This window comes from Garra rufa, unplaced genomic scaffold (genome assembly GCF_049309525.1).
Source record: "Garra rufa unplaced genomic scaffold, GarRuf1.0 hap1_unplaced_001, whole genome shotgun sequence".
NCBI classification, from domain to species: Eukaryota; Metazoa; Chordata; class Actinopteri; order Cypriniformes; family Cyprinidae; genus Garra; species Garra rufa.
This window is the reverse complement of record NW_027394276.1, coordinates 18,761,634-18,833,722: the sequence shown is the minus strand read 5'-3', so window position 1 is coordinate 18,833,722 and position 72,089 is coordinate 18,761,634.

The window sequence follows — 72,089 nt, the reverse complement described above, 5'->3', positions numbered from 1 at the left end:
ATGAGTGGTGTGTGGAGAGTGTCTTTTATGTGTTGGTGATGATTACGTGCAGGTGTTCATTAATCAATACTCAGGTGACGGTGATCTGGGAGTGATTGTGGGTGCAGAACCTGACCAATCCGTGACACTACCCCCCTCCCCAGGGCCCGCTCCTGAGGGCCGAAGTCTCTTGCGCCGTGGTGGTCTACCTCGTCCTCGGGGTGCAGGAAACTCAGGATGACTAGCGTGGAACTCCTCAGTGAGCGTGGGATCTAGAATATCATCTCTTGGGACCCATGACCTCTCCTCTGGTCCATAACCCTCCCAGTCAACCAGGTACTCGAGTAGACCACCACGACGACGAGACCGGAGAATCTCCCGGACGGAGTAGACGGCTCCATCTTCCAGCATGAGGGGGGGAGGAGGTTCTTCTTCGTGGTCAGGTTCTGTGGAGAGAGTGAGAGGTGGATGAAATGGTTTCAGTAGTGAGACATGGAAGGTGGGGTGAATGCGATATTCAGGTGGGAGTTGAAGCCTGTAGGTGACGGGGTTGACCTGTTCCAGGATGTTGAAGGGACCAACAAACCTGGGACTTAATTTCTTGGAGGGCAGTCGCAGACGGATATCTCGAGTGGAAAGCCACACTTGATCGCCTGGCCTGAATTCTGGGGCTGGGGCCCTCCTCCGATCCGCGAAGGCTTTCTGTCTGCGTACTGCCCTCTGTAGGTGGTGATGTGCTTCGTCCCAGACCCTCTCGCTCTCCCGGAACCAGAGATCCACTGCGGGGACCTCAGATGGTTCACCATTCCAGGGAAATAGCGGTGGTTGGAATCCGAGAACGCACTGGAATGGTGTGAGGCCGGTGGACGGTTGCCGCAGTGAATTTTGGGCATACTCTGCCCAGCCCAGGAACTGGTTCCAGGAGTTCTGGTGGTTGTGGCAGAAGGTCCGGAGGAACCGCCCCACTTCCTGGATTTTCCTCTCCGTCTGGCCATTGGACTGCGGATGATAGCCAGAGGAGAGGCTGACGGTCACACCTAGGAGACGGAAGAAGGATTTCCATAGACGGGAGATAAACTGAGGACCGCGGTCCGATACAATATCCTCAGGTATTCCATACTGACGGAAGACGTGATTGAACAGGAGTTGGGCTGCTTCAAAGGCAGTGGGTAGTCCTTTCAGGGGCAGTAACTTGCAGAACTTGGAGAATCGATCCACTATGACAAAGATGCAGGTGTTTTCATCCGATGCTGGTAAGTCCGTCATAAAATCCACTCCCAGGTGTGACCAGGGGCGGTTCGGGATTGGCAAGGGATGGAGTTTACCTGCGGGCAAATGCCTGGGACTTTTGGACATGGCACACTCCTTGCACCCCTGGATGAACCGCTGCACATCCCTTGCCATCCCAGGCCACCAGAAGCGCTCGGATAGCAGCGAGAGGGTGTTGTTGGTCCCGGGATGTCCAGTGCCCAGGGAAGTGTGGATGGAGCGAATGAGATCTACCCGTTGTGTCCTAGGAATGTAACGTCGATCAGGAGGGCAGCCCGGCGGAGGGCGAGGAGCAGGAGTAGCGACACTAGGGGGAGCAGACCATTCGATGGGGTTGATGAAGATGTCTTGTGGGAGGATATTGCTGGGAGGTTCAGTGGAATCAGTGGAGTCGTGGATTCTAGACAGGGCATCTGCTCTTATATTTTTTGGACCGGGACGATAGGAGATGGAGAAGTGGAACCTTGAAAAGAACAGTGCCCACCTGGCCTGACGTGGGCACAGCCTTTTTGCATCACGGAGGTATTGGAGGTTTTTATGATCTGTGAGTACCAGGAAAGGATGATTGGCTCCCTCCAACCAGTGTCGCCACTCCTCCAGGGCGAGCTTGATGGCGAGAAGTTCCCGGTTGCCGATGTCATAGTTCTTCTCCGCCGGGCTGAACTTCCGGGAGAAGTAGGCACATGGATGGAGTAAACGTGGAGTTCCGTGATGTTGGGAGAGAACCGCTCCGACTCCCGAGGTAGATGCATCCACCTCCACCACGAAAGGAAGGTCTGGATCTGGATGGCGCAGAATAGGAGTCTGGGTGAAGGCGTCCTTGAGGGATTGGAAGGCTGCGGCGGCTTCGGGGTTCCAGGTAAGTTTAGTTGGCTTTCCTTTGAGTAGGTTGGTTAATGGAGTTGTGATGATACTATAACCTTGAATGAAACGGCGGTAGAAATTAGCAAAACCGAGGAATCTCTGGAGTTCTTTGACAGAAGAGGGTTTAGGCCAGGACATGACAGATGACACCTTCCTCTCGTCCATACGAATACCCTCACGGTCGATGATGTATCCCAGGAATTGAACGGATGGAAGGTGGAATGAACATTTTTCTGCTTTCAAGAAGAGTTGGTGTTCCCTGAGTTTCTGGAGGACCTCCGCAACGTGGTGGATGTGTTCAGTCTCACTCCGGGAGTAGATGAGGATATCGTCAATGTAGACAATTACTGACCGATGGAGAAACTCCCGGAGGACTTCATGCATGAAGTTTTGGAATACGGAAGGGGCGTTGACCAGGCCATAGGGCATGACGCAATACTCATAGTGGCCTGTAGGGGTCACGAAGGCCGTCTTCCACTCATCCCCCTTCCGTATTCTCACCAGATTGTAAGCGCTGCGGAGGTCCAATTTCGTGAAGATGGTGGCTGACCGGAGTTGTTCGAGGGCCGCTGGGACGAGAGGAAGGGGATATTTGAACTTGACTGTGGCTTGATTCAGGATGCGGTAGTCAATACACGGCCGCAGCCCTCCATCCTTTTTCGCCACGAAAAAGAAGCTGGATGCAGCGGGAGAAGTGGAGGGACGAATGTATCCTTGCTGGAGAGCCTCGTGAATATACTCCTCCATGGCCTTAGTCTCCGGAAGTGACAACGGGTAGATCCTTCCTCTGGGCAAAGGAGCATCAGGAATCAGGTCTATGGCGCAGTCCCATGGCCGATGGGGAGGTAGCTGGGAAGCTCTCTTGGGGCAGAAGACGTCCTGGAAAGAGGAGTAGGTATCCGGAACCTCGGTGGATCGTTGCTCCAAAGGGCTCTCGATGGATGTGGCGCAGACAGGAATGGGTCTTGGTATAGGGCGTGGAGCTTCTGGAAAGCACTCTGGAAAACAGTCATGACCCCACCGGATTACCTCTCCATTGCCCCAAGAGATGATGGGATTGTGCTTCACCAGCCACGGGCGCCCCAAGATGATGTCCATGGTGGCCCCCTCCAGAACCAGAAGTTGGATGAGTTCTTGGTGAAGAGCTCCTATCTGAAGGTGGATGGGTTGGCATTTACGATGGATACGGGGTCGTGCTGTGATGGAACGTGTTATGGGCTGAATCTGGTAGACGCTCGACGAAGCTTCGGTTCGGAGCTGTAACTGGCGACAGAGGCTCCCCGAGATGAAGTTCCCCGCTGACCCGGAGTCGATGAGAGCGTGGGCTATGACAGAAGATGTGGAGGTGGTTAACTGAACACATGTAGACAGAGGATACATCTTTTCAACTTCGGATTGGATGACACTCACCGCGGTAGGAACAGGACGAAGGGGGCATTTCATCCGAACATGCCCACTGGCTCCACAATAGAGACACAGACCCCGGGTCAGCCTTCTCTGTCGCTCAGCGGATGATAGTCTACCAGATTCAAGTATCATCGGCTCTGGTTCTGGAGGGCTGGCGGTCTCCACTGGGCGGAGGAGTGCATTAGGAGAGACATCGGAGAGAGTATGATATGATTGCATGCGGTCAGAACATCTGATGGATTGCTGTATGAAACGCTCCAGACCCATAGCGTCATCCAACGCAGCTAGTTGGAGGCGAAGACGGGGTTCGAGGCCGAGACGATAGGTGGTCAGCAACGACCGCTCGTTCCATCCACTGGCAGCGGCTAGGGTTCGAAACCGTAAAGCATACTCATGAGTGGACATCGATCCTTGTGATAAGTGATAGAGCTGCTCACCCGCTGATACTTCCCCGTCTGTACGGTTGAACACCTCTTTGAAGTGATTGATGAATGCCTGGATGGAACGAGTGGTCGGCCCGCTTTGCTGCCACATCGATTCGGCCCACTTCAAAGCTGGTCCTGTGAGAAGAGAGGTGATAAACGCTATTTTAGACTGGTCTGTAGGATAGAGCGCTGGTTGCATAGTAAAGACAAGAGAACATTGCAGTAGAAATCCATTGCACTCCTCCGCCCCGCCAGCGTAGGGCGCTGGTCGGGCCATGGGACTGGATGGTGGTTCCGAAGAAGTGCATGGAGGTACGGGTGCCGGTGGTGCGGAAGGGGTGACAGATGGGGATGACAACAAAACCTTCCGCAGATTATCCACCAGTTCCTGGAATGGATCCTGAGCACTCATGCTGCTTACTGTTATGGTCCGGGCTTCTGTTATGAAGCAGACGGGACAAGAAGGTAAGTGTTATACAAATGGTGTTTATTTATACAAGCAGCAGTGCCGGAGGTGAATGGTGAGTTCGTGAAGGTGAGCAAGACTTGAAGTGATGAATACTGAGCTGGATGGTAACGTGAAGAGAGTAACAGGTCCTTTCCGTTTTAGGTGGCGAGACTGGAGGATTCCAAGAACGAAAGCCAGAGGGGTTCAGAGAGTTCGTGGATCCACCACCCTCCGCTGACGCGGAAGTCAGCTTACGGCCACACACCGCTAATGACAGGATACTGAGAAGACACAGAGGACTGGCGCTTGGAAGACTGGAACGAGACAGAGATAAGGTAAGTACAATTGGGTAAGTAATCTCGATAGTGATACTCGCCAAGAGTTACTGGAAGTCCGCTTTCTCTGGAACGAGCCCGGACAATGAGTGGTGTGTGGAGAGTGTCTTTTATGTGTTGGTGATGATTACGTGCAGGTGTTCATTAATCAATACTCAGGTGACGGTGATCTGGGAGTGATTGTGGGTGCAGAACCTGACCAATCCGTGACAGCTATATGGCAATTGGTTGAAATTCAACACATAAAACTGAGCAACAGTAATATCAAATGTTTGGTTAGTAATATAATTGAAGTAAACTACACTAAAATGAGGAATAATGCACATAATGGCATTTGTCAACACCGTCTTTGAAAGAGTCAACACCGTCAGACACAAATCCTGATGGTGTTGACATCTGACGGAGTTGACAAAGTACCATGTTTCCTCTCATAACAAATGTGCTTCTCACATGAGCCATCTTGTTTATCATTCATTGCTTGTAACCTTTAAACTTTACTTAAATTAAGCAATTATAACAGAAAATTCCATACAAATCTTACATTACATTGTTTATGGTGTTGACACACTATGATTGTGACATGCAAAGTATTAACAAGTAGGTATAAAATTAAAAGAAAATTAAAAACTTACCATAGCTAGAGTGGTCTCATGGCATTTCAAAGAACAATGAAGTGATAAAGGGGTCCTCAGATTTTTAGCTGCCCTCAATAATTCCTGATTTTTTTTATTTTAAAAAAAGGTCTGACGGTGTTGACAAAAACCCAGGACACAAGTTAAATCGTCTTAAAACTACATTAAATCAGTTTTTCAGCTTTAACTTTTGATGCTCATTAAATTAATTACTGAAATACTTACACATAGTAAATATAACATTTAATTTAAAATTACTTTTAATTGTTTTTAAGCTATTGTAATGTAATGACACCTGCTTCCGGACAAGGGTTTTTACAGCCACTGTTTACATATCATATCATTTAGAATGAAAAAAAAATTATAAAACAACATGAAATAATATTTATTTGTGCTTTCATTATACTTTTTAGTCTTCTGGTTAAGTGTATATGTAATATTAAGTATTTTTTTTACCCACAAACTGTGTTTTATCTGGTGGACCTGTTTTGTCCCTGATCTCAAGAATCACTGATATATCATCCATTTCTGAGAAAGAAAGCCTGAATTATGAGTTTATATTGCAATTCTGGCTTTATTTCTCACAATTGTGAGTTTATGTTATCCATTTTTGAGAAAGAAAGCCTGAATTATGAGTTTATATTGCAATTCTGGCTTTATTGCTCACAATTGCTAGGTTATATCACCAATTTCTGAGAAAGAAAGCCTGAATTATGAGTTTATATTGCAATTCTGGCTTTATTTCTCACAATTGTGAGTATATATCATCCATTTCTGAGAAAGAAAGCCTGAATTATGAGTTTATATTGCAATGCTGGCTTTATTTCTCACAATTGCTAGGTTATATCATCCATTTCTGAGAAAGAAAGCCTGAATTATAAAAATTATATTGCAAATCTGGCTTTATTTCTCACAATAGTGAGTTTATGTTATCCATTTTTGAGAAAGAAAGCCTGAATTGTGAGTTAATATTGCAATTCTGGCTTTATTTCTCACAATTGTGAGTATATATCACCGATTTCTAAGAAAGTAAGCCTGAATTATGAGTTTATATTGCAATTCTGGCTTTATTTCTCACAATTGTGAGTTTAAGTTATCCATTTTTGAGAAAGAAAGCCTGAATTATGAGTTTATATTGCAATTCTGGCTTTATTTCTCACAATTGTGAGTTTAAGTTATCCATTTTTGAGAAAGAAAGCCTGAATTATGAGTTTATATTGCAATTCTGGCTTTATTGCTCACAATTGCTAGGTTATATCATCCATTTCTGAGAAAGAAAGCCTAAATTATGAGTTTATATTGCAATCCTGGCTTTATTTCTCACAATTGTGGGTATATTTGATGCATTTCTGAGAAAGAAAGCCTGAATTATGAGTTTATTTTGCAATTCTGGCTTTATTTCTCACAATTGTGAGTTTATGTTATCCATTTTTGAGAAAGAAAGCCTGAATTATGATTTTTTATTGCAATTCTGGCTTTATTTCTCACAATTGTGAGTTTATGTTATCCATTTTTGAGAAAGAAAGCCTGAATTATGAGTTTATATTGCAATTCTGGCTTTATTTCTCACAATTGTGAGTATATATCATCCATTTCTGAGAAAGAAAGCCTGAATTATGAGTTTATTTTGCAATTCTGGCTTAATTTCTCACAATTGTGAGTATATATCACCCATTTCTGAGAAAGAAAGCCTGAATTATAAAAATTATATTGCAAATCTGGCTTTATTTCTCACAATAGTGAGTTTATGTTATCCATTTTTGAGAAAGAAAGCCTGAATTGTGAGTTAATATTGCAATTCTGGCTTTATTTCTCACAATTGTGAGTATATATCACGATTTCTAAGAAAGAAAGCCTGAATTATGAGTTTATATTGCAATTCTGGCTTTATTTCTCACAATTGTGAGTTTAAGTTATCCATTTTTGAGAAAGAAAGCCTGAATTATGAGTTTATATTGCAATTCTGGCTTTATTTCTCACAATTGTGAGTTTAAGTTATCCGTTTTTGAGAAAGAAAGCCTGAATTATGAGTTTATATTGCAATTCTGGCTTTATTTCTCACAATTGTGAGTTTAAGTTATCCATTTTTGAGAAAGAAAGCCTGAATTATGAGTTTATATTGCAATTCTGGCTTTATTGCTCACAATTGCTAGGTTATATCATCCATTTCTGAGAAAGAAAGCCTAAATTATGAGTTTATGTTGCAATTCTGGCTTTATTTCTCACAATAGTGAGTATATATATCTCCCATTTCTGAGAAAGAAAGCCTGAATTATAAAAATTATATTGCAATTCTGGCTTTATTTCTCACAATAGTGAGTTTATGTTATCCATTTTTGAGAAAGAAAGCCTGAATTATGAGTTTATATTGCAATTCTGGCTTCATTTCTCACAATTGTGAGTTTAAGTTGTCCATTTTTGAGAAAGAAAGCCTGAATTGTGAGTTTATATTGCAATTCTGGCTTTATTTCTCACAATTGTGAGTTTAAGTTATCAATTTTTGAGAAAGAAAGCCTGAATTGTGAGTTTATATTGCAATTCTTGCTTTATTTCTCACAATTGTGAGTTTAAGTTATCCATTTCTGAGAAAGAAAGCCTGAATTATAAAAATTATATTGCAATTCTGGCTTTATTTCTCACAATTGTGAGTATATATCATCCATTTTTGAGAAAGAAAGCCGGAAATATGAGTTTAAATTGCAATTCTGGCTTTATTGCTCACAATTGTGAGTATATATCATCCATTTCTGAGAAAGAAAGCCTAAATTATGAGTTTATATTGCAATTCTGGCTTTATTTCTCACAATTGTGAGTTTATGTTATCCATTTTTGTGAAAGAAAGCCTGAATTATGAGTTTATATTGCAATTCTGGCTTTATTTCTCACAATTGTGAGTTTATGTTATCCATTTTTGAGAAAGAAAGCCTGAATTATGAGTTTATATTGCAATTCTGGCTTTATTGCTCACAATTGCTAGGTTATATCATCCATTTCTGAGAAAGAAAGCCTGAATTATAAAAAATTATATTGCAAATCTGGCTTTATTTCTCACAATAGTGAGTTTATGTTATCCATTTTTGAGAAAGAAAGCCTGAATTGTGAGTTAATATTGCAATTCTGGCTTTATTTCTCACAATTGTGAGTATATATCACCGATTTCTAAGAAAGTAAGCCTGAATTATGAGTTTATATTGCAATTCTGGCTTTATTTCTCACAATTGTGAGTTTAAGTTATCCATTTTTGAGAAAGAAAGCCTGAATTATGAGTTTATATTGCAATTCTGGCTTTATTTCTCACAATTGTGAGTTTAAGTTATCCATTTTTGAGAAAGAAAGCCTGAATTATGAGTTTATATTGCAATTATGGCTTTATTTCTCACAATTGTGAGTTTAAGTTATCCATTTTTGAGAAAGAAAGCCTGAATTATGAGTTTATATTGCAATTCTGGCTTTATTGCTCACAATTGCTAGGTTATATCATCCATTTCTGAGAAAGAAAGCCTAAATTATGAGTTTATATTGCAATCCTGGCTTTATTTCTCACAATTGTGGGTATATTTGATGCATTTCTGAGAAAGAAAGCCTGAATTATGAGTTTATTTTGCAATTCTGGCTTTATTTCTCACAATTGTGAGTTTATGTTATCCATTTTTGAGAAAGAAAGCCTGAATTATGATTTTTTATTGCAATTCTGGCTTTATTTCTCACAATTGTGAGTTTATGTTATCCATTTTTGTGAAAGAAAGCCTGAATTATGAGTTTATATTGCAATTCTGGCTTTATTTTTCACAATTGTGAGTTTGTTATCCATTTTTGAGAATGAAAGCCTGAATTATGAATTTATATTGCAATTCTCGCTTTATTTCTCACAATAGTGATTATATATATCACCCATTTCTGAGAAAGAAAGCCTGAATTATAAAAATTATATTGCAATTCTGGCTTTATTTCTCACAATAGTGAGTATATATCATCCATTTCTGAGAAAGAAAGCCTGAGTTATGAGTTTATATTGCAATTCTGGCTTTATTTCTCACAATTGTGAGTTTATGTTATCCATTTTTGAGAGAGAAAGCCTGAATTATGAGTTTATATTGCAATTCTGGCTTTATTGCTCACAATTGCTAGGTTATATCACCAATTTCTGAGAAAGAAAGCCTGAATTATGAGTTCATATTGCAATTCTGGCTTTATTTCTCACAATTGTGAGTATATATCATCCATTTCTGAGAAAGAAAGCCTGAATTATGAGTTTATATTGCAATTCAGGCTTTATTTCTCACAATTGTGAGTTTAAGTTATCCATTTTTGAGAAAGGAAGCCTGAATTGTGAGTTTATATTGCAATTCTGGCTTTATTTCTCACAATTGTGAGTTTAAGTTATCCATTTTTGAGAAAGAAAGCCTGAATTGTGAGTTTATATTGCAATTCTGGCTTTATTTCTCACAATTGTGAGTTTAAGTTATCCATTTTTGAGAAAGAAAGCCTGAATTGTGAGTTTATATTGCAATTCTGGCTTTATTTCTCACAATTGTGAGTATATATATCACCCATTTCTGAGAAAGAAAGCCTGAATTATAAAAATTATATTGCAATTCTGGCTTTATTTCTGACAATTGTGAGTATATATAATACATTTCTGAGAAAGAAAGCCTGAATTATGAGTTTATATTGCAATTCTGGCTTTATTTCTCACAATTGTGAGTTTATGTTATCCATTTTTGAGAAAGAAAGCCTGAATTATGAGTTTATATTGCAATTCTGGCTTTATTTCTCACAATAATTCAGTCCCTCCAGAAAAACGCGGCGTTTTTTTGTGATTGTTGGGGGCAAAAATCCTTGATTATGCGGCACGTTTTCTTAAAAAATGCGATTGAATATGCGGGATATTTATGCAATTTTATGCGATGAAATTGCGGGAACTTGCAAAAACTGCGGGAACTTGCAAAAACTGTGGTTTGATGAAAAAGAGAGAAAAAAGTGATTCCTCAACACCCTTATTGCCAGATGTAGCACCGTAAGGGGTGAATTTCGTTATTCTGGACTCAATTATAATTATAACATCGACTACTCCACCCTGGGAATCTCTCCCAGGGAAATAATGGTCAAAGACACCCAGGTCTGTTCCCACAAGAATAGAGCAGAGACGTGAATATAGAAAAAAAGATACAATATTTTATTATTACTGGGATAAAAGCTAAACACACAGACACAATTTAGGACACAAGGGGTTAATATGGCTTGCAAATCAAAACAAAAAAATAAACAAATTAGACAAATCAAAAGTAACACATCAGATGGCAAGGAGAAATAACCAACCTACCCCAATTCCACTTCACTACGCACTTTAAACGTACACTAATGTACTCATTTCACCACAAACACACGTGTATTCAGATGACACGTGTAAAAATCAGAAGAACCAAATCACTCAGTGAACAAGGGTACCCATTAACATGGACCTAGAGTGGTCAGCACTCCTTAGCCCGTCCAACAAAATTAACAAAATCAACATCAAATTGACACAAATCAATAAGCACACACACACAAAAAAAGAATACAATCAAATAGTCATAAGTCAAAATCAACTAAACACGAAAAAAAAAAAAAAAAAAATCAAATGACCATAAATCAAATCAAATCAATAAACACAAAAAAAAAAAGAAAAATTGATCAACAAAAATAGAAAAGCAACAAAATAACAGATGCAATCACATTACACCTGGTCCATCAACAATATACACACAACAAAATTTACTCCATAAGATCACGCAAACTCACAACCCTTAGTACCGATTTCTCACGCTCACACACTCGTACATATACACACTCGCACACGCTTCCAACAATAAACAAACAGACCACACTCAAACCACTCACATCAATTTATAATTTCATCCACACAACAATCTAATGGTACCATACGAACCCCACAAACACAGTCCTCCAGTTGAAACAGTGCGGGGATGGCCAAACGGCCACACGGATTAATATTCGGGTCTCACAATCTCCCGATGTCCAGTTCACTTGATGTGGACTGGTCAGGCAGGCGAAAATGAAGTGAGGCAAGACAGAACGTCGCGGCAACGCGCGACCACAATAGTACTCGAAAGAACGAAGACAAAGACCCAAACGGAAATGGGATTATGAAATCATGCAAGCCCGCATATTTCGCGCGCGGAAATCTGCAATTTATGCGGCGAAAGTGCGGCGTATTTGAAAAAATGCGTCCCCCGCATAATTATGCGGACTTTGGCTGATTATGCATGGAATCATGCGATCGCATAATCGCGTTTTTCTGGAGGGACTGACAATAGTGAGTATATATATCTCCCATTTCTGAGAAAGAAAGCCTGAATTATAAAAATTACATTGCAATTCTGGCTTTATTTCTCACAATAGTGAGTTTATGTTATCCATTTTTGAGAAAGAAAGCCTGAATTATGAGTTTATATTGCAATTCTGGCTTCATTTCTCACAATTGTGAGTTAAAGTTATCCATTTTTGAGAAAGAAAGCCTGAATTGTGAGTTTATATTGCAATTCTGGCTTTATTTCTCACAATTGTGAGTTTAAGTTATCCATTTTTGAGAAAGAAAGCCTGAATTGTGAGTTTATATTGCAATTCTTGCTTTATGTCTCACAATTGTGAGTTTAAGTTATCCATTTCTGAGAAAGAAAGCCTGAATTATAAAAATTATATTGCAATTCTGGCTTTATTTCTCACAATTGTGAGTATATATCATCCATTTTTGAGAAAGAAAGCCGGAAATATGAGTTTAAATTGCAATTCTGGCTTTATTGCTCACAATTGTGAGTATATATCATCCATTTCTGAGAAAGAAAGCCTGAATTGTGAGTTTATATTGCAATTCTGGCTTTATTTCTCACAATTGTGAGAATATATCATCCATTTTTGAGAAAGAAAGCCTGAATTATGAGTTTATATTGCAATTCTGGCTTTATTTCTCACAATTGTGAGTTTATGTTATCCATTTTTGTGAAAGAAAGCCTGAATTATGAGTTTATATTGCAATTCTGGCTTTATTTCTCACAATTGTGAGTTTATGTTATCCATTTTTGAGAAAGAAAGCCTGGATTATGAGTTTATATTGCAATTCTGGCATTATTGCTCACAATTGCTAGGTTATATCATCCATTTCTGAGAAAGAAAGCCTGAATTATGAGTTTATATTGCAATTCTGGCTTTATTTCTCACAATTGTGAGTATATATCATCCATTTCTGAGAAAGAAAGCCTGAATTATGAGTTTATTTTGCAATTCTGGCTTAATTTCTCACAATTGTGAGCATATATCACCCATTTCTGAGAAAGAAAGCCTGAATTATAAAAATTATATTGCAAATCTGGCTTTATTTCTCACAATAGTGAGTTTATGTTATCCATTTTTGAGAAAGAAAGCCTGAATTGTGAGTTAATATTGCAATTCTGGCTTTATTTCTCACAATTGTGAGTATATATCACGATTTCTAAGAAAGAAAGCCTGAATTATGAGTTTATATTGCAATTCTGGCTTTATTTCTCACAATTGTGAGTTTAAGTTATCCATTTTTGAGAAAGAAAGCCTGAATTATGAGTTTATATTGCAATTCTGGCTTTATTTCTCACAATTGTGAGTTTAAGTTATCCATTTTTGAGAAAGAAAGCCTGAATTATGAGTTTATATTGCAATTCTGGCTTTATTTCTCACAATTGTGAGTTTAAGTTATCCATTTTTGAGAAAGAAAGCCTGAATTATGAGTTTATATTGCAATTCTGGCTTTATTGCTCACAATTGCTAGGTTATATCATCCATTTCTGAGAAAGAAAGCCTAAATTATGAGTTTATATTGCAATTCTGGCTTTATTTCTCACAATTGTGGGTATATGTGATGCATTTCTGAGAAAGAAAGCCTGAATTATGAGTTTATTTTGCAATTCTGGCTTTATTTCTCACAATTGTGAGTTTATGTTATCCATTTTTGAGAAAGAAAGTCTGAATTATGATTTTATATTGCAATTCTGGCTTTATTTCTCACAATTGTGAGTTTGTTATCCATTTTTGAGAATGAAAGCCTGAATTATGAATTTATATTGCAATTCTCACTTTATTTCTCACAATAGTGATTATATATATCACCCATTTCTGAGAAAGAAAGCCTGAATTATAAAAATTATATTGCAATTCTGGCTTTATTTCTCACAATAGTGAGTACATATCATCCATTTCTGAGAAAGAAAGCCTGAATTATGAGTTTATATTGCAATTCTGGCTTTATTTCTCACAATTGTGAGTTTATGTTATCCATTTTTGAGAAAGAAAGCCTGAATTATGAGTTTATATTGCAATTCTGGCTTTATTTCTCACAATTGTGAGTTTATGTTATCCATTTTTGAGAAAGAAAGCCTGAATTATGAGTTTATATTGCAATTCTGGCTTTATTGCTCACAATTGCTAGGTTATATCACCAATTTCTGAGAAAGAAAGCCTGAATTATGAGTTCATATTGCAATTCTGGCTTTATTTCTCACAATTGTGAGTATATATCATCCATTTCTGAGAAAGAAAGCCTGAATTATGAACAAAAAAATGATGCAGCGGATGAGTGCAGACGTGTGTTCGTGAGCTCTCGGTAGTGGCACCTAGCATCTGCCTTTATCCTGATTTAACCTCTCATCAATTTAATTTGTTTGCAAGAGGCAAAGCTATTAAGATCACCTTTGTATGGCAAGCTACAACTTTCGACATAAAAAGCAAAAGAAAGCCACAACTCAAACTCCACGGCACCTGCACGCGGTAACCACAGGAAACATGGCGGACGGGGAAAAAGAAACATCCTTCAGCAAACTTCTCCTGGCCATTCAAGAAACTAAAGACGACCTCACAAAGCATATTGACAAGAAAACAGCCGACATACAAACAACATTAACGAAAATCGAGTCTTCACTCTCTACGCTGGCGGAACAGGTTGAGGAGATACAGACACGAGTTAGTACAAATGAAGATAATATCAAAGATGCGCGCGACCGTGTTGGCGAAATGGAGAAATTGATAACGCACCTCAAAGACAAAACTGACGACTTGGAAAACCGCAGCAGGAGGTCTAACATTAGGATAATAAATGTGCCGGAACAAGCAGAGGGTCGTGATGCTGTGGGATTCTTGGAAAAGTTTATACCGGAAATACTGGGGAAGGATAACTTCACCTCACCTGTCACTTTGGAAAGAGCACATCGCATCGGGAAGAAGTTTGATAGACCGCGGCCCATCATCGCCAAATTCCTGAACTTCAGAGACAAAGAAAAAACCCTTCGACTGGCCAGAAGTAAAGGAGAGTTGACATACGAGAACAAAAGGATATCATTCTACCCAGATTACAGCGCAGACCTGCAGCGAAGGAGAGATGAGTTCCGTGATGTGAAGAGGATATTGCGAGAGAAGGGAGTGGAATACGCGCTGATCTACCCAGCCCAGCTTCGCATCAAGTATCTGGAAACAGTTAAGTTTTTCTCCACTCCAGCAGAAGTGCAACGCTTTTTGAAAGACATTCCAAGTGAGTAATAAAACTAATCAAAGTGACAGCAGTACACAGTCCATCGTTATAAACGCTGATGAGAAGTGCTGTGATTCAAGCTACGACATAATAGTCGAATACGGTCATCTTAAAATGTTTAAAATAACGGAGACATTGACTGATGATAAACTGTGGAACCTACGTGCAAGCTAATCTACATGATGTTATGGTTTATATCAGAATGGTAGAATTGGATTATAGTTTTCATTTTTTTTTTCTATAACTTGCATATTTCTGCCTTATTTCAAATATTGTAAAATTGCAAACGTTCCTATACAAACTGTTATGAGTGGCCAGTGTTTAATTGACAGCAGTTGCTGGAGCCACACCTGTTGCTTAAGAGAGTTAACGTTACCTACCTAATGTGTTTTAGTTACAAGGGTTTTATTAGGCGGGTTTTTACTTTAATGTTTTGGGGTTTTGTATGGTTTCTCACTAAAACTCAAATTTCTTCTTACTCACATAATCCAGATTATTCTCAGGTTCAGATTCAGTCTTATCATTATACTGTACACATGTTTATTATTTTACTACCCCTAATGCAGGAATTCATCCAGACATCCTCAGAGCCTCAGATTAGAATGATAATTATCCTTCGGAGACATCTACACGAAAAATGTATATTATGGGTAAACTAACATGTATATCTTGGAATATAAGAGGGATCAACTCACCAATTAATAGGAAGAAAATGTTGACATATTTGAAGAGGCAAAAGGTAGACATTGCATTTATCCAAGAGAGCCAACAGCATCTAAAACTGTGCAGAGACTGGGTTGGTAATGTTTTCTACTCCTCTTTCTCCTCAAAAGCAAGAGGTGTTGCTTTGCTCATTAATAAGCACTTGAACTTTAAATTAAATTCGGTTGAAAAGGATCAAAACGGCAGATTTTTACTTGTAGATTGTGAAATAAATAGGAACAAGATATCCTTAGTGAATATATATGGGCCCAATTATGATGACCCGTTGTTCTTTAACAATCTGATTATGAAACTGGCTACAATTGGGGGTCAATGTGTTGTGGGAGGAGACTTCAATCTGGTTTTAAATCCTCTTTTGGATCGATCACTACCCAAAACATCTTTACTATCAAAGGCAGCAACAGCACTAAACCAGGGTATGAAAGATATAGGCATAATTGACGTGTGGCGAAATCTTAATCCAAACCAGAGGGATTTCTCTTTCTTTTCACCTACCCATAATACACACTCTAGAATTGACATGTTCTTAATGCCACAAGGTATGATAGCTACAGTTATAGAATGCTCCTATCTACCAGCTACCTTCTCAGATCATAATCCCATAAAACTCTCATGGATGGCTGATATTCCGCAACCCACAACCCGCAGGTGGAGATTTAAAAATTGCATGTTGAAAGATCCTGAGTTTATTTCATATATGACTACCAATATTGAAATATTTCTTGATGCCAATGCAAATTCCTCCTCGCATGCCAACATTTGGGAAGCTCTTAAAGCCTACATGAGAGGCCATATTTTATCATACAGTGCCCACAAGGTAAAACAAATTAGAGAGAGACTCACCAAATTGGAAAGAGATATTAAAAAGCAGGAACAGGAATACATTGCCACCAAAAAGGAAGAACACCTTAATACACTAAAAAAAACAAGGATGCAGTATAATAATCTATGTACCAGCAAAGAGGAAGCAGCTATGGCCAGAACTAGATATCACTATTATGAATTCGGAAACAAAACAAGTAAACTCTTGGCATGGCAAATTAAAAAGGAAACATCTGATAAATTTATACACTCAATATTAACCGAGGACGGCAGACTCCTTGATAACTCACCATCCATTAATGCAGAATTCAAACAATTTTACGAAAATTTATATAAAACTGGGCAGGATGCTGAAAATATTGGAGCAAAAAGGTTCATGGATGGAATAACCCTTCCCAAATTGCAAGATGAGGACAGAGATCTACTAGATGCAGATATATCAGAAATGGAGGTATTCAAAGCTATTAATTCTTTACAAAATAACAAGACTCCCGGGCCAGACGGCTTCCCTGTCGAGTATTATAAGGCCTTTTCAAAAAAATTATTAACCCCACTCGCGAACATGATTACAGAAGCTCTAGAAAATAAAAAATTACCAGACTCATTGGAAATTGCAACAATCACACTGCTTCCAAAACCGGGCAAGGACAAACAGAAATGTGACTCATACAGACCCCTCAGCCTCTTAAATGCAGATTATAAGATATTATCCAAATTAATTGCTCTAAGACTGGAAGATGTTATTCCAAAGATAATTCATGCTGACCAAACAGGCTTCGTTAAAAACAGATACGGAGCAGACAATGTGCGGCGACTGCTACACATACTGAACACTGCTCAAAAAAATCAAAATCCTATGCTAATAATGTCTATGGATGCAAACAAAGCATTTGACAGGATTGAACCAAGCTTTTTATTTCGGACTCTAGAGGCTATGGGCTTTGGAGAGAAATTTACTCAATACGTTAAAACACATTTAATGCCCCCAAAGCCAATATTTTAACAAATGACATTCTGTCTAACACTTTCTCACTATCCAGAGGGTGCAGGCAAGGCTGTCCAAGCTCCCCCCTGCTCTTTGCACTCGCTATCGAACCATTAGCCATCGCCATACGCTCTAACACCTCCATAGCAGGAATTAAATTTGGCACAAGTGAACATAAACTTTCTCTGTATGCAGATGATCTCTTATTATATATAACTGATCCACAAGCATCGGTCCTTCCTCTGTTGAAATGCCTCAAAGAATATAGTGCAGTCTCAGGATATACATTAAATTACGGTAAAAGTGAGATTTTACCACTGAAAATACAGGACAATAATATTAGAGCACTCACTGGCCCATTAAAATGGTGCAGCATTGGTTTCAAATATTTGGGTATACAAATTGGTAAATCAAATGAGCATATATTTAAACATAATTATATAAAGCTATTGGAACAAACTAAACTTAACCTTCAAAGATGGATTGATCTTCCTCTGTCTCTCATAGGAAGAATTAATACTATTAAAATGAGCATTTTACCCAAGTTTACGTACTTATTTCAATGTCTTCCGATTAATGTTCCCAAAAGTTTTTTCAAAGAACTTAACAAGCTTTTAACTCCTTTTATATGGCAAAGAAAAAACCCCAGGGTCAAACTCATCTCTCTACAGGCTCCATATTCAAGGGGAGGACTCAACTTACCAAATTTTAGGAATTATTACCTTGCTTCTCAGTACAGATCGATTTGGATCTGGCTGCATGCAGAGAACAGTGAAGTTAGATGGGTCCCAATAGAACAACATGAGATGAAATCTATGGCTTTAAAGGATATTCCATTCATAGGCACAAAAAAATGTTTAACTGCACTCACAAATAACTTAATAATATTGAATACATTTGCTGCTTGGCAAGAATCTCATTCACTTCTCGACACAAATATTTCTTTTCTTAGAAGAGCACCTTTGTGGGGTAATCCCAACCTCTCACACCATCTAGCTGACTCAATGTTACGGGGTTGGAAGGAAAGAGAAATCCACACAGTGGCTGACTTATACATTGATGATACTCTTGCTAACTTCCAACAACTAAATGAAAAATTCAACCTTCCCAAAGAAAGTTTCTTCAAATTCCTACAAATTAGAGACTGGGTTAAGGAGAAATCCAAAGAAACATTCCCATATATCCCGAAAGAAACTCCTCTTGAATTCCACCTATGTAATAATTTACACAGATCAACAAAAGGAATAATATCTTCTATATATGGTATCATCAATGGAAAGTTACCGATTTATGATAAAAAATCTACAAAAGGGAAATGGGAGAAAGACCTAGACTGTACTTATGAGGAGGCAGATTGGTGTCATCTATTGGAACAAGCACAGACTGTACTAACCTCCACAAAACACAGGCAAATTCAATTTAATATATTCCATAGGACATACTACACTCCGTACAGGTTACATAAAATTGACAGCAACATTTCTTCCAAATGTCAGAGATGTAAAATGATTGATGGTGATCTTATATACCAGCTATGGAGTTGCCCAGTGATAGAAGAATTATGGAAACGTGTCATTGACTTAACATCAAGGGTAATAGGAAGTCAAATTGAAAAGGACCCAAAACTATGGATCCTGGGGGATACAAGCTCTATTAATGTGAACTACTACAAAAAATACTTTATTTTACTGGCGAGCACAGCAGTTAAAAAATGTATTCTGATCAATTGGAAATCTGAAAATTCACCGCTAGTAAAACATTGGATTAATGAGCTTGTATCTTACTGCACACCCGAAAAAATATTGTATAATGTGAGAGGGAAGCATGCAGCCTTTAGAGAAATCTGGGGCCCTTTCATGGACATTTTGCCTTCTCTAGACTTGACTGTCCATGCTGATATGAGCCCTCCTGGATCGGCTTCAAATTAGCCCTCTGCAGATCTATGTTGTATAACTTCCTCATTGATGCATTTATTGTGAATAATGTGTAGGTTTAAGTATGTGAGTATACAGATGGATATGTATAAACTGTATAGACTACTAAGATATATAAATGAAAAGAAACTGACAAAAATACAAGGGAAGAGGGTGGGGGGTGGGATGGGAAATGTTTGTGTAATATTTGTTTTTGTTTAGTTTTGATTTTGTTTATTTTATTTATTTTTATTTATTTTCTGATGTTCAAAATTTGAAAATTTTCATTCTTTGTACTTAGGATGTAAGTAATGTAACAAACTGTAGATCCATTGTACACTCTATTTACATCTTGTAAGTAATTATGTTAATAAAAACAAATCTTTAAAAAAAAAAGAAAGCCTGAATTATGAGTTTATATTGCAATTTTGGCTTTATTTCTCACAATTGTCAGTTTAAGTTATCCATTTTTGAGAAAGGAAGCCTGAATTGTGAGTTTATATTGCAATTCTGGCTTTATTTCTCACAATTGTGAGTTTAAGTTATCCATTTTTGAGAAAGAAAGCCTGAATTGTGAGTTTATATTGCAATTCTGGCTTTATTTCTGACAATTGTGAGTATATATAATACATTTCTGAGAAGGAAAGCCTGAATTATGAGTTTATATTGCAATTCTGGCTTTATTTCTCACAATAGTGAGTTTATGTTATCCATTTTTGAGAAAGAAAGCCTGAATTATGAGTTTATATTGCAATTCTGGCTTCATTTCTCACAATTGTGAGTTTAAATTATCCATTTTTGAGAAAGAAAGCCTGAATTGTGAGTTTATATTGCAATTCTGGCTTTATTTCTCACAATTCTGAGTTTAAGTTATCCATTTTTGAGAAAGAAAGCTTGAATTGTGAGTTTATATTGCAATTCTGGCTTTATTTCTCACAATTGTGAGTATATATCATCCATTTTTGAGAAAGAAAGCCGGAAATATGAGTTTAAATTGCAATTCTGGCTTTATTGCTCACAATTGTGAGTATATATCATCCATTTCTGAGAAAGAAAGCCTGAATTGTGAGTTTATATTGCAATTCTGGCTTTATTTCTCACAATTGTGAGAATATATCATCCATTTTTGAGAAAGAAAGCCTGAATTATGAGTTTATATTGCAATTCTGGCTTTATTTCTCACAATTGTGAGTTTATGTTATCCATTTTTGTGAAAGAAAGCCTGAATTATGAGTTTATATTGCAATTATGGCTTTATTTCTCACAATTGTGAGTTTATGTTATCCATTTTTGAGAAAGAAAGCCTGAATTATGAGTTTATATTGCAATTCTGGCTTTATTGCTCACAATTGCTAGGTTATATCATCCATTTCTGAGAAAGAAAGCCTGAATTATGAGTTTATATTGCAATTCTGTCTTTATTTCTCACAATAGTGAGTATATATCATCCATTTCTGAGAAAGAAAGCCTGAATTATGAGTTTATATTGCAATTCTGGCTTTATTTCTCACAATTGTGAGTTTATGTTATCCATTTTTGAGAAAGAAAGCCTGAATTATGAGTTTATATTGCAATTCTGGCTTTATTGCTCACAATTGCTAGGTTATATCACCAATTTCTTAGAAAGAAAGCCTGAATTATGAGTTTATATTGCAATTCTGGCTTTATTTCTCACAATTGTGAGTATATATCATCCATTTCTGAGAAAGAAAGCCTGAATTATGAGTTTATATTGCAATGCTGGCTTTATTTCTCACAATTGTGAGTATATATCACAGATTTCTAAGAAAGAAAGCCTGAATTATGAGTTTATATTGCAATTCTGGCTTTATTGCTCACAATTGCTAGGTTATATCACCAATTTCTGAGAAAGAAAGCCTGAATTATGAGTTCATATTGCAATTCTGGCTTTATTTCTCACAATTGTGAGTATATATCATCCATTTTTGAGAAAGAAAGCCGGAAATATGAGTTTAAATTGCAATTCTGGCTTTATTGCTCACAATTGTGAGTATATATCATCCATTTCTGAGAAAGAAAGCCTGAATTGTGAGTTTATATTGCAATTCTGGCTTTATTTCTCACAATTGTGAGAATATATCATCCATTTTTGAGAAAGAAAGCCTGAATTATGAGTTTATATTGCAATTCTGGCTTTATTTCTCACAATTGTGAGTTTATGTTATCCATTTTTGTGAAAGAAAGCCTGAATTATGAGTTTATATTGCAATTATGGCTTTATTTCTCACAATTGTGAGTTTATGTTATCCATTTTTGAGAAAGAAAGCCTGAATAATGAGTTTATATTGCAATTCTGGCTTTATTGCTCACAATTGCTAGGTTATATCATCCATTTCTGAGAAAGAAAGCCTGAATTATGAGTTTATATTGCAATTCTGTCTTTATTTCTCACAATAGTGAGTATATATCATCCATTTCTGAGAAAGAAAGCCTGAATTATGAGTTTATATTGCAATTCTGGCTTTATTTCTCACAATTGTGAGTTTATGTTATCCATTTTTGAGAAAGAAAGCCTGAATTATGAGTTTATATTGCAATTCTGGCTTTATTGCTCACAATTGCTAGGTTATATCACCAATTTCTTAGAAAGAAAGCCTGAATTATGAGTTTATATTGCAATTCTGGCTTTATTTCTCACAATTGTGAGTATATATCATCCATTTCTGAGAAAGAAAGCCTGAATTATGAGTTTATATTGCAATGCTGGCTTTATTTCTCACAATTGTGAGTATATATCACAGATTTCTAAGAAAGAAAGCCTGAATTATGAGTTTATATTGCAATTCTGGCTTTATTTCTCACAATTGTGAGTTTATGTTATCCATTTTTGAAAAAGAAAGCCTGAATTATGAGTTTATATTGCAATTCTGGCTTTATTGCTCACAATTGCTAGGTTATATCACCAATTTCTGAGAAAGAAAGCCTGAATTATGAGTTCATATTGCAATTCTGGCTTTATTTCTCACAATTGTGAGTATATATCATCCATTTCTGAGAAAGAAAGCCTGAATTATGAGTTTATATTGCAATGCTGGCTTTATTTCTCACAATTGTGAGTATATATCACCGATTTCTAAGAAAGAAAGCCTGAATTATGAGTTTATATTGCAATTCTGGCTTTATTTCTCACAATTGTGAGTTGACGTTATATTATTTTTGAGAAAGAAAGCCTGAATTATGAGTTTATATTGCAATTCTGGCTTTATTTCTCACAATTGTGAGTTTAAGTTATCCATTTTTTAGAAAGAAAGCCTGAATTATTAGTTTATATTGCAATTCTGGCTTTATTTCTCACAATTGTGAGTTTAAGTTATCCATTTTTGAGAAAGAAAGCCTGAATTATGAGTTTATATTGCAATTCTGGCTTTATTTCTGACAATTGTGAGTATATATAATACATTTCTGAGAAAGAAAGCCTGAATTATGAGTTTATATTGCAATTCTGGCTTTATTTCTCACAATTGTGAGTTTATGTTATCCATTTTTGAGAAAGAAAGCCTGAATTATGAGTTTATATTGCAATTCTGGCTTTATTTCTCACAATACTGAGTATATATATATCACCCATTTCTGAGAAAGAAAGCCTGAATTATAAAAATTATATTGCAATTCTGGCTTTATTTCTCACAATAGTGAGTTTATGTTATCCATTTTTGAGAAAGAAAGCCTGAATTATGAGTTTATATTGCAATTCTGGCTTCATTTCTCACAATTGTGAGTTTAAGTTATCCATTTTTGAGAAAGAAAGCCTGAATTGTGAGTTTATATTGCAATTCTGGCTTTATTTCTCACAATTGTGAGTTTAAGTTATCCATTATTGAGAAAGAAAGCCTGAATTATGAGTTTATATTGCAATTCTGGCTTTATTTCTCACAATTGTGAGTATATATATATCACCCATTTCTGAGAAAGAAAGCCTGAATTATAAAAATTATATTGCAATTCTGGCTTTATTTCTGACAATTGTGAGTATATATAATACATTTCTGAGAAAGAAAGCCTGAATTATGAGTTTATATTGCAATTCTGGCTTTATTTCTCACAATTGTAAGTTTATGTTATCCATTTCTGAGAAAGAAAGGCTGAATTATGAGTTTATATTGCAATTCTGGCTTTATTTCTCACAATTGTCAGTTTAAGTTATCCATTTTTGAGAAAGGAAGCCTGAATTGTGAGTTTATATTGCAATTCTGGCTTTATTTCTCACGATTGTGAGTTTAAGTTATCCATTTTTGAGAAAGAAAGCCTGAATTGTGAGTTTATATTGCAATTCTGGCTTTATTTCTCACAATTGTGAGTATATATCATCCATTTCTGAGAAAGAAAGCCTGAATTATGAGTTTATTTAGCAATTCTGGCTTAATTTCTCACAATTGTGAGTATATATCACCCATTTCTGAGAAAGAAAGCCTGAATTATAAAAAATTATATTGCAAATCTGGCTTTATTTCTCACAATAGTGAGTTTATGTTATCCATTTTTGAGAAAGAAAGCCTGAATTATGAGTTTATATTGCAATTCTGGCTTTATTTCTCACAATTGTGAGTTTATGTTATCCATTTTTGAGAAAGAAAGCCTGAATTATGAGTTTATATTGCAATTCTGGCTTTATTGCTCACAATTGCTAGGTTATATCCTCCATTTCTGAGAAAGAAAGCCTGAATTATGAGTTTATATTGCAATTCTGGCTTTATTTCTCACAATTGTGGGTATATATGATGCATTTCTGAGAAAGAAAGCCTGAATTGTGAGTTTATATTGCAATTCTGGCTTTATTTCTCACAATTGTGAGTTTAAGTTATCCATTTTTGAGAAAGAAAGCTTGAATTATGAGTTTATATTGCAATTCTGGCTTTATTTCTCACAATTGTGAGTTTATGTTATCCATTTTTGAGAAAGAAAGCCTGAATTATGAGTTTATATTGCAATTCTGGCTTTATTGCTCACAATTGCTAGGTTATATCATCCATTTCTGAGAAAGAAAGCCTGAATTATAAAAATTATATTGCAAATCTGGCTTTATTTCTCACAATAGTGAGTTTATGTTATCCATTTTTGAGAAAGAAAGCCTGAATTGTGAGTTAATATTGCAATTCTGGCTTTATTTCTCACAATTGTGAGTATATATCACCGATTTCTAAGAAAGTAAGCCTGAATTATGAGTTTATATTGCAATTCTGGCTTTATTTCTCACAATTGTGAGTTTAAGTTATCCATTTTTGAGAAAGAAAGCCTGAATTATGAGTTTATATTGCAATTCTGGCTTTATTTCTCACAATTGTGAGTTTAAGTTATCCATTTTTGAGAAAGAAAGCCTGAATTATGAGTTTATATTGCAATTATGGCTTTATTTCTCACAATTGTGAGTTTAAGTTATCCATTTTTGAGAAAGAAAGCCTGAATTATGAGTTTATATTGCAATTCTGGCTTTATTGCTCACAATTGCTAGGTTATATCATCAATTTCTGAGAAAGAAAGCCTAAATTATGAGTTTATATTGCAATCCTGGCTTTATTTCTCACAATTGTGGGTATATTTGATGCATTTCTGAGAAAGAAAGCCTGAATTATGAGTTTATTTTGCAATTCTGGCTTTATTTCTCACAATTGTGAGTTTATGTTATCCATTTTTGAGAAAGAAAGCCTGAATTATGATTTTTTATTGCAATTCTGGCTTTATTTCTCACAATTGTGAGTTTATGTTATCCATTTTTGTGAAAGAAAGCCTGAATTATGAGTTTATATTGCAATTCTGGCTTTATTTTTCACAATTGTGAGTTTGTTATCCATTTTTGAGAATGAAAGCCTGAATTATGAATTTATATTGCAATTCTCGCTTTATTTCTCACAATAGTGATTATATATATCACCCATTTCTGAGAAAGAAAGCCTGAATTATAAAAATTATATTGCAATTCTGGCTTTATTTCTCACAATAGTGAGTATATATCATCCATTTCTGAGAAAGAAAGCCTGAGTTATGAGTTTATATTGCAATTCTGGCTTTATTTCTCACAATTGTGAGTTTATGTTATCCATTTTTGAGAGAGAAAGCCTGAATTATGAGTTTATATTGCAATTCTGGCTTTATTGCTCACAATTGCTAGGTTATATCACCAATTTCTGAGAAAGAAAGCCTGAATTATGAGTTCATATTGCAATTCTGGCTTTATTTCTCACAATTGTGAGTATATATCATCCATTTCTGAGAAAGAAAGCCTGAATTATGAGTTTATATTGCAATTCAGGCTTTATTTCTCACAATTGTGAGTTTAAGTTATCCATTTTTGAGAAAGGAAGCCTGAATTGTGAGTTTATATTGCAATTCTGGCTTTATTTCTCACAATTGTGAGTTTAAGTTATCCATTTTTGAGAAAGAAAGCCTGAATTGTGAGTTTATATTGCAATTCTGGCTTTATTTCTCACAATTGTGAGTTTAAGTTATCCATTTTTGAGAAAGAAAGCCTGAATTGTGAGTTTATATTGCAATTCTGGCTTTATTTCTCACAATTGTGAGTATATATATCACCCATTTCTGAGAAAGAAAGCCTGAATTATAAAAATTATATTGCAATTCTGGCTTTATTTCTGACAATTGTGAGTATATATAATACATTTCTGAGAAAGAAAGCCTGAATTATGAGTTTATATTGCAATTCTGGCTTTATTTCTCACAATTGTGAGTTTATGTTATCCATTTTTGAGAAAGAAAGCCTGAATTATGAGTTTATATTGCAATTCTGGCTTTATTTCTCACAATAATTCAGTCCCTCCAGAAAAACGCGGCGTTTTTTTGTGATTGTTGGGGGCAAAAATCCTTGATTATGCGGCACGTTTTCTTAAAAAATGCGATTGAATATGCGGGATATTTATGCAATTTTATGCGATGAAATTGCGGGAACTTGCAAAAACTGCGGGAACTTGCAAAAACTGTGGTTTGATGAAAAAGAGAGAAAAAAGTGATTCCTCAACACCCTTATTGCCAGATGTAGCACCGTAAGGGGTGAATTTCGTTATTCTGGACTCAATTATAATTATAACATCGACTACTCCACCCTGGGAATCTCTCCCAGGGAAATAATGGTCAAAGACACCCAGGTCTGTTCCCACAAGAATAGAGCAGAGACGTGAATATAGAAAAAAAGATACAATATTTTATTATTACTGGGATAAAAGCTAAACACACAGACACAATTTAGGACACAAGGGGTTAATATGGCTTGCAAATCAAAACAAAAAAATAAACAAATTAGACAAATCAAAAGTAACACATCAGATGGCAAGGAGAAATAACCAACCTACCCCAATTCCACTTCACTACGCACTTTAAACGTACACTAATGTACTCATTTCACCACAAACACACGTGTATTCAGATGACACGTGTAAAAATCAGAAGAACCAAATCACTCAGTGAACAAGGGTACCCATTAACATGGACCTAGAGTGGTCAGCACTCCTTAGCCCGTCCAACAAAATTAACAAAATCAACATCAAATTGACACAAATCAATAAGCACACACACACAAAAAAAGAATACAATCAAATAGTCATAAGTCAAAATCAACTAAACACGAAAAAAAAAAAAAAAAAAATCAAATGACCATAAATCAAATCAAATCAATAAACACAAAAAAAAAAGAAAAATTGATCAACAAAAATAGAAAAGCAACAAAATAACAGATGCAATCACATTACACCTGGTCCATCAACAATATACACACAACAAAATTTACTCCATAAGATCACGCAAACTCACAACCCTTAGTACCGATTTCTCACGCTCACACACTCGTACATATACACACTCGCACACGCTTCCAACAATAAACAAACAGACCACACTCAAACCACTCACATCAATTTATAATTTCATCCACACAACAATCTAATGGTACCATACGAACCCCACAAACACAGTCCTCCAGTTGAAACAGTGCGGGGATGGCCAAACGGCCACACGGATTAATATTCGGGTCTCACAATCTCCCGATGTCCAGTTCACTTGATGTGGACTGGTCAGGCAGGCGAAAATGAAGTGAGGCAAGACAGAACGTCGCGGCAACGCGCGACCACAATAGTACTCGAAAGAACGAAGACAAAGACCCAAACGGAAATGGGATTATGAAATCATGCAAGCCCGCATATTTCGCGCGCGGAAATCTGCAATTTATGCGGCGAAAGTGCGGCGTATTTGAAAAAATGCGTCCCCCGCATAATTATGCGGACTTTGGCTGATTATGCATGGAATCATGCGATCGCATAATCGCGTTTTTCTGGAGGGACTGACAATAGTGAGTATATATATCTCCCATTTCTGAGAAAGAAAGCCTGAATTATAAAAATTACATTGCAATTCTGGCTTTATTTCTCACAATAGTGAGTTTATGTTATCCATTTTTGAGAAAGAAAGCCTGAATTATGAGTTTATATTGCAATTCTGGCTTCATTTCTCACAATTGTGAGTTAAAGTTATCCATTTTTGAGAAAGAAAGCCTGAATTGTGAGTTTATATTGCAATTCTGGCTTTATTTCTCACAATTGTGAGTTTAAGTTATCCATTTTTGAGAAAGAAAGCCTGAATTGTGAGTTTATATTGCAATTCTTGCTTTATGTCTCACAATTGTGAGTTTAAGTTATCCATTTCTGAGAAAGAAAGCCTGAATTATAAAAATTATATTGCAATTCTGGCTTTATTTCTCACAATTGTGAGTATATATCATCCATTTTTGAGAAAGAAAGCCGGAAATATGAGTTTAAATTGCAATTCTGGCTTTATTGCTCACAATTGTGAGTATATATCATCCATTTCTGAGAAAGAAAGCCTGAATTGTGAGTTTATATTGCAATTCTGGCTTTATTTCTCACAATTGTGAGAATATATCATCCATTTTTGAGAAAGAAAGCCTGAATTATGAGTTTATATTGCAATTCTGGCTTTATTTCTCACAATTGTGAGTTTATGTTATCCATTTTTGTGAAAGAAAGCCTGAATTATGAGTTTATATTGCAATTCTGGCTTTATTTCTCACAATTGTGAGTTTATGTTATCCATTTTTGAGAAAGAAAGCCTGGATTATGAGTTTATATTGCAATTCTGGCATTATTGCTCACAATTGCTAGGTTATATCATCCATTTCTGAGAAAGAAAGCCTGAATTATGAGTTTATTTTGCAATTCTGGCTTAATTTCTCACAATTGTGAGCATATATCACCCATTTCTGAGAAAGAAAGCCTGAATTATAAAAATTATATTGCAAATCTGGCTTTATTTCTCACAATAGTGAGTTTATGTTATCCATTTTTGAGAAAGAAAGCCTGAATTGTGAGTTAATATTGCAATTCTGGCTTTATTTCTCACAATTGTGAGTATATATCACGATTTCTAAGAAAGAAAGCCTGAATTATGAGTTTATATTGCAATTCTGGCTTTATTTCTCACAATTGTGAGTTTAAGTTATCCATTTTTGAGAAAGAAAGCCTGAATTATGAGTTTATATTGCAATTCTGGCTTTATTTCTCACAATTGTGAGTTTAAGTTATCCATTTTTGAGAAAGAAAGCCTGAATTATGAGTTTATATTGCAATTCTGGCTTTATTTCTCACAATTGTGAGTTTAAGTTATCCATTTTTGAGAAAGAAAGCCTGAATTATGAGTTTATATTGCAATTCTGGCTTTATTGCTCACAATTGCTAGGTTATATCATCCATTTCTGAGAAAGAAAGCCTAAATTATGAGTTTATATTGCAATTCTGGCTTTATTTCTCACAATTGTGGGTATATGTGATGCATTTCTGAGAAAGAAAGCCTGAATTATGAGTTTATTTTGCAATTCTGGCTTTATTTCTCACAATTGTGAGTTTATGTTATCCATTTTTGAGAAAGAAAGTCTGAATTATGATTTTATATTGCAATTCTGGCTTTATTTCTCACAATTGTGAGTTTGTTATCCATTTTTGAGAATGAAAGCCTGAATTATGAATTTATATTGCAATTCTCACTTTATTTCTCACAATAGTGATTATATATATCACCCATTTCTGAGAAAGAAAGCCTGAATTATAAAAATTATATTGCAATTCTGGCTTTATTTCTCACAATAGTGAGTACATATCATCCATTTCTGAGAAAGAAAGCCTGAATTATGAGTTTATATTGCAATTCTGGCTTTATTTCTCACAATTGTGAGTTTATGTTATCCATTTTTGAGAAAGAAAGCCTGAATTATGAGTTTATATTGCAATTCTGGCTTTATTTCTCACAATTGTGAGTTTATGTTATCCATTTTTGAGAAAGAAAGCCTGAATTATGAGTTTATATTGCAATTCTGGCTTTATTGCTCACAATTGCTAGGTTATATCACCAATTTCTGAGAAAGAAAGCCTGAATTATGAGTTCATATTGCAATTCTGGCTTTATTTCTCACAATTGTGAGTATATATCATCCATTTCTGAGAAAGAAAGCCTGAATTATGAACAAAAAAATGATGCAGCGGATGAGTGCAGACGTGTGTTCGTGAGCTCTCGGTAGTGGCACCTAGCATCTGCCTTTATCCTGATTTAACCTCTCATCAATTTAATTTGTTTGCAAGAGGCAAAGCTATTAAGATCACCTTTGTATGGCAAGCTACAACTTTCGACATAAAAAGCAAAAGAAAGCCACAACTCAAACTCCACGGCACCTGCACGCGGTAACCACAGGAAACATGGCGGACGGGGAAAAAGAAACATCCTTCAGCAAACTTCTCCTGGCCATTCAAGAAACTAAAGACGACCTCACAAAGCATATTGACAAGAAAACAGCCGACATACAAACAACATTAACGAAAATCGAGTCTTCACTCTCTACGCTGGCGGAACAGGTTGAGGAGATACAGACACGAGTTAGTACAAATGAAGATAATATCAAAGATGCGCGCGACCGTGTTGGCGAAATGGAGAAATTGATAACGCACCTCAAAGACAAAACTGACGACTTGGAAAACCGCAGCAGGAGGTCTAACATTAGGATAATAAATGTGCCGGAACAAGCAGAGGGTCGTGATGCTGTGGGATTCTTGGAAAAGTTTATACCGGAAATACTGGGGAAGGATAACTTCACCTCACCTGTCACTTTGGAAAGAGCACATCGCATCGGGAAGAAGTTTGATAGACCGCGGCCCATCATCGCCAAATTCCTGAACTTCAGAGACAAAGAAAAAACCCTTCGACTGGCCAGAAGTAAAGGAGAGTTGACATACGAGAACAAAAGGATATCATTCTACCCAGATTACAGCGCAGACCTGCAGCGAAGGAGAGATGAGTTCCGTGATGTGAAGAGGATATTGCGAGAGAAGGGAGTGGAATACGCGCTGATCTACCCAGCCCAGCTTCGCATCAAGTATCTGGAAACAGTTAAGTTTTTCTCCACTCCAGCAGAAGTGCAACGCTTTTTGAAAGACATTCCAAGTGAGTAATAAAACTAATCAAAGTGACAGCAGTACACAGTCCATCGTTATAAACGCTGATGAGAAGTGCTGTGATTCAAGCTACGACATAATAGTCGAATACGGTCATCTTAAAATGTTTAAAATAACGGAGACATTGACTGATGATAAACTGTGGAACCTACGTGCAAGCTAATCTACATGATGTTATGGTTTATATCAGAATGGTAGAATTGGATTATAGTTTTCATTTTTTTTTTCTATAACTTGCATATTTCTGCCTTATTTCAAATATTGTAAAATTGCAAACGTTCCTATACAAACTGTTATGAGTGGCCAGTGTTTAATTGACAGCAGTTGCTGGAGCCACACCTGTTGCTTAAGAGAGTTAACGTTACCTACCTAATGTGTTTTAGTTACAAGGGTTTTATTAGGCGGGTTTTTACTTTAATGTTTTGGGGTTTTGTATGGTTTCTCACTAAAACTCAAATTTCTTCTTACTCACATAATCCAGATTATTCTCAGGTTCAGATTCAGTCTTATCATTATACTGTACACATGTTTATTATTTTACTACCCCTAATGCAGGAATTCATCCAGACATCCTCAGAGCCTCAGATTAGAATGATAATTATCCTTCGGAGACATCTACACGAAAAATGTATATTATGGGTAAACTAACATGTATATCTTGGAATATAAGAGGGATCAACTCACCAATTAATAGGAAGAAAATGTTGACATATTTGAAGAGGCAAAAGGTAGACATTGCATTTATCCAAGAGAGCCAACAGCATCTAAAACTGTGCAGAGACTGGGTTGGTAATGTTTTCTACTCCTCTTTCTCCTCAAAAGCAAGAGGTGTTGCTTTGCTCATTAATAAGCACTTGAACTTTAAATTAAATTCGGTTGAAAAGGATCAAAACGGCAGATTTTTACTTGTAGATTGTGAAATAAATAGGAACAAGATATCCTTAGTGAATATATATGGGCCCAATTATGATGACCCGTTGTTCTTTAACAATCTGATTATGAAACTGGCTACAATTGGGGGTCAATGTGTTGTGGGAGGAGACTTCAATCTGGTTTTAAATCCTCTTTTGGATCGATCACTACCCAAAACATCTTTACTATCAAAGGCAGCAACAGCACTAAACCAGGGTATGAAAGATATAGGCATAATTGACGTGTGGCGAAATCTTAATCCAAACCAGAGGGATTTCTCTTTCTTTTCACCTACCCATAATACACACTCTAGAATTGACATGTTCTTAATGCCACAAGGTATGATAGCTACAGTTATAGAATGCTCCTATCTACCAGCTACCTTCTCAGATCATAATCCCATAAAACTCTCATGGATGGCTGATATTCCGCAACCCACAACCCGCAGGTGGAGATTTAAAAATTACATGTTGAAAGATCCTGAGTTTATTTCATATATGACTACCAATATTGAAATATTTCTTGATGCCAATGCAAATTCCTCCTCGCATGCCAACATTTGGGAAGCTCTTAAAGCCTACATGAGAGGCCATATTTTATCATACAGTGCCCACAAGGTAAAACAAATTAGAGAGAGACTCACCAAATTGGAAAGAGATATTAAAAAGCAGGAACAGGAATACATTGCCACCAAAAAGGAAGAACACCTTAATACACTAAAAAAAACAAGGATGCAGTATAATAATCTATGTACCAGCAAAGAGGAAGCAGCTATGGCCAGAACTAGATATCACTATTATGAATTCGGAAACAAAACAAGTAAACTCTTGGCATGGCAAATTAAAAAGGAAACATCTGATAAATTTATACACTCAATATTAACCGAGGACGGCAGACTCCTTGATAACTCACCATCCATTAATGCAGAATTCAAACAATTTTACGAAAATTTATATAAAACTGGGCAGGATGCTGAAAATATTGGAGCAAAAAGGTTCATGGATGGAATAACCCTTCCCAAATTGCAAGATGAGGACAGAGATCTACTAGATGCAGATATATCAGAAATGGAGGTATTCAAAGCTATTAATTCTTTACAAAATAACAAGACTCCCGGGCCAGACGGCTTCCCTGTCGAGTATTATAAGGCCTTTTCAAAAAAATTATTAACCCCACTCGCGAACATGATTACAGAAGCTCTAGAAAATAAAAAATTACCAGACTCATTGGAAATTGCAACAATCACACTGCTTCCAAAACCGGGCAAGGACAAACAGAAATGTGACTCATACAGACCCCTCAGCCTCTTAAATGCAGATTATAAGATATTATCCAAATTAATTGCTCTAAGACTGGAAGATGTTATTCCAAAGATAATTCATGCTGACCAAACAGGCTTCGTTAAAAACAGATACGGAGCAGACAATGTGCGGCGACTGCTACACATACTGAACACTGCTCAAAAAAATCAAAATCCTATGCTAATAATGTCTATGGATGCAAACAAAGCATTTGACAGGATTGAACCAAGCTTTTTATTTCGGACTCTAGAGGCTATGGGCTTTGGAGAGAAATTTACTCAATACGTTAAAACACATTTAATGCCCCCAAAGCCAATATTTTAACAAATGACATTCTGTCTAACACTTTCTCACTATCCAGAGGGTGCAGGCAAGGCTGTCCAAGCTCCCCCCTGCTCTTTGCACTCGCTATCGAACCATTAGCCATCGCCATACGCTCTAACACCTCCATAGCAGGAATTAAATTTGGCACAAGTGAACATAAACTTTCTCTGTATGCAGATGATCTCTTATTATATATAACTGATCCACAAGCATCGGTCCTTCCTCTGTTGAAATGCCTCAAAGAATATAGTGCAGTCTCAGGATATACATTAAATTACGGTAAAAGTGAGATTTTACCACTGAAAATACAGGACAATAATATTAGAGCACTCACTGGCCCATTAAAATGGTGCAGCATTGGTTTCAAATATTTGGGTATACAAATTGGTAAATCAAATGAGCATATATTTAAACATAATTATATAAAGCTATTGGAACAAACTAAACTTAACCTTCAAAGATGGATTGATCTTCCTCTGTCTCTCATAGGAAGAATTAATACTATTAAAATGAGCATTTTACCCAAGTTTACGTACTTATTTCAATGTCTTCCGATTAATGTTCCCAAAAGTTTTTTCAAAGAACTTAACAAGCTTTTAACTCCTTTTATATGGCAAAGAAAAAACCCCAGGGTCAAACTCATCTCTCTACAGGCTCCATATTCAAGGGGAGGACTCAACTTACCAAATTTTAGGAATTATTACCTTGCTTCTCAGTACAGATCGATTTGGATCTGGCTGCATGCAGAGAACAGTGAAGTTAGATGGGTCCCAATAGAACAACATGAGATGAAATCTATGGCTTTAAAGGATATTCCATTCATAGGCACAAAAAAATGTTTAACTGCACTCACAAATAACTTAATAATATTGAATACATTTGCTGCTTGGCAAGAATCTCATTCACTTCTCGACACAAATATTTCTTTTCTTAGAAGAGCACCTTTGTGGGGTAATCCCAACCTCTCACACCATCTAGCTGACTCAATGTTACGGGGTTGGAAGGAAAGAGAAATCCACACAGTGGCTGACTTATACATTGATGATACTCTTGCTAACTTCCAACAACTAAATGAAAAATTCAACCTTCCCAAAGAAAGTTTCTTCAAATTCCTACAAATTAGAGACTGGGTTAAGGAGAAATCCAAAGAAACATTCCCATATATCCCGAAAGAAACTCCTCTTGAATTCCACCTATGTAATAATTTACACAGATCAACAAAAGGAATAATATCTTCTATATATGGTATCATCAATGGAAAGTTACCGATTTATGATAAAAAATCTACAAAAGGGAAATGGGAGAAAGACCTAGACTGTACTTATGAGGAGGCAGATTGGTGTCATCTATTGGAACAAGCACAGACTGTACTAACCTCCACAAAACACAGGCAAATTCAATTTAATATATTCCATAGGACATACTACACTCCGTACAGGTTACATAAAATTGACAGCAACATTTCTTCCAAATGTCAGAGATGTAAAATGATTGATGGTGATCTTATATACCAGCTATGGAGTTGCCCAGTGATAGAAGAATTATGGAAACGTGTCATTGACTTAACATCAAGGGTAATAGGAAGTCAAATTGAAAAGGACCCAAAACTATGGATCCTGGGGGATACAAGCTCTATTAATGTGAACTACTACAAAAAATACTTTATTTTACTGGCGAGCACAGCAGTTAAAAAATGTATTCTGATCAATTGGAAATCTGAAAATTCACCGCTAGTAAAACATTGGATTAATGAGCTTGTATCTTACTGCACACCCGAAAAAATATTGTATAATGTGAGAGGGAAGCATGCAGCCTTTAGAGAAATCTGGGGCCCTTTCATGGACATTTTGCCTTCTCTAGACTTGACTGTCCATGCTGATATGAGCCCTCCTGGATCGGCTTCAAATTAGCCCTCTGCAGATCTATGTTGTATAACTTCCTCATTGATGCATTTATTGTGAATAATGTGTAGGTTTAAGTATGTGAGTATACAGATGGATATGTATAAACTGTATAGACTACTAAGATATATAAATGAAAAGAAACTGACAAAAATACAAGGGAAGAGGGTGGGGGGTGGGATGGGAAATGTTTGTGTAATATTTGTTTTTGTTTAGTTTTGATTTTGTTTATTTTATTTATTTTTATTTATTTTCTGATGTTCAAAATTTGAAAATTTTCATTCTTTGTACTTAGGATGTAAGTAATGTAACAAACTGTAGATCCATTGTACACTCTATTTACATCTTGTAAGTAATTATGTTAATAAAAACAAATCTTTAAAAAAAAAAGAAAGCCTGAATTATGAGTTTATATTGCAATTTTGGCTTTATTTCTCACAATTGTCAGTTTAAGTTATCCATTTTTGAGAAAGGAAGCCTGAATTGTGAGTTTATATTGCAATTCTGGCTTTATTTCTCACAATTGTGAGTTTAAGTTATCCATTTTTGAGAAAGAAAGCCTGAATTGTGAGTTTATATTGCAATTCTGGCTTTATTTCTGACAATTGTGAGTATATATAATACATTTCTGAGAAGGAAAGCCTGAATTATGAGTTTATATTGCAATTCTGGCTTTATTTCTCACAATAGTGAGTTTATGTTATCCATTTTTGAGAAAGAAAGCCTGAATTATGAGTTTATATTGCAATTCTGGCTTCATTTCTCACAATTGTGAGTTTAAATTATCCATTTTTGAGAAAGAAAGCCTGAATTGTGAGTTTATATTGCAATTCTGGCTTTATTTCTCACAATTCTGAGTTTAAGTTATCCATTTTTGAGAAAGAAAGCTTGAATTGTGAGTTTATATTGCAATTCTGGCTTTATTTCTCACAATTGTGAGTATATATCATCCATTTTTGAGAAAGAAAGCCGGAAATATGAGTTTAAATTGCAATTCTGGCTTTATTGCTCACAATTGTGAGTATATATCATCCATTTCTGAGAAAGAAAGCCTGAATTGTGAGTTTATATTGCAATTCTGGCTTTATTTCTCACAATTGTGAGAATATATCATCCATTTTTGAGAAAGAAAGCCTGAATTATGAGTTTATATTGCAATTCTGGCTTTATTTCTCACAATTGTGAGTTTATGTTATCCATTTTTGTGAAAGAAAGCCTGAATTATGAGTTTATATTGCAATTATGGCTTTATTTCTCACAATTGTGAGTTTATGTTATCCATTTTTGAGAAAGAAAGCCTGAATTATGAGTTTATATTGCAATTCTGGCTTTATTGCTCACAATTGCTAGGTTATATCATCCATTTCTGAGAAAGAAAGCCTGAATTATGAGTTTATATTGCAATTCTGTCTTTATTTCTCACAATAGTGAGTATATATCATCCATTTCTGAGAAAGAAAGCCTGAATTATGAGTTTATATTGCAATTCTGGCTTTATTTCTCACAATTGTGAGTTTATGTTATCCATTTTTGAGAAAGAAAGCCTGAATTATGAGTTTATATTGCAATTCTGGCTTTATTGCTCACAATTGCTAGGTTATATCACCAATTTCTTAGAAAGAAAGCCTGAATTATGAGTTTATATTGCAATTCTGGCTTTATTTCTCACAATTGTGAGTATATATCATCCATTTCTGAGAAAGAAAGCCTGAATTATGAGTTTATATTGCAATGCTGGCTTTATTTCTCACAATTGTGAGTATATATCACAGATTTCTAAGAAAGAAAGCCTGAATTATGAGTTTATATTGCAATTCTGGCTTTATTGCTCACAATTGCTAGGTTATATCACCAATTTCTGAGAAAGAAAGCCTGAATTATGAGTTCATATTGCAATTCTGGCTTTATTTCTCACAATTGTGAGTATATATCATCCATTTTTGAGAAAGAAAGCCGGAAATATGAGTTTAAATTGCAATTCTGGCTTTATTGCTCACAATTGTGAGTATATATCATCCATTTCTGAGAAAGAAAGCCTGAATTGTGAGTTTATATTGCAATTCTGGCTTTATTTCTCACAATTGTGAGAATATATCATCCATTTTTGAGAAAGAAAGCCTGAATTATGAGTTTATATTGCAATTCTGGCTTTATTTCTCACAATTGTGAGTTTATGTTATCCATTTTTGTGAAAGAAAGCCTGAATTATGAGTTTATATTGCAATTATGGCTTTATTTCTCACAATTGTGAGTTTATGTTATCCATTTTTGAGAAAGAAAGCCTGAATAATGAGTTTATATTGCAATTCTGGCTTTATTGCTCACAATTGCTAGGTTATATCATCCATTTCTGAGAAAGAAAGCCTGAATTATGAGTTTATATTGCAATTCTGTCTTTATTTCTCACAATAGTGAGTATATATCATCCATTTCTGAGAAAGAAAGCCTGAATTATGAGTTTATATTGCAATTCTGGCTTTATTTCTCACAATTGTGAGTTTATGTTATCCATTTTTGAGAAAGAAAGCCTGAATTATGAGTTTATATTGCAATTCTGGCTTTATTGCTCACAATTGCTAGGTTATATCACCAATTTCTTAGAAAGAAAGCCTGAATTATGAGTTTATATTGCAATTCTGGCTTTATTTCTCACAATTGTGAGTATATATCATCCATTTCTGAGAAAGAAAGCCTGAATTATGAGTTTATATTGCAATGCTGGCTTTATTTCTCACAATTGTGAGTATATATCACAGATTTCTAAGAAAGAAAGCCTGAATTATGAGTTTATATTGCAATTCTGGCTTTATTTCTCACAATTGTGAGTTTATGTTATCCATTTTTGAAAAAGAAAGCCTGAATTATGAGTTTATATTGCAATTCTGGCTTTATTGCTCACAATTGCTAGGTTATATCACCAATTTCTGAGAAAGAAAGCCTGAATTATGAGTTCATATTGCAATTCTGGCTTTATTTCTCACAATTGTGAGTATATATCATCCATTTCTGAGAAAGAAAGCCTGAATTATGAGTTTATATTGCAATGCTGGCTTTATTTCTCACAATTGTGAGTATATATCACCGATTTCTAAGAAAGAAAGCCTGAATTATGAGTTTATATTGCAATTCTGGCTTTATTTCTCACAATTGTGAGTTGACGTTATATTATTTTTGAGAAAGAAAGCCTGAATTATGAGTTTATATTGCAATTCTGGCTTTATTTCTCACAATTGTGAGTTTAAGTTATTCATTTTTTAGAAAGAAAGCCTGAATTATTAGTTTATATTGCAATTCTGGCTTTATTTCTCACAATTGTGAGTTTAAGTTATCCATTTTTGAGAAAGAAAGCCTGAATTATGAGTTTATATTGCAATTCTGGCTTTATTTCTGACAATTGTGAGTATATATAATACATTTCTAAGAAAGAAAGCCTGAATTATGAGTTTATATTGCAATTCTGGCTTTATTTCTCACAATTGTGAGTTTATGTTATCCATTTTTGAGAAAGAAAGCCTGAATTATGAGTTTATATTGCAATTCTGGCTTTATTTCTCACAATACTGAGTATATATATATCACCCATTTCTGAGAAAGAAAGCCTGAATTATAAAAATTATATTGCAATTCTGGCTTTATTTCTCACAATAGTGAGTTTATGTTATCCATTTTTGAGAAAGAAAGCCTGAATTATGAGTTTATATTGCAATTCTGGCTTCATTTCTCACAATTGTGAGTTTAAGTTATCCATTTTTGAGAAAGAAAGCCTGAATTGTGAGTTTATATTGCAATTCTGGCTTTATTTCTCACAATTGTGAGTTTAAGTTATCCATTATTGAGAAAGAAAGCCTGAATTATGAGTTTATATTGCAATTCTGGCTTTATTTCTCACAATTGTGAGTATATATATATCACCCATTTCTGAGAAAGAAAGCCTGAATTATAAAAATTATATTGCAATTCTGGCTTTATTTCTGACAATTGTGAGTATATATAATACATTTCTGAGAAAGAAAGCCTGAATTATGAGTTTATATTGCAATTCTGGCTTTATTTCTCACAATTGTAAGTTTATGTTATCCATTTCTGAGAAAGAAAGGCTGAATTATGAGTTTATATTGCAATTCTGGCTTTATTTCTCACAATTGTCAGTTTAAGTTATCCATTTTTGAGAAAGGAAGCCTGAATTGTGAGTTTATATTGCAATTCTGGCTTTATTTCTCACGATTGTGAGTTTAAGTTATCCATTTTTGAGAAAGAAAGCCTGAATTGTGAGTTTATATTGCAATTCTGGCTTTATTTCTCACAATTGTGAGTATATATCATCCATTTCTGAGAAAGAAAGCCTGAATTATGAGTTTATTTAGCAATTCTGGCTTAATTTCTCACAATTGTGAGTATATATCACCCATTTCTGAGAAAGAAAGCCTGAATTATAAAAAATTATATTGCAAATCTGGCTTTATTTCTCACAATAGTGAGTTTATGTTATCCATTTTTGAGAAAGAAAGCCTGAATTATGAGTTTATATTGCAATTCTGGCTTTATTTCTCACAATTGTGAGTTTATGTTATCCATTTTTGAGAAAGAAAGCCTGAATTATGAGTTTATATTGCAATTCTGGCTTTATTGCTCACAATTGCTAGGTTATATCCTCCATTTCTGAGAAAGAAAGCCTGAATTATGAGTTTATATTGCAATTCTGGCTTTATTTCTCACAATTGTGGGTATATATGATGCATTTCTGAGAAAGAAAGCCTGAATTGTGAGTTTATATTGCAATTCTGGCTTTATTTCTCACAATTGTGAGTTTAAGTTATCCATTTTTGAGAAAGAAAGCTTGAATTGTGAGTTTATATTGCAATTCTGGCTTTATTTCTCACAATTGTGAGTATATATCATCCATTTTTGAGAAAGAAAGCCGGAAATATGAGTTTAAATTGCAATTCTGGCTTTATTGCTCACAATTGTGAGAAAGAAAGCCTGAATTGTGAGTTTATATTGCAATTCTGGCTTTAAGGAAGGAAGAAAAGAAAGGAAGTGAGGTGAGGCCAAGTATGGTGACCCATACTAGGAATTTGTGCTCTGCATTTAACCCATCCAAGTGCACACACACAGTAGTGAACACACACACACCGTGAACACACACCCGGAGCAGTGGGCAGCCATTGCTGCGGCGCCCGGGGAGCAGTTGGGGGATCGGTGCCTTGCTCAAGGGACTCACCTCAGCCGTGGTATTGAGGGTGGAGAGAGTGCTGTACATTCACTCCCCCCACCTACAATCCCTGCCGGACCTGAGAATCGAACCTGCAACCTTTGGATTACAAGTCCAACTCTCTAACCATTAGGCCACGGCTTATTTCTCACAATTGTGAGAATATATCATCGATTTTTGAGAAAGAAAGCCTGAATTATGAGTTTATATTGCAATTCTGGCTTTATTGCTCACAATTGCTAGGTTATATCATCCATTTCTGAGAAAGAAAGCCTGAATTATGAGTTTATATTGCAATTCTGTCTTTATTTCTCACAATAGTGAGTATATATCATCCATTTCTGAGAAAGAAAGCCTGAATTATGAGTTTATATTGCAATTCTGGCTTTATTTCTCACAATTGTGAGTTTATGTTATCCATTTTTGAGAAAGAAAGCCTGAATTATGAGTTTATATTGCAATTCTGGCTTTATTGCTCACAATTGCTAGGTTATATCACCAATTTCTTAGAAAGAAAGCCTGAATTATGAGTTTATATTGCAATTCTGGCTTTATTTCTCACAATTGTGAGTTTAAGTTATCCATTATTGAGAAAGAAAGCCTGAATTATGAGTTTATATTGCAATTCTGGCTTTATTTCTCACAATTGTGAGTATATATATCACCCATTTCTGAGAAAGAAAGCCTGAATTATAAAAATTATATTGCAATTCTGGCTTTATTTCTGACAATTGTGAGTATATATAATACATTTCTGAGAAAGAAAGCCTGAATTATGAGTTTATATTGCAATTCTGGCTTTATTTCTCACAATTGTCAGTTTAAGTTATCCATTTTTGAGAAAGGAAGCCTGAATTGTGAGTTTATATTGCAATTCTGGCTTTATTTCTCACGATTGTGAGTTTAAGTTATCCATTTTTGAGAAAGAAAGCCTGAATTGTGAGTTTATATTGCAATTCTGGCTTTATTTCTCACAATTGTGAGTATATATCATCCATTTCTGAGAAAGAAAGCCTGAATTATCAGTTTATTTTGCAATTCTGGCTTAATTTCTCACAATTGTGAGTATATATCACCCATTTCTGAGAAAGAAAGCCTGAATTATAAAAAATTATATTGCAAATCTGGCTTTATTTCTCACAATAGTGAGTTTATGTTATCCATTTTTGAGAAAGAAAGCCTGAATTATGAGTTTATATTGCAATTCTGGCTTTATTTCTCATAATTGTGAGTTTATGTTATCCATTTTTGAGAAAGAAAGCCTGAATTATGAGTTTATATTGCAATTCTGGCTTTATTGCTCACAATTGCTAGGTTATATCCTCCATTTCTGAGAAAGAAAGCCTGAATTATGAGTTTATATTGCAATTCTGGCTTTATTTCTCACAATTGTGGGTATATACGATGCATTTCTGAGAAAGAAAGCCTGAATTGTGAGTTTATATTGCAATTCTGGCTTTATTTCTCACAATTGTGAGTTTAAGTTATCCATTTTTGAGAAAGAAAGCTTGAATTGTGAGTTTATATTGCAATTCTGGCGTTATTTCTCACAATTGTGAGTATATATCATCCATTTTTGAGAAAGAAAGCCGGAAATATGAGTTTAAATTGCAATTCTGGCTTTATTGCTCACAATTGTGAGTATATATCATCCATTTCTGAGAAAGAAAGCCTGAATTGTGAGTTTATATTGCAATTCTGGCTTTATTTCTCACAATTGTGAGAATATATCATCCATTTTTGAGAAAGAAAGCCTGAATTATGAGTTTATATTGCAATTCTGGCTTTATTTCTCACAATTGTGAGTTTATGTTATCCATTTTTGAGAAAGAAAGCCTGAATTATGAGTTTATATTGCAATTCTGGCTTTATTGCTCACAATTGCTAGGTTATATCATCCATTTCTGAGAAAGAAAGCCTGAATTATGAGTTTATATTGCAATTCTGTCTTTATTTCTCACAATAGTGAGTATATATCATCCATTTCTGAAAAAGAAAGCCTGAATTATGAGTTTATATTGCAATTCTGGCTTTATTTCTCACAATTGTGAGTTTATGTTATCCATTTTTGAGAAAGAAAGCCTGAATTATGAGTTTATATTGCAATTCTGGCTTTATTGCTCACAATTGCTAGGTTATATCACCAATTTCTTAGAAAGAAAGCCTGAATTATGAGTTTATATTGCAATTCTGGCTTTATTTCTCACAATTGTGAGTATATATCATCCATTTTTGAGAAAGAAAGCCTGAATTGTGAGTTTATATTGCAATTCTGGCTTTATTTCTCACAATTGTGAGTTTAAGTTATCCATTATTGAGAAAGAAAGCCTGAATTATGAGTTTATATTGCAATTCTGGCTTTATTTCTCACAATTGTGAGTATATATATCACCCATTTCTGAGAAAGAAAGCCTGAATTATAAAAATTATATTGCAATTCTGGCTTTATTTCTGACAATTGTGAGTATATATAATACATTTCTGAGAAAGAAAGCCTGAATTATGAGTTTATATTGCAATTCTGGCTTTATTTCTCACAATTGTAAGTTTATGTTATCCATTTCTGAGAAAGAAAGGCTGAATTATGAGTTTATATTGCAATTCTGGCTTTATTTCTCACAATTGTCAGTTTAAGTTATCCATTTTTGAGAAAGGAAGCCTGAATTGTGAGTTTATATTGCAATTCTGGCTTTATTTCTCACGATTGTGAGTTTAAGTTATCCATTTTTGAGAAAGAAAGCCTGAATTGTGAGTTTATATTGCAATTCTGGCTTTATTTCTCACAATTGTGAGTATATATCATCCATTTCTGAGAAAGAAAGCCTGAATTATGAGTTTATTTTGCAATTCTGGCTTAATTTCTCACAATTGTGAGTATATATCACCCATTTCTGAGAAAGAAAGCCTGAATTATAAAAAATTATATTGCAAATCTGGCTTTATTTCTCACAATAGTGAGTTTATGTAATCCATTTTTGAGAAAGAAAGCCTGAATTATGAGTTTATATTGCAATTCTGGCTTTATTTCTCACAATTGCTAGGTTATATCCTCCATTTCTGAGAAAGAAAGCCTGAATTATGAGTTTATATTGCAATTCTGGCTTTATTTCTCACAATTGTGGGTATATATGATGCATTTCTGAGAAAGAAAGCCTGAATTGTGAGTTTATATTGCAATTCTGGCTTTATTTCTCACAATTGTGAGTTTAAGTTATCCATTTTTGAGAAAGAAAGCTTGAATTGTGAGTTTATATTGCAATTCTGGCTTTATTTCTCACAATTGTGAGTATATATCATCCATTTTTGAGAAAGAAAGCCGGAAATATGAGTTTAAATTGCAATTCTGGCTTTATTGCTCACAATTGTGAGTATATATCATCCATTTCTGAGAAAGAAAGCCTGAATTGTGAGTTTATATTGCAATTCTGGCTTTATTTCTCACAATTGTGAGAATATATCATCCATTTTTGAGAAAGAAAGCCTGAATTATGAGTTTATATTGCAATTCTGGCTTTATTTCTCACAATTGTGAGTTTATGTTATCCATTTTTGAGAAAGAAAGCCTGAATTATGAGTTTATATTGCAATTCTGGCTTTATTGCTCACAATTGCTAGGTTATATCATCCATTTCTGAGAAAGAAAGCCTGAATTATGAGTTTATATTGCAATTCTGTCTTTATTTCTCACAATAGTGAGTATATATCATCCATTTCTGAGAAAGAAAGCCTGAATTATGAGTTTATATTGCAATTCTGGCTTTATTTCTCACAATTGTGAGTTTATGTTATCCATTTTTGAGAAAGAAAGCCTGAATTATGAGTTTATATTGCAATTCTGGCTTTATTGCTCACAATTGCTAGGTTATATCACCAATTTCTTAGAAAGAAAGCCTGAATTATGAGTTTATATTGCAATTCTGGCTTTATTTCTCACAATTGTGAGTATATATCATCCATTTCTGAGAAAGAAAGCCTGAATTATGAGTTTATATTGCAATGCTGGCTTTATTTCTCACAATTGTGAGTATATATCACAGATTTCTAAGAAAGAAAGCCTGAATTATGAGTTTATATTGCAATTCTGGCTTTATTTCTCACAATTGTGAGTTTATGTTATCCATTTTTGAAAAAGAAAGCCTGAATTATGAGTTTATATTGCAATTCTGGCTTTATTGCTCACAATTGCTAGGTTATATCACCAATTTCTGAGAAAGAAAGCCTGAATTATGAGTTCATATTGCAATTCTGGCTTTATTTCTCACAATTGTGAGTATATATCATCCATTTCTGAGAAAGAAAGCCTGAATTATGAGTTTATATTGCAATGCTGGCTTTATTTCTCACAATTGTGAGTATATATCACCGATTTCTAAGAAAGAAAGCCTGAATTATGAGTTTATATTGCAATTCTGGCTTTATTTCTCACAATTGTGAGTTTACGTTATATTATTTTTGAGAAAGAAAGCCTGAATTATGAGTTTATATTGCAATTCTGGCTTTATTTCTCACAATTGTGAGTTTAAGTTATCCATTTTTTAGAAAGAAAGCCTGAATTATTAGTTTATATTGCAATTCTGGCTTTATTTCTCACAATTGTGAGTTTAAGTTATCCATTTTTGAGAAAGAAAGCCTGAATTATGAGTTTATATTGCAATTCTGGCTTTATTTCTGACAATTGTGAGTATATATAATACATTTCTGAGAAAGAAAGCCTGAATTATGAGTTTATATTGCAATTCTGGCTTTATTTCTCACAATTGTGAGTTTATGTTATCCATTTTTGAGAAAGAAAGCCTGAATTATGAGTTTATATTGCAATTCTGGCTTTATTTCTCACAATACTGAGTATATATATATCACCCATTTCTGAGAAAGAAAGCCTGAATTATAAAAATTATATTGCAATTCTGGCTTTATTTCTCACAATAGTGAGTTTATGTTATCCATTTTTGAGAAAGAAAGCCTGAATTATGAGTTTATAATGCAATTCTGGCTTCATTTCTCACAATTGTGAGTTTAAGTTATCCATTTTTGAGAAAGAAAGCCTGAATTGTGAGTTTATATTGCAATTCTGGCTTTATTTCTCACAATTGTGAGTTTAAGTTATCCATTATTGAGAAAGAAAGCCTGAATTATGAGTTTATATTGCAATTCTGGCTTTATTTCTCACAATTGTGAGTATATATATATCACCCATTTCTGAGAAAGAAAGCCTGAATTATAAAAATTATATTGCAATTCTGGCTTTATTTCTGACAATTGTGAGTATATATAATACATTTCTGAGAAAGAAAGCCTGAATTATGAGTTTATATTGCAATTCTGGCTTTATTTCTCACAATTGTAAGTTTATGTTATCCATTTCTGAGAAAGAAAGGCTGAATTATGAGTTTATATTGCAATTCTGGCTTTATTTCTCACAATTGTCAGTTTAAGTTATCCATTTTTGAGAAAGGAAGCCTGAATTGTGAGTTTATATTGCAATTCTGGCTTTATTTCTCATGATTGTGAGTTTAAGTTATCCATTTTTGAGAAAGAAAGCCTGAATTGTGAGTTTATATTGCAATTCTGGCTTTATTTCTCACAATTGTGAGTATATATCATCCATTTCTGAGAAAGAAAGCCTGAATTATGAGTTTATTTAGCAATTCTGGCTTAATTTCTCACAATTGTGAGTATATATCACCCATTTCTGAGAAAGAAAGCCTGAATTATAAAAAATTATATTGCAAATCTGGCTTTATTTCTCACAATAGTGAGTTTATGTTATCCATTTTTGAGAAAGAAAGCCTGAATTATGAGTTTATATTGCAATTCTGGCTTTATTTCTCACAATTGTGAGTTTATGTTATCCATTTTTGAGAAAGAAAGCCTGAATTATGAGTTTATATTGCAATTCTGGCTTTATTGCTCACAATTGCTAGGTTATATCCTCCATTTCTGAGAAAGAAAGCCTGAATTATGAGTTTATATTGCAATTCTGGCTTTATTTCTCACAATTGTGGGTATATATGATGCATTTCTGAGAAAGAAAGCCTGAATTGTGAGTTTATATTGCAATTCTGGCTTTATTTCTCACAATTGTGAGTTTAAGTTATCCATTTTTGAGAAAGAAAGCTTGAATTGTGAGTTTATATTGCAATTCTGGCTTTATTTCTCACAATTGTGAGTATATATCATCCATTTTTGAGAAAGAAAGCCGGAAATATGAGTTTAAATTGCAATTCTGGCTTTATTGCTCACAATTGTGAGAAAGAAAGCCTGAATTGTGAGTTTATATTGCAATTCTGGCTTTAAGGAAGGAAGAAAAGAAAGGAAGTGAGGTGAGGCCAAGTATGGTGACCCATACTAGGAATTTGTGCTCTGCATTTAACCCATCCAAGTGCACACACACAGTAGTGAACACACACACACCGTGAACACACACCCGGAGCAGTGGGCAGCCATTGCTGCGGCGCCCGGGGAGCAGTTGGGGGATCGGTGCCTTGCTCAAGGGACTCACCTCAGCCGTGGTATTGAGGGTGGAGAGAGTGCTGTACATTCACTCCCCCCACCTACAATCCCTGCCGGACCTGAGAATCGAACCTGCAACCTTTGGATTACAAGTCCAACTCTCTAACCATTAGGCCACGGCTTATTTCTCACAATTGTGAGAATATATCATCGATTTTTGAGAAAGAAAGCCTGAATTATGAGTTTATATTGCAATTCTGGCTTTATTTCTCACAATTGTGAGTTTATGTTATCCATTTTTGAGAAAGAAAGCCTGAATTATGAGTTTATATTGCAATTCTGGCTTTATTGCTCACAATTGCTAGGTTATATCATCCATTTCTGAGAAAGAAAGCCTGAATTATGAGTTTATATTGCAATTCTGTCTTTATTTCTCACAATAGTGAGTATATATCATCCATTTCTGAGAAAGAAAGCCTGAATTATGAGTTTATATTGCAATTCTGGCTTTATTTCTCACAATTGTGAGTTTATGTTATCCATTTTTGAGAAAGAAAGCCTGAATTATGAGTTTATATTGCAATTCTGGCTTTATTGCTCACAATTGCTAGGTTATATCACCAATTTCTTAGAAAGAAAGCCTGAATTATGAGTTTATATTGCAATTCTGGCTTTATTTCTCACAATTGTGAGTTTAAGTTATCCATTATTGAGAAAGAAAGCCTGAATTATGAGTTTATATTGCAATTCTGGCTTTATTTCTCACAATTGTGAGTATATATATCACCCATTTCTGAGAAAGAAAGCCTGAATTATAAAAATTATATTGCAATTCTGGCTTTATTTCTGACAATTGTGAGTATATATAATACATTTCTGAGAAAGAAAGCCTGAATTATGAGTTTATATTGCAATTCTGGCTTTATTTCTCACAATTGTAAGTTTATGTTATCCATTTCTGAGAAAGAAAGGCTGAATTATGAGTTTATATTGCAATTCTGGCTTTATTTCTCACAATTGTCAGTTTAAGTTATCCATTTTTGAGAAAGGAAGCCTGAATTGTGAGTTTATATTGCAATTCTGGCTTTATTTCTCACGATTGTGAGTTTAAGTTATCCATTTTTGAGAAAGAAAGCCTGAATTGTGAGTTTATATTGCAATTCTGGCTTTATTTCTCACAATTGTGAGTATATATCATCCATTTCTGAGAAAGAAAGCCTGAATTATGAGTTTATTTTGCAATTCTGGCTTAATTTCTCACAATTGTGAGTATATATCACCCATTTCTGAGAAAGAAAGCCTGAATTATAAAAAATTATATTGCAAATCTGGCTTTATTTCTCACAATAGTGAGTTTATGTTATCCATTTTTGAGAAAGAAAGCCTGAATTATGAGTTTATATTGCAATTCTGGCTTTATTTCTCATAATTGTGAGTTTATGTTATCCATTTTTGAGAAAGAAAGCCTGAATTATGAGTTTATATTGCAATTCTGGCTTTATTGCTCACAATTGCTAGGTTATATCCTCCATTTCTGAGAAAGAAAGCCTGAATTATGAGTTTATATTGCAATTCTGGCTTTATTTCTCACAATTGTGGGTATATACGATGCATTTCTGAGAAAGAAAGCCTGAATTGTGAGTTTATATTGCAATTCTGGCTTTATTTCTCACAATTGTGAGTTTAAGTTATCCATTTTTGAGAAAGAAAGCTTGAATTGTGAGTTTATATTGCAATTCTGGCTTTATTTCTCACAATTGTGAGTATATATCATCCATTTTTGAGAAAGAAAGCCGGAAATATGAGTTTAAATTGCAATTCTGGCTTTATTGCTCACAATTGTGAGTATATATCATCCATTTCTGAGAAAGAAAGCCTGAATTGTGAGTTTATATTGCAATTCTGGCTTTATTTCTCACAATTGTGAGAATATATCATCCATTTTTGAGAAAGAAAGCCTGAATTATGAGTTTATATTGCAATTCTGGCTTTATTTCTCACAATTGTGAGTTTATGTTATCCATTTTTGAGAAAGAAAGCCTGAATTATGAGTTTATATTGCAATTCTGGCTTTATTGCTCACAATTGCTAGGTTATATCATCCATTTCTGAGAAAGAAAGCCTGAATTATGAGTTTATATTGCAATTCTGTCTTTATTTCTCACAATAGTGAGTATATATCATCCATTTCTGAAAAAGAAAGCCTGAATTATGAGTTTATATTGCAATTCTGGCTTTATTTCTCACAATTGTGAGTTTATGTTATCCATTTTTGAGAAAGAAAGCCTGAATTATGAGTTTATATTGCAATTCTGGCTTTATTGCTCACAATTGCTAGGTTATATCACCAATTTCTTAGAAAGAAAGCCTGAATTATGAGTTTATATTGCAATTCTGGCTTTATTTCTCACAATTGTGAGTTTAAGTTATCCATTATTGAGAAAGAAAGCCTGAATTATGAGTTTATATTGCAATTCTGGCTTTATTTCTCACAATTGTGAGTATATATATCACCCATTTCTGAGAAAGAAAGCCTGAATTATAAAAATTATATTGCAATTCTGGCTTTATTTCTGACAATTGTGAGTATATATAATACATTTCTGAGAAAGAAAGCCTGAATTATGAGTTTATATTGCAATTCTGGCTTTATTTCTCACAATTGTAAGTTTATGTTATCCATTTCTGAGAAAGAAAGGCTGAATTATGAGTTTATATTGCAATTCTGGCTTTATTTCTCACAATTGTCAGTTTAAGTTATCCATTTTTGAGAAAGGAAGCCTGAATTGTGAGTTTATATTGCAATTCTGGCTTTATTTCTCACGATTGTGAGTTTAAGTTATCCATTTTTGAGAAAGAAAGCCTGAATTGTGAGTTTATATTGCAATTCTGGCTTTATTTCTCACAATTGTGAGTATATATCATCCATTTCTGAGAAAGAAAGCCTGAATTATGAGTTTATTTTGCAATTCTGGCTTAATTTCTCACAATTGTGAGTATATATCACCCATTTCTGAGAAAGAAAGCCTGAATTATAAAAAATTATATTGCAAATCTGGCTTTATTTCTCACAATAGTGAGTTTATGTAATCCATTTTTGAGAAAGAAAGCCTGAATTATGAGTTTATATTGCAATTCTGGCTTTATTTCTCACAATTGCTAGGTTATATCCTCCATTTCTGAGAAAGAAAGCCTGAATTATGAGTTTATATTGCAATTCTGGCTTTATTTCTCACAATTGTGGGTATATATGATGCATTTCTGAGAAAGAAAGCCTGAATTGTGAGTTTATATTGCAATTCTGGCTTTATTTCTCACAATTGTGAGTTTAAGTTATCCATTTTTGAGAAAGAAAGCTTGAATTGTGAGTTTATATTGCAATTCTGGCTTTATTTCTCACAATTGTGAGTATATATCATCCATTTTTGAGAAAGAAAGCCGGAAATATGAGTTTAAATTGCAATTCTGGCTTTATTGCTCACAATTGTGAGTATATATCATCCATTTCTGAGAAAGAAAGCCTGAATTGTGAGTTTATATTGCAATTCTGGCTTTATTTCTCACAATTGTGAGAATATATCATCCATTTTTGAGAAAGAAAGCCTGAATTATGAGTTTATATTGCAATTCTGGCTTTATTTCTCACAATTGTGAGTTTATGTTATCCATTTTTGAGAAAGAAAGCCTGAATTATGAGTTTATATTGCAATTCTGGCTTTATTGCTCACAATTGCTAGGTTATATCATCCATTTCTGAGAAAGAAAGCCTGAATTATGAGTTTATATTGCAATTCTGTCTTTATTTCTCACAATAGTGAGTATATATCATCCATTTCTGAAAAAGAAAGCCTGAATTATGAGTTTATATTGCAATTCTGGCTTTATTTCTCACAATTGTGAGTTTATGTTATCCATTTTTGAGAAAGAAAGCCTGAATTATGAGTTTATATTGCAATTCTGGCTTTATTGCTCACAATTGCTAGGTTATATCACCAATTTCTTAGAAAGAAAGCCTGAATTATGAGTTTATATTGCAATTCTGGCTTTATTTCTCACAATTGTGAGTATATATCATCCATTTTTGAGAAAGAAAGCCTGAATTGTGAGTTTATATTGCAATTCTGGCTTTATTTCTCACAATTGTGAGTTTAAGTTATCCATTATTGAGAAAGAAAGCCTGAATTATGAGTTTATATTGCAATTCTGGCTTTATTTCTCACAATTGTGAGTATATATATCACCCATTTCTGAGAAAGAAAGCCTGAATTATAAAAATTATATTGCAATTCTGGCTTTATTTCTGACAATTGTGAGTATATATAATACATTTCTGAGAAAGAAAGCCTGAATTATGAGTTTATATTGCAATTCTGGCTTTATTTCTCACAATTGTAAGTTTATGTTATCCATTTCTGAGAAAGAAAGGCTGAATTATGAGTTTATATTGCAATTCTGGCTTTATTTCTCACAATTGTCAGTTTAAGTTATCCATTTTTGAGAAAGGAAGCCTGAATTGTGAGTTTATATTGCAATTCTGGCTTTATTTCTCACGATTGTGAGTTTAAGTTATCCATTTTTGAGAAAGAAAGCCTGAATTGTGAGTTTATATTGCAATTCTGGCTTTATTTCTCACAATTGTGAGTATATATCATCCATTTCTGAGAAAGAAAGCCTGAATTATGAGTTTATTTTGCAATTCTGGCTTAATTTCTCACAATTGTGAGTATATATCACCCATTTCTGAGAAAGAAAGCCTGAATTATAAAAAATTATATTGCAAATCTGGCTTTATTTCTCACAATAGTGAGTTTATGTAATCCATTTTTGAGAAAGAAAGCCTGAATTATGAGTTTATATTGCAATTCTGGCTTTATTTCTCACAATTGCTAGGTTATATCCTCCATTTCTGAGAAAGAAAGCCTGAATTATGAGTTTATATTGCAATTCTGGCTTTATTTCTCACAATTGTGGGTATATATGATGCATTTCTGAGAAAGAAAGCCTGAATTGTGAGTTTATATTGCAATTCTGGCTTTATTTCTCACAATTGTGAGTTTAAGTTATCCATTTTTGAGAAAGAAAGCTTGAATTGTGAGTTTATATTGCAATTCTGGCTTTATTTCTCACAATTGTGAGTATATATCATCCATTTTTGAGAAAGAAAGCCGGAAATATGAGTTTAAATTGCAATTCTGGCTTTATTGCTCACAATTGTGAGTATATATCATCCATTTCTGAGAAAGAAAGCCTGAATTGTGAGTTTATATTGCAATTCTGGCTTTATTTCTCACAATTGTGAGAATATATCATCCATTTTTGAGAAAGAAAGCCTGAATTATGAGTTTATATTGCAATTCTGGCTTTATTTCTCACAATTGTGAGTTTATGTTATCCATTTTTGAGAAAGAAAGCCTGAATTATGAGTTTATATTGCAATTCTGGCTTTATTGCTCACAATTGCTAGGTTATATCATCCATTTCTGAGAAAGAAAGCCTGAATTATGAGTTTATATTGCAATTCTGTCTTTATTTCTCACAATAGTGAGTATATATCATCCATTTCTGAGAAAGAAAGCCTGAATTATGAGTTTATATTGCAATTCTGGCTTTATTTCTCACAATTGTGAGTTTATGTTATCCATTTTTGAGAAAGAAAGCCTGAATTATGAGTTTATATTGCAATTCTGGCTTTATTGCTCACAATTGCTAGGTTATATCACCAATTTCTTAGAAAGAAAGCCTGAATTATGAGTTTATATTGCAATTCTGGCTTTATTTCTCACAATTGTGAGTATATATCATCCATTTCTGAGAAAGAAAGCCTGAATTATGAGTTTATATTGCAATGCTGGCTTTATTTCTCACAATTGTGAGTATATATCACAGATTTCTAAGAAAGAAAGCCTGAATTATGAGTTTATATTGCAATTCTGGCTTTATTTCTCACAATTGTGAGTTTATGTTATCCATTTTTGAAAAAGAAAGCCTGAATTATGAGTTTATATTGCAATTCTGGCTTTATTGCTCACAATTGCTAGGTTATATCACCAATTTCTGAGAAAGAAAGCCTGAATTATGAGTTCATATTGCAATTCTGGCTTTATTTCTCACAATTGTGAGTATATATCATCCATTTCTGAGAAAGAAAGCCTGAATTATGAGTTTATATTGCAATGCTGGCTTTATTTCTCACAATTGTGAGTATATATCACCGATTTCTAAGAAAGAAAGCCTGAATTATGAGTTTATATTGCAATTCTGGCTTTATTTCTCACAATTGTGAGTTTACGTTATATTATTTTTGAGAAAGAAAGCCTGAATTATGAGTTTATATTGCAATTCTGGCTTTATTTCTCACAATTGTGAGTTTAAGTTATCCATTTTTTAGAAAGAAAGCCTGAATTATTAGTTTATATTGCAATTCTGGCTTTATTTCTCACAATTGTGAGTTTAAGTTATCCATTTTTGAGAAAGAAAGCCTGAATTATGAGTTTATATTGCAATTCTGGCTTTATTTCTGACAATTGTGAGTATATATAATACATTTCTGAGAAAGAAAGCCTGAATTATGAGTTTATATTGCAATTCTGGCTTTATTTCTCACAATTGTGAGTTTATGTTATCCATTTTTGAGAAAGAAAGCCTGAATTATGAGTTTATATTGCAATTCTGGCTTTATTTCTCACAATACTGAGTATATATATATCACCCATTTCTGAGAAAGAAAGCCTGAATTATAAAAATTATATTGCAATTCTGGCTTTATTTCTCACAATAGTGAGTTTATGTTATCCATTTTTGAGAAAGAAAGCCTGAATTATGAGTTTATAATGCAATTCTGGCTTCATTTCTCACAATTGTGAGTTTAAGTTATCCATTTTTGAGAAAGAAAGCCTGAATTGTGAGTTTATATTGCAATTCTGGCTTTATTTCTCACAATTGTGAGTTTATGTTATCCATTTTTGAGAAAGAAAGCCTGAATTATGAGTTTATATTGCAATTCTGGCTTTATTTCTCACAATTGTGAGTATATATATATCACCCATTTCTGAGAAAGAAAGCCTGAATTATAAAAATTATATTGCAATTCTGGCTTTATTTCTGACAATTGTGAGTATATATAATACATTTCTGAGAAAGAAAGCCTGAATTATGAGTTTATATTGCAATTCTGGCTTTATTTCTCACAATTGTAAGTTTATGTTATCCATTTCTGAGAAAGAAAGGCTGAATTATGAGTTTATATTGCAATTCTGGCTTTATTTCTCACAATTGTCAGTTTAAGTTATCCATTTTTGAGAAAGGAAGCCTGAATTGTGAGTTTATATTGCAATTCTGGCTTTATTTCTCATGATTGTGAGTTTAAGTTATCCATTTTTGAGAAAGAAAGCCTGAATTGTGAGTTTATATTGCAATTCTGGCTTTATTTCTCACAATTGTGAGTATATATCATCCATTTCTGAGAAAGAAAGCCTGAATTATGAGTTTATTTAGCAATTCTGGCTTAATTTCTCACAATTGTGAGTATATATCACCCATTTCTGAGAAAGAAAGCCTGAATTATAAAAAATTATATTGCAAATCTGGCTTTATTTCTCACAATAGTGAGTTTATGTTATCCATTTTTGAGAAAGAAAGCCTAAATTATGAGTTTATATTGCAATTCTGGCTTTATTTCTCACAATTGTGAGTTTATGTTATCCATTTTTGAGAAAGAAAGCCTGAATTATGAGTTTATATTGCAATTCTGGCTTTATTGCTCACAATTGCTAGGTTATATCCTCCATTTCTGAGAAAGAAAGCCTGAATTATGAGTTTATATTGCAATTCTGGCTTTATTTCTCACAATTGTGGGTATATATGATGCATTTCTGAGAAAGAAAGCCTGAATTGTGAGTTTATATTGCAATTCTGGCTTTATTTCTCACAATTGTGAGTTTAAGTTATCCATTTTTGAGAAAGAAAGCTTGAATTGTGAGTTTATATTGCAATTCTGGCTTTATTTCTCACAATTGTGAGTATATATCATCCATTTTTGAGAAAGAAAGCCGGAAATATGAGTTTAAATTGCAATTCTGGCTTTATTGCTCACAATTGTGAGAAAGAAAGCCTGAATTGTGAGTTTATATTGCAATTCTGGCTTTAAGGAAGGAAGAAAAGAAAGGAAGTGAGGTGAGGCCAAGTATGGTGACCCATACTAGGAATTTGTGCTCTGCATTTAACCCATCCAAGTGCACACACACAGTAGTGAACACACACACACCGTGAACACACACCCGGAGCAGTGGGCAGCCATTGCTGCGGCGCCCGGGGAGCAGTTGGGGGATCGGTGCCTTGCTCAAGGGACTCACCTCAGCCGTGGTATTGAGGGTGGAGAGAGTGCTGTACATTCACTCCCCCCACCTACAATCCCTGCCGGACCTGAGAATCGAACCTGCAACCTTTGGATTACAAGTCCAACTCTCTAACCATTAGGCCACGGCTTATTTCTCACAATTGTGAGAATATATCATCGATTTTTGAGAAAGAAAGCCTGAATTATGAGTTTATATTGCAATTCTGGCTTTATTTCTCACAATTGTGAGTTTATGTTATCCATTTTTGAGAAAGAAAGCCTGAATTATGAGTTTATATTGCAATTCTGGCTTTATTGCTCACAATTGCTAGGTTATATCATCCATTTCTGAGAAAGAAAGCCTGAATTATGAGTTTATATTGCAATTCTGTCTTTATTTCTCACAATAGTGAGTATATATCATCCATTTCTGAGAAAGAAAGCCTGAATTATGAGTTTATATTGCAATTCTGGCTTTATTTCTCACAATTGTGAGTTTATGTTATCCATTTTTGAGAAAGAAAGCCTGAATTATGAGTTTATATTGCAATTCTGGCTTTATTGCTCACAATTGCTAGGTTATATCACCAATTTCTTAGAAAGAAAGCCTGAATTATGAGTTTATATTGCAATTCTGGCTTTATTTCTCACAATTGTGAGTTTAAGTTATCCATTATTGAGAAAGAAAGCCTGAATTATGAGTTTATATTGCAATTCTGGCTTTATTTCTCACAATTGTGAGTATATATATCACCCATTTCTGAGAAAGAAAGCCTGAATTATAAAAATTATATTGCAATTCTGGCTTTATTTCTGACAATTGTGAGTATATATAATACATTTCTGAGAAAGAAAGCCTGAATTATGAGTTTATATTGCAATTCTGGCTTTATTTCTCACAATTGTAAGTTTATGTTATCCATTTCTGAGAAAGAAAGGCTGAATTATGAGTTTATATTGCAATTCTGGCTTTATTTCTCACAATTGTCAGTTTAAGTTATCCATTTTTGAGAAAGGAAGCCTGAATTGTGAGTTTATATTGCAATTCTGGCTTTATTTCTCACGATTGTGAGTTTAAGTTATCCATTTTTGAGAAAGAAAGCCTGAATTGTGAGTTTATATTGCAATTCTGGCTTTATTTCTCACAATTGTGAGTATATATCATCCATTTCTGAGAAAGAAAGCCTGAATTATGAGTTTATTTTGCAATTCTGGCTTAATTTCTCACAATTGTGAGTATATATCACCCATTTCTGAGAAAGAAAGCCTGAATTATAAAAAATTATATTGCAAATCTGGCTTTATTTCTCACAATAGTGAGTTTATGTTATCCATTTTTGAGAAAGAAAGCCTGAATTATGAGTTTATATTGCAATTCTGGCTTTATTTCTCATAATTGTGAGTTTATGTTATCCATTTTTGAGAAAGAAAGCCTGAATTATGAGTTTATATTGCAATTCTGGCTTTATTGCTCACAATTGCTAGGTTATATCCTCCATTTCTGAGAAAGAAAGCCTGAATTATGAGTTTATATTGCAATTCTGGCTTTATTTCTCACAATTGTGGGTATATACGATGCATTTCTGAGAAAGAAAGCCTGAATTGTGAGTTTATATTGCAATTCTGGCTTTATTTCTCACAATTGTGAGTTTAAGTTATCCATTTTTGAGAAAGAAAGCTTGAATTGTGAGTTTATATTGCAATTCTGGCTTTATTTCTCACAATTGTGAGTATATATCATCCATTTTTGAGAAAGAAAGCCGGAAATATGAGTTTAAATTGCAATTCTGGCTTTATTGCTCACAATTGTGAGTATATATCATCCATTTCTGAGAAAGAAAGCCTGAATTGTGAGTTTATATTGCAATTCTGGCTTTATTTCTCACAATTGTGAGAATATATCATCCATTTTTGAGAAAGAAAGCCTGAATTATGAGTTTATATTGCAATTCTGGCTTTATTTCTCACAATTGTGAGTTTATGTTATCCATTTTTGAGAAAGAAAGCCTGAATTATGAGTTTATATTGCAATTCTGGCTTTATTGCTCACAATTGCTAGGTTATATCATCCATTTCTGAGAAAGAAAGCCTGAATTATGAGTTTATATTGCAATTCTGTCTTTATTTCTCACAATAGTGAGTATATATCATCCATTTCTGAAAAAGAAAGCCTGAATTATGAGTTTATATTGCAATTCTGGCTTTATTTCTCACAATTGTGAGTTTATGTTATCCATTTTTGAGAAAGAAAGCCTGAATTATGAGTTTATATTGCAATTCTGGCTTTATTGCTCACAATTGCTAGGTTATATCACCAATTTCTTAGAAAGAAAGCCTGAATTATGAGTTTATATTGCAATTCTGGCTTTATTTCTCACAATTGTGAGTTTAAGTTATCCATTATTGAGAAAGAAAGCCTGAATTATGAGTTTATATTGCAATTCTGGCTTTATTTCTCACAATTGTGAGTATATATATCACCCATTTCTGAGAAAGAAAGCCTGAATTATAAAAATTATATTGCAATTCTGGCTTTATTTCTGACAATTGTGAGTATATATAATACATTTCTGAGAAAGAAAGCCTGAATTATGAGTTTATATTGCAATTCTGGCTTTATTTCTCACAATTGTAAGTTTATGTTATCCATTTCTGAGAAAGAAAGGCTGAATTATGAGTTTATATTGCAATTCTGGCTTTATTTCTCACAATTGTCAGTTTAAGTTATCCATTTTTGAGAAAGGAAGCCTGAATTGTGAGTTTATATTGCAATTCTGGCTTTATTTCTCACGATTGTGAGTTTAAGTTATCCATTTTTGAGAAAGAAAGCCTGAATTGTGAGTTTATATTGCAATTCTGGCTTTATTTCTCACAATTGTGAGTATATATCATCCATTTCTGAGAAAGAAAGCCTGAATTATGAGTTTATTTTGCAATTCTGGCTTAATTTCTCACAATTGTGAGTATATATCACCCATTTCTGAGAAAGAAAGCCTGAATTATAAAAAATTATATTGCAAATCTGGCTTTATTTCTCACAATAGTGAGTTTATGTAATCCATTTTTGAGAAAGAAAGCCTGAATTATGAGTTTATATTGCAATTCTGGCTTTATTTCTCACAATTGCTAGGTTATATCCTCCATTTCTGAGAAAGAAAGCCTGAATTATGAGTTTATATTGCAATTCTGGCTTTATTTCTCACAATTGTGGGTATATATGATGCATTTCTGAGAAAGAAAGCCTGAATTGTGAGTTTATATTGCAATTCTGGCTTTATTTCTCACAATTGTGAGTTTAAGTTATCCATTTTTGAGAAAGAAAGCTTGAATTGTGAGTTTATATTGCAATTCTGGCTTTATTTCTCACAATTGTGAGTATATATCATCCATTTTTGAGAAAGAAAGCCGGAAATATGAGTTTAAATTGCAATTCTGGCTTTATTGCTCACAATTGTGAGTATATATCATCCATTTCTGAGAAAGAAAGCCTGAATTGTGAGTTTATATTGCAATTCTGGCTTTATTTCTCACAATTGTGAGAATATATCATCCATTTTTGAGAAAGAAAGCCTGAATTATGAGTTTATATTGCAATTCTGGCTTTATTTCTCACAATTGTGAGTTTATGTTATCCATTTTTGAGAAAGAAAGCCTGAATTATGAGTTTATATTGCAATTCTGGCTTTATTGCTCACAATTGCTAGGTTATATCATCCATTTCTGAGAAAGAAAGCCTGAATTATGAGTTTATATTGCAATTCTGTCTTTATTTCTCACAATAGTGAGTATATATCATCCATTTCTGAAAAAGAAAGCCTGAATTATGAGTTTATATTGCAATTCTGGCTTTATTTCTCACAATTGTGAGTTTATGTTATCCATTTTTGAGAAAGAAAGCCTGAATTATGAGTTTATATTGCAATTCTGGCTTTATTGCTCACAATTGCTAGGTTATATCACCAATTTCTTAGAAAGAAAGCCTGAATTATGAGTTTATATTGCAATTCTGGCTTTATTTCTCACAATTGTGAGTTTAAGTTATCCATTATTGAGAAAGAAAGCCTGAATTATGAGTTTATATTGCAATTCTGGCTTTATTTCTCACAATTGTGAGTATATATATCACCCATTTCTGAGAAAGAAAGCCTGAATTATAAAAATTATATTGCAATTCTGGCTTTATTTCTGACAATTGTGAGTATATATAATACATTTCTGAGAAAGAAAGCCTGAATTATGAGTTTATATTGCAATTCTGGCTTTATTTCTCACAATTGTAAGTTTATGTTATCCATTTCTGAGAAAGAAAGGCTGAATTATGAGTTTATATTGCAATTCTGGCTTTATTTCTCACAATTGTCAGTTTAAGTTATCCATTTTTGAGAAAGGAAGCCTGAATTGTGAGTTTATATTGCAATTCTGGCTTTATTTCTCACGATTGTGAGTTTAAGTTATCCATTTTTGAGAAAGAAAGCCTGAATTGTGAGTTTATATTGCAATTCTGGCTTTATTTCTCACAATTGTGAGTATATATCATCCATTTCTGAGAAAGAAAGCCTGAATTATGAGTTTATTTTGCAATTCTGGCTTAATTTCTCACAATTGTGAGTATATATCACCCATTTCTGAGAAAGAAAGCCTGAATTATAAAAAATTATATTGCAAATCTGGCTTTATTTCTCACAATAGTGAGTTTATGTAATCCATTTTTGAGAAAGAAAGCCTGAATTATGAGTTTATATTGCAATTCTGGCTTTATTTCTCACAATTGCTAGGTTATATCCTCCATTTCTGAGAAAGAAAGCCTGAATTATGAGTTTATATTGCAATTCTGGCTTTATTTCTCACAATTGTGGGTATATATGATGCATTTCTGAGAAAGAAAGCCTGAATTGTGAGTTTATATTGCAATTCTGGCTTTATTTCTCACAATTGTGAGTTTAAGTTATCCATTTTTGAGAAAGAAAGCTTGAATTGTGAGTTTATATTGCAATTCTGGCTTTATTTCTCACAATTGTGAGTATATATCATCCATTTTTGAGAAAGAAAGCCGGAAATATGAGTTTAAATTGCAATTCTGGCTTTATTGCTCACAATTGTGAGTATATATCATCCATTTCTGAGAAAGAAAGCCTGAATTGTGAGTTTATATTGCAATTCTGGCTTTATTTCTCACAATTGTGAGAATATATCATCCATTTTTGAGAAAGAAAGCCTGAATTATGAGTTTATATTGCAATTCTGGCTTTATTTCTCACAATTGTGAGTTTATGTTATCCATTTTTGAGAAAGAAAGCCTGAATTATGAGTTTATATTGCAATTCTGGCTTTATTGCTCACAATTGCTAGGTTATATCATCCATTTCTGAGAAAGAAAGCCTGAATTATGAGTTTATATTGCAATTCTGTCTTTATTTCTCACAATAGTGAGTATATATCATCCATTTCTGAGAAAGAAAGCCTGAATTATGAGTTTATATTGCAATTCTGGCTTTATTTCTCACAATTGTGAGTTTATGTTATCCATTTTTGAGAAAGAAAGCCTGAATTATGAGTTTATATTGCAATTCTGGCTTTATTGCTCACAATTGCTAGGTTATATCACCAATTTCTTAGAAAGAAAGCCTGAATTATGAGTTTATATTGCAATTCTGGCTTTATTTCTCACAATTGTGAGTATATATCATCCATTTCTGAGAAAGAAAGCCTGAATTATGAGTTTATATTGCAATTCTGTCTTTATTTCTCACAATAGTGAGTATATATCATCCATTTCTGAAAAAGAAAGCCTGAATTATGAGTTTATATTGCAATTCTGGCTTTATTTCTCACAATTGTGAGTTTATGTTATCCATTTTTGAGAAAGAAAGCCTGAATTATGAGTTTATATTGCAATTCTGGCTTTATTGCTCACAATTGCTAGGTTATATCACCAATTTCTTAGAAAGAAAGCCTGAATTATGAGTTTATATTGCAATTCTGGCTTTATTTCTCACAATTGTGAGTTTAAGTTATCCATTATTGAGAAAGAAAGCCTGAATTATGAGTTTATATTGCAATTCTGGCTTTATTTCTCACAATTGTGAGTATATATATCACCCATTTCTGAGAAAGAAAGCCTGAATTATAAAAATTATATTGCAATTCTGGCTTTATTTCTGACAATTGTGAGTATATATAATACATTTCTGAGAAAGAAAGCCTGAATTATGAGTTTATATTGCAATTCTGGCTTTATTTCTCACAATTGTAAGTTTATGTTATCCATTTCTGAGAAAGAAAGGCTGAATTATGAGTTTATATTGCAATTCTGGCTTTATTTCTCACAATTGTCAGTTTAAGTTATCCATTTTTGAGAAAGGAAGCCTGAATTGTGAGTTTATATTGCAATTCTGGCTTTATTTCTCACGATTGTGAGTTTAAGTTATCCATTTTTGAGAAAGAAAGCCTGAATTGTGAGTTTATATTGCAATTCTGGCTTTATTTCTCACAATTGTGAGTATATATCATCCATTTCTGAGAAAGAAAGCCTGAATTATGAGTTTATTTTGCAATTCTGGCTTAATTTCTCACAATTGTGAGTATATATCACCCATTTCTGAGAAAGAAAGCCTGAATTATAAAAAATTATATTGCAAATCTGGCTTTATTTCTCACAATAGTGAGTTTATGTTATCCATTTTTGAGAAAGAAAGCCTGAATTATGAGTTTATATTGCAATTCTGGCTTTATTTCTCATAATTGTGAGTTTATGTTATCCATTTTTGAGAAAGAAAGCCTGAATTATGAGTTTATATTGCAATTCTGGCTTTATTGCTCACAATTGCTAGGTTATATCCTCCATTTCTGAGAAAGAAAGCCTGAATTATGAGTTTATATTGCAATTCTGGCTTTATTTCTCACAATTGTGGGTATATACGATGCATTTCTGAGAAAGAAAGCCTGAATTGTGAGTTTATATTGCAATTCTGGCTTTATTTCTCACAATTGTGAGTTTAAGTTATCCATTTTTGAGAAAGAAAGCTTGAATTGTGAGTTTATATTGCAATTCTGGCTTTATTTCTCACAATTGTGAGTATATATCATCCATTTTTGAGAAAGAAAGCCGGAAATATGAGTTTAAATTGCAATTCTGGCTTTATTGCTCACAATTGTGAGTATATATCATCCATTTCTGAGAAAGAAAGCCTGAATTGTGAGTTTATATTGCAATTCTGGCTTTATTTCTCACAATTGTGAGAATATATCATCCATTTTTGAGAAAGAAAGCCTGAATTATGAGTTTATATTGCAATTCTGGCTTTATTTCTCACAATTGTGAGTTTATGTTATCCATTTTTGAGAAAGAAAGCCTGAATTATGAGTTTATATTGCAATTCTGGCTTTATTGCTCACAATTGCTAGGTTATATCATCCATTTCTGAGAAAGAAAGCCTGAATTATGAGTTTATATTGCAATTCTGTCTTTATTTCTCACAATAGTGAGTATATATCATCCATTTCTGAGAAAGAAAGCCTGAATTATGAGTTTATATTGCAATTCTGGCTTTATTTCTCACAATTGTGAGTTTATGTTATCCATTTTTGAGAAAGAAAGCCTGAATTATGAGTTTATATTGCAATTCTGGCTTTATTGCTCACAATTGCTAGGTTATATCACCAATTTCTTAGAAAGAAAGCCTGAATTATGAGTTTATATTGCAATTCTGGCTTTATTTCTCACAATTGTGAGTTTAAGTTATCCATTATTGAGAAAGAAAGCCTGAATTATGAGTTTATATTGCAATTCTGGCTTTATTTCTCACAATTGTGAGTATATATATCACCCATTTCTGAGAAAGAAAGCCTGAATTATAAAAATTATATTGCAATTCTGGCTTTATTTCTGACAATTGTGAGTATATATAATACATTTCTGAGAAAGAAAGCCTGAATTATGAGTTTATATTGCAATTCTGGCTTTATTTCTCACAATTGTAAGTTTATGTTATCCATTTCTGAGAAAGAAAGGCTGAATTATGAGTTTATATTGCAATTCTGGCTTTATTTCTCACAATTGTCAGTTTAAGTTATCCATTTTTGAGAAAGGAAGCCTGAATTGTGAGTTTATATTGCAATTCTGGCTTTATTTCTCACGATTGTGAGTTTAAGTTATCCATTTTTGAGAAAGAAAGCCTGAATTGTGAGTTTATATTGCAATTCTGGCTTTATTTCTCACAATTGTGAGTATATATCATCCATTTCTGAGAAAGAAAGCCTGAATTATGAGTTTATTTTGCAATTCTGGCTTAATTTCTCACAATTGTGAGTATATATCACCCATTTCTGAGAAAGAAAGCCTGAATTATAAAAAATTATATTGCAAATCTGGCTTTATTTCTCACAATAGTGAGTTTATGTTATCCATTTTTGAGAAAGAAAGCCTGAATTATGAGTTTATATTGCAATTCTGGCTTTATTTCTCATAATTGTGAGTTTATGTTATCCATTTTTGAGAAAGAAAGCCTGAATTATGAGTTTATATTGCAATTCTGGCTTTATTGCTCACAATTGCTAGGTTATATCCTCCATTTCTGAGAAAGAAAGCCTGAATTATGAGTTTATATTGCAATTCTGGCTTTATTTCTCACAATTGTGGGTATATACGATGCATTTCTGAGAAAGAAAGCCTGAATTGTGAGTTTATATTGCAATTCTGGCTTTATTTCTCACAATTGTGAGTTTAAGTTATCCATTTTTGAGAAAGAAAGCTTGAATTGTGAGTTTATATTGCAATTCTGGCTTTATTTCTCACAATTGTGAGTATATATCATCCATTTTTGAGAAAGAAAGCCGGAAATATGAGTTTAAATTGCAATTCTGGCTTTATTGCTCACAATTGTGAGTATATATCATCCATTTCTGAGAAAGAAAGCCTGAATTGTGAGTTTATATTGCAATTCTGGCTTTATTTCTCACAATTGTGAGAATATATCATCCATTTTTGAGAAAGAAAGCCTGAATTATGAGTTTATATTGCAATTCTGGCTTTATTTCTCACAATTGTGAGTTTATGTTATCCATTTTTGAGAAAGAAAGCCTGAATTATGAGTTTATATTGCAATTCTGGCTTTATTGCTCACAATTGCTAGGTTATATCATCCATTTCTGAGAAAGAAAGCCTGAATTATGAGTTTATATTGCAATTCTGTCTTTATTTCTCACAATAGTGAGTATATATCATCCATTTCTGAAAAAGAAAGCCTGAATTATGAGTTTATATTGCAATTCTGGCTTTATTTCTCACAATTGTGAGTTTATGTTATCCATTTTTGAGAAAGAAAGCCTGAATTATGAGTTTATATTGCAATTCTGGCTTTATTGCTCACAATTGCTAGGTTATATCACCAATTTCTTAGAAAGAAAGCCTGAATTATGAGTTTATATTGCAATTCTGGCTTTATTTCTCACAATTGTGAGTTTAAGTTATCCATTATTGAGAAAGAAAGCCTGAATTATGAGTTTATATTGCAATTCTGGCTTTATTTCTCACAATTGTGAGTATATATATCACCCATTTCTGAGAAAGAAAGCCTGAATTATAAAAATTATATTGCAATTCTGGCTTTATTTCTGACAATTGTGAGTATATATAATACATTTCTGAGAAAGAAAGCCTGAATTATGAGTTTATATTGCAATTCTGGCTTTATTTCTCACAATTGTAAGTTTATGTTATCCATTTCTGAGAAAGAAAGGCTGAATTATGAGTTTATATTGCAATTCTGGCTTTATTTCTCACAATTGTCAGTTTAAGTTATCCATTTTTGAGAAAGGAAGCCTGAATTGTGAGTTTATATTGCAATTCTGGCTTTATTTCTCACGATTGTGAGTTTAAGTTATCCATTTTTGAGAAAGAAAGCCTGAATTGTGAGTTTATATTGCAATTCTGGCTTTATTTCTCACAATTGTGAGTATATATCATCCATTTCTGAGAAAGAAAGCCTGAATTATGAGTTTATTTTGCAATTCTGGCTTAATTTCTCACAATTGTGAGTATATATCACCCATTTCTGAGAAAGAAAGCCTGAATTATAAAAAATTATATTGCAAATCTGGCTTTATTTCTCACAATAGTGAGTTTATGTAATCCATTTTTGAGAAAGAAAGCCTGAATTATGAGTTTATATTGCAATTCTGGCTTTATTTCTCACAATTGCTAGGTTATATCCTCCATTTCTGAGAAAGAAAGCCTGAATTATGAGTTTATATTGCAATTCTGGCTTTATTTCTCACAATTGTGGGTATATATGATGCATTTCTGAGAAAGAAAGCCTGAATTGTGAGTTTATATTGCAATTCTGGCTTTATTTCTCACAATTGTGAGTTTAAGTTATCCATTTTTGAGAAAGAAAGCTTGAATTGTGAGTTTATATTGCAATTCTGGCTTTATTTCTCACAATTGTGAGTATATATCATCCATTTTTGAGAAAGAAAGCCGGAAATATGAGTTTAAATTGCAATTCTGGCTTTATTGCTCACAATTGTGAGTATATATCATCCATTTCTGAGAAAGAAAGCCTGAATTGTGAGTTTATATTGCAATTCTGGCTTTATTTCTCACAATTGTGAGAATATATCATCCATTTTTGAGAAAGAAAGCCTGAATTATGAGTTTATATTGCAATTCTGGCTTTATTTCTCACAATTGTGAGTTTATGTTATCCATTTTTGAGAAAGAAAGCCTGAATTATGAGTTTATATTGCAATTCTGGCTTTATTGCTCACAATTGCTAGGTTATATCATCCATTTCTGAGAAAGAAAGCCTGAATTATGAGTTTATATTGCAATTCTGTCTTTATTTCTCACAATAGTGAGTATATATCATCCATTTCTGAAAAAGAAAGCCTGAATTATGAGTTTATATTGCAATTCTGGCTTTATTTCTCACAATTGTGAGTTTATGTTATCCATTTTTGAGAAAGAAAGCCTGAATTATGAGTTTATATTGCAATTCTGGCTTTATTGCTCACAATTGCTAGGTTATATCACCAATTTCTTAGAAAGAAAGCCTGAATTATGAGTTTATATTGCAATTCTGGCTTTATTTCTCACAATTGTGAGTTTAAGTTATCCATTATTGAGAAAGAAAGCCTGAATTATGAGTTTATATTGCAATTCTGGCTTTATTTCTCACAATTGTGAGTATATATATCACCCATTTCTGAGAAAGAAAGCCTGAATTATAAAAATTATATTGCAATTCTGGCTTTATTTCTGACAATTGTGAGTATATATAATACATTTCTGAGAAAGAAAGCCTGAATTATGAGTTTATATTGCAATTCTGGCTTTATTTCTCACAATTGTAAGTTTATGTTATCCATTTCTGAGAAAGAAAGGCTGAATTATGAGTTTATATTGCAATTCTGGCTTTATTTCTCACAATTGTCAGTTTAAGTTATCCATTTTTGAGAAAGGAAGCCTGAATTGTGAGTTTATATTGCAATTCTGGCTTTATTTCTCACGATTGTGAGTTTAAGTTATCCATTTTTGAGAAAGAAAGCCTGAATTGTGAGTTTATATTGCAATTCTGGCTTTATTTCTCACAATTGTGAGTATATATCATCCATTTCTGAGAAAGAAAGCCTGAATTATGAGTTTATTTTGCAATTCTGGCTTAATTTCTCACAATTGTGAGTATATATCACCCATTTCTGAGAAAGAAAGCCTGAATTATAAAAAATTATATTGCAAATCTGGCTTTATTTCTCACAATAGTGAGTTTATGTAATCCATTTTTGAGAAAGAAAGCCTGAATTATGAGTTTATATTGCAATTCTGGCTTTATTTCTCACAATTGCTAGGTTATATCCTCCATTTCTGAGAAAGAAAGCCTGAATTATGAGTTTATATTGCAATTCTGGCTTTATTTCTCACAATTGTGGGTATATATGATGCATTTCTGAGAAAGAAAGCCTGAATTGTGAGTTTATATTGCAATTCTGGCTTTATTTCTCACAATTGTGAGTTTAAGTTATCCATTTTTGAGAAAGAAAGCTTGAATTGTGAGTTTATATTGCAATTCTGGCTTTATTTCTCACAATTGTGAGTATATATCATCCATTTTTGAGAAAGAAAGCCGGAAATATGAGTTTAAATTGCAATTCTGGCTTTATTGCTCACAATTGTGAGTATATATCATCCATTTCTGAGAAAGAAAGCCTGAATTGTGAGTTTATATTGCAATTCTGGCTTTATTTCTCACAATTGTGAGAATATATCATCCATTTTTGAGAAAGAAAGCCTGAATTATGAGTTTATATTGCAATTCTGGCTTTATTTCTCACAATTGTGAGTTTATGTTATCCATTTTTGAGAAAGAAAGCCTGAATTATGAGTTTATATTGCAATTCTGGCTTTATTGCTCACAATTGCTAGGTTATATCATCCATTTCTGAGAAAGAAAGCCTGAATTATGAGTTTATATTGCAATTCTGTCTTTATTTCTCACAATAGTGAGTATATATCATCCATTTCTGAGAAAGAAAGCCTGAATTATGAGTTTATATTGCAATTCTGGCTTTATTTCTCACAATTGTGAGTTTATGTTATCCATTTTTGAGAAAGAAAGCCTGAATTATGAGTTTATATTGCAATTCTGGCTTTATTGCTCACAATTGCTAGGTTATATCACCAATTTCTTAGAAAGAAAGCCTGAATTATGAGTTTATATTGCAATTCTGGCTTTATTTCTCACAATTGTGAGTATATATCATCCATTTCTGAGAAAGAAAGCCTGAATTATGAGTTTATATTGCAATTCTGTCTTTATTTCTCACAATAGTGAGTATATATCATCCATTTCTGAAAAAGAAAGCCTGAATTATGAGTTTATATTGCAATTCTGGCTTTATTTCTCACAATTGTGAGTTTATGTTATCCATTTTTGAGAAAGAAAGCCTGAATTATGAGTTTATATTGCAATTCTGGCTTTATTGCTCACAATTGCTAGGTTATATCACCAATTTCTTAGAAAGAAAGCCTGAATTATGAGTTTATATTGCAATTCTGGCTTTATTTCTCACAATTGTGAGTTTAAGTTATCCATTATTGAGAAAGAAAGCCTGAATTATGAGTTTATATTGCAATTCTGGCTTTATTTCTCACAATTGTGAGTATATATATCACCCATTTCTGAGAAAGAAAGCCTGAATTATAAAAATTATATTGCAATTCTGGCTTTATTTCTGACAATTGTGAGTATATATAATACATTTCTGAGAAAGAAAGCCTGAATTATGAGTTTATATTGCAATTCTGGCTTTATTTCTCACAATTGTAAGTTTATGTTATCCATTTCTGAGAAAGAAAGGCTGAATTATGAGTTTATATTGCAATTCTGGCTTTATTTCTCACAATTGTCAGTTTAAGTTATCCATTTTTGAGAAAGGAAGCCTGAATTGTGAGTTTATATTGCAATTCTGGCTTTATTTCTCACGATTGTGAGTTTAAGTTATCCATTTTTGAGAAAGAAAGCCTGAATTGTGAGTTTATATTGCAATTCTGGCTTTATTTCTCACAATTGTGAGTATATATCATCCATTTCTGAGAAAGAAAGCCTGAATTATGAGTTTATTTTGCAATTCTGGCTTAATTTCTCACAATTGTGAGTATATATCACCCATTTCTGAGAAAGAAAGCCTGAATTATAAAAAATTATATTGCAAATCTGGCTTTATTTCTCACAATAGTGAGTTTATGTTATCCATTTTTGAGAAAGAAAGCCTGAATTATGAGTTTATATTGCAATTCTGGCTTTATTTCTCATAATTGTGAGTTTATGTTATCCATTTTTGAGAAAGAAAGCCTGAATTATGAGTTTATATTGCAATTCTGGCTTTATTGCTCACAATTGCTAGGTTATATCCTCCATTTCTGAGAAAGAAAGCCTGAATTATGAGTTTATATTGCAATTCTGGCTTTATTTCTCACAATTGTGGGTATATACGATGCATTTCTGAGAAAGAAAGCCTGAATTGTGAGTTTATATTGCAATTCTGGCTTTATTTCTCACAATTGTGAGTTTAAGTTATCCATTTTTGAGAAAGAAAGCTTGAATTGTGAGTTTATATTGCAATTCTGGCTTTATTTCTCACAATTGTGAGTATATATCATCCATTTTTGAGAAAGAAAGCCGGAAATATGAGTTTAAATTGCAATTCTGGCTTTATTGCTCACAATTGTGAGTATATATCATCCATTTCTGAGAAAGAAAGCCTGAATTGTGAGTTTATATTGCAATTCTGGCTTTATTTCTCACAATTGTGAGAATATATCATCCATTTTTGAGAAAGAAAGCCTGAATTATGAGTTTATATTGCAATTCTGGCTTTATTTCTCACAATTGTGAGTTTATGTTATCCATTTTTGAGAAAGAAAGCCTGAATTATGAGTTTATATTGCAATTCTGGCTTTATTGCTCACAATTGCTAGGTTATATCATCCATTTCTGAGAAAGAAAGCCTGAATTATGAGTTTATATTGCAATTCTGTCTTTATTTCTCACAATAGTGAGTATATATCATCCATTTCTGAAAAAGAAAGCCTGAATTATGAGTTTATATTGCAATTCTGGCTTTATTTCTCACAATTGTGAGTTTATGTTATCCATTTTTGAGAAAGAAAGCCTGAATTATGAGTTTATATTGCAATTCTGGCTTTATTGCTCACAATTGCTAGGTTATATCACCAATTTCTTAGAAAGAAAGCCTGAATTATGAGTTTATATTGCAATTCTGGCTTTATTTCTCACAATTGTGAGTTTAAGTTATCCATTATTGAGAAAGAAAGCCTGAATTATGAGTTTATATTGCAATTCTGGCTTTATTTCTCACAATTGTGAGTATATATATCACCCATTTCTGAGAAAGAAAGCCTGAATTATAAAAATTATATTGCAATTCTGGCTTTATTTCTGACAATTGTGAGTATATATAATACATTTCTGAGAAAGAAAGCCTGAATTATGAGTTTATATTGCAATTCTGGCTTTATTTCTCACAATTGTAAGTTTATGTTATCCATTTCTGAGAAAGAAAGGCTGAATTATGAGTTTATATTGCAATTCTGGCTTTATTTCTCACAATTGTCAGTTTAAGTTATCCATTTTTGAGAAAGGAAGCCTGAATTGTGAGTTTATATTGCAATTCTGGCTTTATTTCTCACGATTGTGAGTTTAAGTTATCCATTTTTGAGAAAGAAAGCCTGAATTGTGAGTTTATATTGCAATTCTGGCTTTATTTCTCACAATTGTGAGTATATATCATCCATTTCTGAGAAAGAAAGCCTGAATTATGAGTTTATTTTGCAATTCTGGCTTAATTTCTCACAATTGTGAGTATATATCACCCATTTCTGAGAAAGAAAGCCTGAATTATAAAAAATTATATTGCAAATCTGGCTTTATTTCTCACAATAGTGAGTTCATGTAATCCATTTTTGAGAAAGAAAGCCTGAATTATGAGTTTATATTGCAATTCTGGCTTTATTTCTCACAATTGCTAGGTTATATCCTCCATTTCTGAGAAAGAAAGCCTGAATTATGAGTTTATATTGCAATTCTGGCTTTATTTCTCACAATTGTGGGTATATATGATGCATTTCTGAGAAAGAAAGCCTGAATTGTGAGTTTATATTGCAATTCTGGCTTTATTTCTCACAATTGTGAGTTTAAGTTATCCATTTTTGAGAAAGAAAGCTTGAATTGTGAGTTTATATTGCAATTCTGGCTTTATTTCTCACAATTGTGAGTATATATCATCCATTTTTGAGAAAGAAAGCCGGAAATATGAGTTTAAATTGCAATTCTGGCTTTATTGCTCACAATTGTGAGTATATATCATCCATTTCTGAGAAAGAAAGCCTGACTTGTGAGTTTATATTGCAATTCTGGCTTTATTTCTCACAATTGTGAGAATATATCATCCATTTTTGAGAAAGAAAGCCTGAATTATGAGTTTATATTGCAATTCTGGCTTTATTTCTCACAATTGTGAGTTTATGTTATCCATTTTTGAGAAAGAAAGCCTGAATTATGAGTTTATATTGCAATTCTGGCTTTATTGCTCACAATTGCTAGGTTATATCATCCATTTCTGAGAAAGAAAGCCTGAATTATGAGTTTATATTGCAATTCTGTCTTTATTTCTCACAATAGTGAGTATATATCATCCATTTCTGAAAAAGAAAGCCTGAATTATGAGTTTATATTGCAATTCTGGCTTTATTTCTCACAATTGTGAGTTTATGTTATCCATTTTTGAGAAAGAAAGCCTGAATTATGAGTTTATATTGCAATTCTGGCTTTATTGCTCACAATTGCTAGGTTATATCACCAATTTCTTAGAAAGAAAGCCTGAATTATGAGTTTATATTGCAATTCTGGCTTTATTTCTCACAATTGTGAGTTTAAGTTATCCATTATTGAGAAAGAAAGCCTGAATTATGAGTTTATATTGCAATTCTGGCTTTATTTCTCACAATTGTGAGTATATATATCACCCATTTCTGAGAAAGAAAGCCTGAATTATAAAAATTATATTGCAATTCTGGCTTTATTTCTGACAATTGTGAGTATATATAATACATTTCTGAGAAAGAAAGCCTGAATTATGAGTTTATATTGCAATTCTGGCTTTATTTCTCACAATTGTAAGTTTATGTTATCCATTTCTGAGAAAGAAAGGCTGAATTATGAGTTTATATTGCAATTCTGGCTTTATTTCTCACAATTGTCAGTTTAAGTTATCCATTTTTGAGAAAGGAAGCCTGAAT